The sequence below is a fragment of the Lissotriton vulgaris genome, unplaced genomic scaffold (genome assembly GCF_964263255.1).
Source record: "Lissotriton vulgaris unplaced genomic scaffold, aLisVul1.2 SCAFFOLD_2696, whole genome shotgun sequence".
Lineage (NCBI taxonomy): Eukaryota > Metazoa > Chordata > Amphibia > Caudata > Salamandridae > Lissotriton > Lissotriton vulgaris.
The window spans coordinates 224,045-296,133 of record NW_028247726.1 but is presented as its reverse complement, the minus strand read 5'-3'; positions in this window follow the sequence as shown (position 1 = coordinate 296,133).

The following is a 72,089-nucleotide window of genomic DNA, read 5'->3' as shown; positions in this document are numbered from 1 at the left end:
AATGAAAAGGTATGAAGCTGCGAAAGGTGCAGTACCATAGACTGTTACTGTTAAAAACAAGTAGGAGGTACCCCTGTTGTGAAGGCAGGGAGGGGGATTGTAGCAGCAGAAAAGATTGGGATTCCCTGACTATCAAAACAGCAGAAGGGAAATAACTGTTTCAGTACTTTTAGATGTGGTCTGGCTTAAGGGGAACGATTCTCTATACCTTCTTACAAAAAACAAGTATACACACTAGGTAAAGAAAATCGCTGAATTTACAACTTAATGAACTTGAAGACACACTTGAATGTAATGGGCAGACAATTTTTGTAAAGTTAAAAATAATCATAGAAATTTATTATTTTCCTCCCAACTGGGTTACAATCTAAAACAATATCACAAAAAAATTAAAAAGACCCATCATATGGTTGTACAATGTAATAGAACAAGTCAAAGTAAAAAAGACAGTCGACGCAGCGTTTCGGTGCTTTTTTCTTTTTTTGACACCTTCTTCAGGACTTTAAAACATTTGACTCCATTATTTCTAGAAATAAATGAAAAACGTCCTAGTATTTGTCATTGCATGAGTTCATCTCGCTTACCTAGTTTTTTTATACTACATGTTTGTACTTATATTGGAACTTGCCAGACCACTTTGTAAAAAGAACGGAAATTATTTTGTGTTAATAAAGTACACAATGCAGTTCATTTGGATATCCAACCAATAATTTGTCATTGTGTCTGGGACGGTATCCCTATATTCTTTTTGATCGATATTCTACAAGTTAAATGCAACTCTATTGGAATTCAGAACACCATTTTAAACTGTGAGCAACAGAGGTAAATTTATGTTGCTCACAGTCTGAATAGTGTGAGATTCTTTTAGTCATGTTACTCATCTGAGTTTTCTTTTTATCACCAGTATAGCTCAAGGAAATTGAAATACCTGAGCAGCTCGCAAATACGTGTGGCAAAACATTTTAAATGCATCATTTTTAAACACACAGGTACGATTAAAATGGTGTTCTGAATTCCAATAGAGTTGCATTTAACTTGTAGAATATCGATCAAAAAGAATATAGGGATACCGTCCCAGACACAATGACAAATTATTGGTTGGATATCCAAATGAACTGCATTGTGTACTTTATTAACACAAAATAATTTCCGTTCTTTTTACAAAGTGGTCTGGCAAGTTCCAATATAAGTACAAACATGTAGTATAAAAAAACTAGGTAAGCGAGATGAACTCATGCAATGACAAATACAAAGACGTTTTTCATTTATTTCTAGAAATAATGGAGTCAAATGTTTTAAAGTCCTGAAGAAGGTGTCAAAAAAAGAAAAAAGCACCGAAACGCTGCGTCGACTGTCTTTTTTACTTTGACTTGTTCTATTACATTGTACAACCATATGATGGGTCTTTTTAATTTTTTTGTGATATTGTTTTAGATTGTAACCTAGTTGGGAGGAAAATAATAAATTTCTATGATTATTTTTAACTTTACAAAAATTGTCTGCCCATTACATTCAAGTGCGTCTTCAAGTTCATTAAGTTGTAAATTCAGCGATTTTCTTTACCTAGTGTGTATACTTGTTTTTTGTAAGAAGGTATAGAGAATCATTCCCCTTAAGCCAGACCACATCTAAAAGTACTGAAACAGTTATTTCCCATAGACTGTTACTACATGTCCCTGTGGAGTTATAAAGGCACCGCTATTAGCCTTATAAGGGACTGCACCCTTAATGCAACTATAAAGAGAAAAATGTAACTAAGGTTAGCCACATAAACCTTATGTGGCTAACAGAGGTCCTTTTACAATCCACAGGGACACCTGGTACTCCACCCTTTTGTGCACTACACCCTGGGAGCAGAACGTGCAAAGATTTATAGAATGTAAAGTGGTGACCATGCCGTTACAGCATGCACGCTTAGAAAGGGAAGAGAGACTTTTACATGTAGAGTCGAACAATGTAAATAATCCTGCAGCTGCATGGCAGGACCCCAAAAAATGGTTTGAAAACTAGACTTGTGGCATTCGTGTAGCGGGAGCGGTGCTGCTTCATAAAAAAGCTGCAAGGGCTCCATAAACCTGCAGCTCCATGGTGGGATAAAGAATGTTTTTTTAAACCAGACGTGTTGCGTTGGTGAAGTGAGCGCCGTGCTGCTGTAAAAAAAGCTGCTTGGGCTTCAAAAACCTGCAGCTTCATGGTGGGACCAAAAAAATGGATATTAAGCAAGAGTGGCATGCCGTACTGCATAGAAAAAGATAATTCTTTTTTTAAAGGATTTGTGTGAGCCACGCTATCAGAAAGGCGCGCCGCCGCCATTGTTAAAGATCAAACACGGCATGCCAGTCTGGTTACAAATGTTTGGCGGGCCGCGCATAAGAAAGCTGAAAACACTCACCCTCCATTGTCAAAGGTGAAATGTGGCCTGACGCGCAGGTTTGATCTGATAAACGAATGATAAAAATAGTGTTCACAAACTATAAATAGCAGATCCTGAGTAACAACACATGTAACAGGGGCTGTCCTTATGGGATGGTACCACAGGAGAAAAAGACGGTACTAAGGAGGGACTAGTAAAGATATTAACCAAAGAAACAAAAGCTTTCGGAGAAGACAGTCAAGGGAGCCAATTAAAAACATGGCCGGAGCTTAAAGCCCATATCCTGAATACAGCATGTCTCGAAGAGACAGCAAAAGCGCTGCCGAGGTGATACCTAAAAAGAATGTGGCTGCTTATCACAATTTATTAACAACTGTTTATCTGGAACCCTCTTTGCATGCACTACCGCGCCATCAACAGCTTTTTTTTATCTGATTTGATTTAGATTTGGCATAGGACCTTTCAGTCTCTTACGCTATCCACGACTGCAGTGACTCACATTTGAACCTATTCCCTGCGACTTGCAAACCAAACACTCGATGGTACACTTCTGGCTCTTTTGGCCAGTGATCTCCCTAGGAAGAGATGTCTCTTACCACTGCTCAGGTCCTTACAGATCAGGAAGTGCAGACCAGCTTTATTTTATCTTCAGTTATTACAGACTGAATGCATCTGTTCGATGGTACAGAAGTTCCTATTGGCTGTTAATAGACTGGGGAGTAGGTGGTGGGGAAAATTATATTTTTATACAGTTGATGTTTAAATTATATTTTTGTACAGTTGATGTTTAAATTATATTTTTATACAGTTGATGTTTAAATTATATTTTTGTACAGTTGATGTTTAAATTATATTTTTATACAGTTGATGTTTACATTATATTTTTGTACAGTTGATGTTTTCACTGTGCTCTTCTTTTTTAGTGGTACCTTTTAATACTTTTGCCATTGTCCTGTACGTTTTTATGGTTTTATCTGCTGTGACACATCTTTTTATACATTGATGGAATGTCTGTGCTTTGCTCCTTTATGGTTTTGTATAAACCGAATAAAGATTTACGACACCACTAGTTGACAACACATTTCCTAAAAAAATTCCCAATGTTTCCTTTTCACTGTGCTTTTAATGCCACCATTTAATGCTACAAATCACTTAAAAAGCATTTACCGCCAAATGTGCTGTGTCCTTTTAAATCGAACTTTAGTGTGAAAGAGGCCTGCAGCCCCCTCCCTCCCTTCCCTGGAAAGAATGTTGTGTATCAACACATCACGTCCTGGTGTTTGCAGCAGAGTTGTTATTGTGTTGGTATTTTCACATCGGCCCCCAGGGGCCCCCACAAGCACCACTCCGGCATCATATGCGGGCAGCCTCGGATCCGGGAAGTGCTTGGACGTGTACGTGGTCCACTGGACCTGCATGGCGATGAGCAGTCCGGCTGGTTGCCATGGTGACGAGCACGTATCCGGGCGTCTCTACGGAGCAGCCAATGAGAGGGCCGCCCTCCCAGAATGGCAGCATTGGTCTGCAGGGAGGCAGGCTGTCTCCGGCGTGCAGTACAGTAGCACACCTGATGCAGACAGATGACACCTGGTGGGACTTGTGTGCACTCACTAGTGCTCAGGGGCACCAGGATGGACTGGCCTGGTTCTCAGCCTCTGGCGCAGGCAGATGGTAACTGCTGGGCCTCGTGTGTACACACTAGTGCTCAGGGACAGGAGGATGGGCCAGCGTGGTTCTGTTCACCTGGTGCACGTACATGGCATCTGCTGGGCCTCGTGTGCACTCACTAGTGCTCAGGGACACCAGGATAGACCGGCATGGTTCTCAGCCTCTGGTGCAGGCAGATGGCAACTGCTGGGCCTCGTGTGCACTCACTAGTGCTCAGGGACAGCAGGATGGACCAGCCTGGTTCTCAGCACCTAGTGCACGCAGAGGGCATCTGCTGGGCTCCGTGTGCACTCACTAGTGCTCAGGGACAGCACGATGGGCCAGCCTGGTTCTGTTCACCTGGTGCACGTCGATGGCATTTGCTGGGCCTCGTGTACACTCACTAGGGATCAGTGACAGCGGGAAGGGCAAGCCTGGTTCTATTCACCTGCTGCACGCAGATGGCATCTGCTGGGCCTCCTGTGCATTCACTAGGGATCAGGGGCAGCAGGATGGGCCAGCCTGGTTCTATTCACCTGGTGCAGGTAGATGGCATCTGCTGGGCCTTGTGTGCACTCACCAGTGCTCAGAGACAGCGGGATGGGCCAGCCTGGTTCTATTCACCTGGTGCATGTAGATGGCATCTGCTGGGCCTTGTGTGCACTCACCAGTGCTCAGAGACAGCGGGATGGGCCAGCCTGGTTCTATTCACCTGGTGCATGTAGATGGCATCTGCTGGGCCTTGTGTGCACTCACCAGTGCTCAGAGACAGCGGGATGGGCCAGCCTGGTTCTATTCACCTGGTGCATGTAGATGGCATCTGCTGGGCATCGTGTGCACTCACTAGTGCTCAGAGACAGCGGGATGGGCCAGCCTGGTTCTATTCAAATGGTGCTGGTATATGGCATCTGATGGGCCTCGTGCGCACTCACTAGTGCTCAGGGACAGTGGGATAGACCGGCATGGTTCTCAGCCTCTGGTGCAGGCAGATGGTAACTGCTGGGCCTCGTGTGTACTCACTGGTGCTCAGTGACAGGAGGATGGGCCAGCGAGGTTCTGTTCACCTGGTGCACGTAGATGGCATCTGCCGGGCCTCGTGTGCACTCACTAGTGCTCAGAGACAGCACGATGGGCCATCCTGGTTCTGTTCACCTGGTGCACGTAGATGGCATCTGCTGGGCCTCATGTGAACTCACTAGTGATCAGGGGCAGCGGGATGGGCCAGCCTGGTTCTATTCACCTGGTGCACGCAGATGGCATCTGCTGGGCCTCCTGTGCATTCACTAGGGATCAGGGGCAGCGGGATGGGCCAGCCTGGTTCTATTCACCTGGTGCACGTAGATGGCATCTGCTGGGCCTCATGTGAACTCACTAGTGATCAGGGGCAGCGGGATGGGCCAGCCTGGTTCTATTCACCTGGTGCACGTAGATGGCATCTGCTGGGCCTCGTGTGCACTCACTAGTGCTCAGGGACAGCGGGATGGGCCAGCCTGGTTCTATTCACCTGGTGCAGGTATATGGCATCTGATGGGCCTCGTGTGCACTCACTAGTGCTCAGGGACAGTGGGATGGGCCAGCCTGGTTATATTCACCTGGTACAGGTAGATGGCATCTGCTGGGCATCGTGTGCACTCACTAGTGCTCCGGGACAGCAGGGTGAACCAGCCTGGCTCTCAGCACCTGGTGCTCGTAGATGGCATCTGCTGGGCCTCGTGTGCACTCACTAGTGATCAGGGGCAGCGGGATGGGCCAGCCTGGTTCTATTCACCTGGTGCAGGTATATGGCATCTGCTGGGCCTCGTGTGCACTCACTAGTGAGCAATGACAGCGGGGTGGGCCAGCCTGGTTCTATTCACCTGCTGCACGCAGACGGCATCTGCTGGGCCTCGTGTGCACTCACTAGGGATCAGGGACTGTGGGATGGGCCAGCCTGGTTCTATTCACCTGGTGCACGTTGATGGTATCTGCTGGGCCTCGTTTGCACTCGCTAGGGATCAGGGGCAGCAGGATGGACTAGCCTGGTTCTCAGCACCTAGTGCACGCAGACAGCATCAGTTGTGCTTTGCGTGTACTCACTAGGGATCAGGGACAGCGGGATTGACCAGCCTGGTTCACAGCCTCTGCTGCACGCAGATGGCATCTGATGGGCCTCGTGTGCACTCACTAGTGCTCAGGGGCAGCGTGAAGGGCCAGCCTGGTTCTCTGCACCTGGTGCACACAGATGACATCTGATGGGCCTCGTGTGCAATCACTAGTGCTCAGGGGCAGTAGGATGGACCCGCCTGGTTCTCTGCACATGCTGCACGCAGATGGCATCTGTTATACCTCGTGTGTAGTCACTAGTGATCAGGGACAGCAGGATGGACGACCCTGATCAGTACTCGAGCAGTTATCTGCATCTGGTGTATAGAGATTGTATTGTATTGTAATTGCATTTATATAGCGTTTACTACCCCTGACGGGGTGTCGAAGCGCTGTTTCGGCAAGTAGCATGCTACTCCAAAACCCATGAAGGATTAGTGTAGAATTAGTATAGTGAAATAGGAAAGTAATTTGAGTGGTGGATATTAGTCAGTTATTTGGATTGCGAAGGATAGCGGACGGATAGAAGAGGCACCTGCTGGGCCTCGTGTACACTCACTAGTGATCAGGCACAGCAGGATGGACCAGCCGTGTCAGTGTTCGAGCAGTACTCAGAACCTGGTGCATGCAGATGGCATCTGCTGGGCCCGTGTGCACTCGCTAGTGATCAGGATCAGCAGGACGGGCGACCCTGGTCAGTGAGCAGTACTCAGCACCTGGTGCACGGAGGTGGCATCTGCTGGGCCCCGTGTGCACTCACTAGTGATCAGGATCAGTAGGACGGACAACCCTGGTCAGTGCTCGAGTAGTACTCAGCACCTGGTGCACGCAGATGGCATCTGCTGGGAGCCGTGTGCACTCACTAGTGCTCAGAGACAGCAGGATGGGCCAGCCTGGTTCTAGGCACCTGGTGCACGCAGATGATGTCTGCTGGGCCTCGTGTGCACTCACTAGTGCTCAGGGACACCAGGACAGACAAGCCTGGTCGGCGCTCGAGCAGTTCTCAGCACTGATGGAAGCAATGTCGCTTCTTATGCATCGCAGCAGAAATCACCATAGACTGCGTTGCCTCTAGGAGCTTTTGCTCCAAGGCGCTATTATATATCTTTGCAATGCTCTTCTTCCATTCAGGAAACTTTTAAAAACCTGGCTGTTTATCCAGGCATTGGCCTAATGCTTTGATGGTCTCCACTGCTGATGTAGCGTCCTGTCGGTAAGCGCCATGAAACCCTTGGGTGTGCGAGCGCTTTATAAAACCTTGTTAAGATAAGATAAGATATATCTCAAAAGTACTCGTTGAATCGACCTGAGAGGGATGAAAGCTGAGTATCGAACCATTGCAAGGTGCAGTTTACACATGGAGCCTTTCTCACAAACACAACCGTGTGACCTTTGCCACCTTATATGCTCACCATGAAAGCCAACAGTGCAGGCAGCACCAGAAAATCTGTCTGCCAGCGGCATTAGGCATTTATTGCCAAAATTGAGATTTGCCATCAAGCCGCTAGCTTTCAAAAGCCTGGAGGGCCGGGGACGAGCCTGTCAGGCTCCCATACTGTATCATTTAAAAGTATTGGAACCTGGAAGACTGAACCCCCTCCCTCCAGATGTGCTCAAATTAAAGGCAATAAGTTAATTTTAAAGAGACCTTTCACAGTTGTTCCAGCTCACAGATTCAGCTTCAAGGCGCAAAGAGAGCATTCTGTTGTATTAGTAGTGCCTGGAACATGCAGCACTAACTATACATCCAAACGGAATAGTGTCCAATTGAGGCTGGACAAATGGACCAGGAATGTGGCGGAGAGCGACATGTGACTGGGGTACTACAGTTTTTTTTTGCATAACAAGCACTGTCGTGTGATCCCTCTGACAAGGCAGTAGCGCTGTGAGACCAAACCAGTAGCAGCTGGGCGCTGTGCAAGGAACAGTGGCATATTCACAAGTTTCAGGATCAACAGATGTGCTCAGCCTTGTGCAGTGCATATGCTTGGATAATCCCGGGACTCCGTCATTTCCGGCCGGGAACCAATGCCCTGGAGCCCGACTCTCCCGTAGGCAGAAGGCAAGGGCCTAGGTGGCCCATAAAGCCACGCGAGAAGCGCAGGTGGACAGGCTGAGTAGTAGGTGATCACTGTAGGCCTGTTTACTTCTCCTAGACAAGGTCCCTAAACGGACACCCTGGTTCCAGATTCGGCCTTTGTGCCTTGTCAGGAATCCCCAAACTCGCAGTTTTGAGGGAATTCCTCAGGACCATGCCTAGTCCTTCCTCCAGAGGAATTCTCCTGGCATTCATTTTTGATGTCACTGGGGTTTTGCAGTGCTGCTCACTTCTCGTTGCTAGCTTCAATCATGCAACTTCACCATATCCTCCGCCGTCCTAGGGCTAACCTCTGCTCACTAGGTAATGTGTCCCAGAGACCCAGTCAGGCATCACCAACAATCTCCCTGAGAGTTTGTTCATTTCCCCTATCGTGCATGCCCATTGGCTCTGTCTAGGACGCCTATCCGCAAGGCTGGTCCAATGGGTTCCTCTGGTCTTACACCTGCTGGCTGGTCCACCAACATATTTATTTATTCAATTTATTTCATATTTTATAGAGCATAAATGTGACCCGTTAGGGTATCAGAGCGCTTTACAGAGCTAAGCAAGAAGTTTACAAAATTTCATACCTACGTCACTGATTGAACCAAAGTGGCATTTCTGTGATGTCATTTGTGAAGCCATCAATGAGGTACGGTCCCTAAATTACCCTGCTGTGAGGTGCAGGCACAGAATATTGTTGTCAGACTATTGTCTGACTTAAATACCATGTCCTAAGTATAATCAGCACATTGGAATTAGTTGTGGAAAATCAACACCCACTGGGACGACACAATACTTGAGTCAGCTGATATTGCAGCATGATCTTCCGACGTACAGCCTCTCTGTGCATCTTCATGTGATGTTTGGAGAAGTGGTATGAGCAACTGGACGTTCATATTCTGTCCTCCGACAGAGCCACCCACAAAGCAGCCCTCTGTAACTACCGCGTGCGCATTAAGGAAGTCAAGAGAGCCGCCATCATAGCCCGCATCGATACAGCAGCCAACCATATGGAAAAAATATTCAAAATAGTCAAGAAATTCTCCAATCCAGCAGCCAGAGAGAATACAATCCACCTCTCCCAAGAACTCTGCGACACCATCTCAGACTACTTCCATAGCAAGATTGCCACAATCTACAACAGTTTTGACCCCCAATGCACTGTTCTCAACCTCAACATCCTTGGCCAACCAGAGCACACCAGCCGAATGATAACCACATGGCCTCTATTTACCACTGAGACCACCACAGCCATCAGGTCATCCATCCATTCCAGAGCACCCACCCTTGCCCACACCATCTGTTCATTCTCGGAGCCAATAATCAGCACGGAACTCACCAGCATCCTCAACACCTCCATCGCCATGGCAGCCTTCCCAGACAGACGGAAACAGGCTGAGATCAGACCACTCCTAATGAAATCCTCCTCCAACCCCAGAGAACTCACAAATCATTGAACGATCTCCTTGCTCCCTTACCCTGCCAAAGTACTCAAGAAGAACATCAACCAACAGCTCACTGACTACCAGGAACAAAACTAACGTTTGACTCCTCTCAATCAGGATTCTGAGCCAACCACAGCATGGAGACCGCACTGATTGCTGCCACAAGCAACATCAGAACCTTTCTCGACCATGGGGAGACCTCAGCCCTGATCCTCCTCGACCTCTCTGCTGCATTCAACACTGAATCCCACCACACCCTCATCAACAGACACCACAACATCAGCACTCAGCAAAACGCCCTTCTGTGGATTGCTGCCTTCCTCACAGGATGCACACAGAGCACCAAGCTGTCTCCCTTCACCTCCAAACCCATGAACATCAAATGCGGTGTACCCCAAGGATCATCCCTCAGCACCATATTGTTCAACACCTACATGACCCTCCTTGCCGACATCATCAGATCCCACGGAAACAACATAATTTCCTACGCCGATAACACTCAACTCATCCTCTCGTGCACTGAAGACGCCTCCACCATCAGGACAAAATTAGGCAACGCCATGACCAATGTAGCCAACTGGATGAGAGCCATATGCTTTAAACTCAACTCCGACAAGACAGAAGTACTGATCTTTGGGAAAAACACATCAGAACTCGAACCTACACCTGTGCCATCAGACCATGCACACAACCTAGGCTTCATCCTCGACATCAATCTGACCATGAAACGACAAGTTGACGCAGTCACCTCCTCCTACTTCCACGCTTCACAAAATCTTCAGATGGATTCCAGTCAACATCAAAAACACCATCACCCAGGCCCTCATCACCAACCACCTTGACTACGGCAACGCACTCTACTCCAACATCTCCCCCAGATCCTCAAAGATTCCAGACCATAGAGAATGCTGCAGCCAGGCTCATCAAGCACCTCCCCAAATGCATCCACCTCATAAAGCTCCACTGACACCCCATATAGAAGAGATGCCAGTTCAAGATCCTCATTTATGCCTACAAAGCCCTACATGATCGAGGACCTGCCTATATCAACCACCGATGTAACTTCCATCAACCCACAACACACCTGTGCTTCTCTATCACTTGCACACACCCCTCGGATCCGTCGCAGCCATGGTCGCTACGCCCTACATCGCCACTAAGTCCTGGAACGTCCCACCCCTCTAACTCCACACAGCGCCCTCTCTGGACACTTCAGAAAGAAACTCAAGACCTGGCTTTTGAACAGAGACCTTGCACCCAGGAGACCAGATACCCCTAGGGGTGGCAATGCTGCACTCAACAAACGCTGATTGATTGACTGAAGACGACGTGCAGGAGGGCATGCCCGCTTTAGTTCAAGGCATAAGAACCGGGTGCTCAGGCAGAGCAAACGATTGATGCTAATAGTATCTGGGTTGGTGCATTGCACAAGTATAGTGCACATCTAGGGTGGTGATTATGTGTGTGATGCATGTAACCTGCTGTCTGATTGGGTTTAGTGCAGTGATTGGTGACTGGCTGGTCCACTGGCTTAGTTCATTTCACTCTGGTTGCACCTTTCAGGTTTTTTCTTCTACATCTAAATCAAAGCCTCATCCCTCTCCTTACGGAGTCCCCCAGGGTTCGATTCTCAGCCCCTTGCTGTTTAACATTTATGTTAAGCGGCTGGCAGCTATGGTAGAGGAATCCGGACTGTCGCTTTTCTCCTATGCCGACGATACCCAGATCCTCTTCTCTCTCTCAGCAGGTAAAACCTCCCAGCCCTCTGCTCTTAGATCCGGCGTCAGTAAAGTTGTGACCTGGATGAACACCAACTTCTTAAAACTTAATGGCGATAAGACAGAGGTCCTGATTCTGGGTAAAGATCGAGACCTTTGGGGACCTCAACATTGGCCGCCTGAGAAGAGTACGCTCCCACAACCTTCCACCCACGTGCGTAACCTCTGCTTCATCGTGGATGAGTCCCTTTCCATGCGACAGCAGGCCACTAAGGTAGCTGCTACCTGTTTCCCCATTCCAAAATGGTTGAGAAAGATTGTGTGGATTCTCCCATCTCATGCCCAGCGTACCGTAGTCCAAGCCCTTTTCACCTCTAGGCTGGACTAAGGGGTGCCTCCCAGGAGTTTTTTCGGTCGCCCGGGTTTGTCAGCAAGGTCCCCGCTTCGGGGGTCTCTCCTCTCCATTGAGTGAGCCCCACCGGTACCAGCTTAACGTTTGTCAAGCACGCCTAATTGCGGAGCATCAAAACGAGAGAGCTCGCCGTCTGGAGGTTATTGCTACCACTTTAGAACACCTTACTTCTCTATTTTGATACACTAACCCTCTTTGTGCTGTGGAATCCCATCTCCCCTGTGATAACGTGACAATACTCAACTGTTTGAACCACCTTGGGTGGTCCTCATTACATTTCCCCCTCGACCGATAACCACCAAGGAAGCGTTTTATCCCATAGTACCCAGGCGCATTTGCTTCTCGGGCATCCATAAACAGATGATTAAAGCCTGGTGAAATGTTCCGCCCTGTTTGCAGACATCTATTCGTTGTGTGTCCCCTACCCCTTGGTACATCATCGCCCTGATAAAGGTGTGGCCCGAAAAGAACCTCACACCGAAACGCACGTTGGCGTTGTTCCTGTGAGCGGCAGAAGCTGTGTTATTCTGGCTTAACCATTGTCATCTTGTCTCTGCCACCTCACCTTCCCTGATATATCTTCTTCCACACAGCCTCATTTCCATCTGGACTGTAGGCCCTGTTGTACCAGTATGAAAGTGATAATGTTGTAGTGACTGAGTATGATTGATTGGTATCTATTTATGGTGTGTAACTGAGTGTGTATCTTGTTGTGATGATTGGTGGGTGTGGGACGCCTATATTTCTAAGACAGTTTCTTTGAAAATGACATGAACAAAACTGACTCATATATTACCCTAACATTAACTGTATCTATATTTAATTAATGTCTATGTGTTTGTCAAAACAATACATTTATATAAAAAAGAAAATGAAAAGGGTGCTGAGTAGTAATTGGCTCTGATGTTCTTTAGCTTGTCACCTCAGTCTTCATCTTAAGGATCCTCTTGTAGGACCTAGACATATGCCCTGGCAGGGTCTTGTTCTTCTTTTTTCCTTGATTAACCCCCTTTTCCTGCCAGTATCATTAAACCCCATGGGGAACGACCTTCTTTCTTGTGGGACTACGGGAATATACTCTACTTGGGTGTCAACAAAGAGGTGACACGAAAATTACAGCGAGTACAAAGCTCTGCGGCTAGATTACTCTGCCGCGCTCCCAAATCTTCATCTATATCCGGCTGATGGCTGATCTCCACTGGCCTCCAGTAGAGAAACGGGTCAAGTTCAAAGCCCTAACATACATGTTTCGCATGAAGCATGCACAGTCACCCACTACCTGCAACTTTTAGCCTGTCCATATGTTCCTTCCCGTACCCTTAGACCTTCCACCCAAGAAAAATGTTGAGTCCTAAAGTCTAGCTTTCTCGCATGGGGGGGGCGCTCTTTCTCTTACTTGGGGTCTACCTTATGGAATACCTTGCCACTGCCCCTCCGCATGCAACCCAACCTTCTTTCATTCCGTAGATCCTTGAAAACATGGCTTTCCAGCCAATAGGCTGCTCTATCCTCTGCAGTTCCTGTACGGCGCCAGAAAAACCTTCTGGGTAGCTGCGCACTGATATATAAATTTAATAAAATAAATAAAATAAAACTGATGGTAGCATGCAACTGGCTGAACAGTGCTTAATTTGTACCAGTGTTTGCAGGCGGTGGGTCCCACCACTCATTTTTGGGGACTGCTGGACCGGGTATTAATTTTCATGAAGAGATTTTAACCCAGAGGAAGGGAGAGAATGGCAGATAAAGAGAGAGAGAGAGACATAAAAGTAGAAAAATCAACAAAGGGAGAAGGCTCAGTTGGGACAGAACCTCCAAGAGAGTATAGTACCAGAAGATCAAGTCTTAAATACATATTCTGTTACCATAGAATTGTAGTAAAATATCAGCTACTTCAATGTGGCCGCGTGTATATTTCTGTAGGTACGAATTAGTTTACTATACAAACTCCCCATGAAAACTAGATATTCGGACATGCAAACCTGCAAGAGCGAGATAAAGAGACTGGAAGGGTGGGGTGGAGGAAGAGAGAGGCATGAGATGGAATCAGGAGCAGGCAGCCTCAGCATACATGAGGTAAAGAAACTGTAAGGTGGAGGAAGAGAGAGGCATGAGATGGCATTCATGAGATAAGGAGACTAGAGTAAGGTGAAGGAAGAAAGAGGCATGAGGTGGAATCAGGAGCGGGCAGCCTCAGCATTCATGAGGTAAAGAAACTGTAAGGTGGATGAAGAGATCAGCATGTGTTGGTATTCATGAGATAAGGAGACTGGTGCAGGGTGAAGAAAGAGGCATGATGTGGAATCCGGAGCAGCCAGCCCCAGCATTCATGAGATAAAGAAACTGTAAGGTTGAGGAAGAGAGAGGCATGAGATGGAATCAGGAGCAGCAGCCTTGGCATACATGAGGTAAAGAAACTGTAAGGTGGAGGAAGAGAGAGGCATGAGATGGCATTCATGAGATAAGGAGACTAGAGTAAGGTGAAGGAAGAAAGAGGCATGAGGTGGAATCAGGAGCGGGCAGCCTCAGCATTCATGAGGTAAAGAAACTGTAAGGTGGAGGAAGAGAGAGGCATGAGATGGAATCAGGAGCAGCAGCCTTGGCATACATGAGGTAAAGAAACTGTAAGGTGGAGGAAGAGAGAGGCATGAGATGGAATCAGGAGCAGGCAGCCTCGGCATACATGAGGTAAAGAAACTGTAAGGTGGAGGAAGAGAGAGGCATGAGATGGAATCAGGAGCAGCAGCCTTGGCATACATGAGGTAAAGAAACTGTAAGGTGGAGGAAGAGAGAGGCATGAGATGGTATTTATGCGATCAGTAACCTGTGTCATAGGGTGAAGGGAGAAAGAGGCATGAGATGGTATTCATGAGATAAGGAGACTAGTGTAGGGTGACGGAAGAAAGAGGTATGAGGTGGAATCAGGAGCAGACGGCCTCAGCATTCATGAGATAAAGAAACTGTAAGGTGGACGAAGAGAGAGGCATGAGATGGTATTCATGAGATAAGGAGACAGGCAGTGTAGGGTGGAGGAAGAGAGAAGCATGAGGTGGAATCAGGAGCAGGCAGCCTCGGCATACATGAGGTAAAGAAACTGTAAGGTGGAGGAAGAGAGAGGCATGAGATGGAATCAGGAGCAGCAGCCTTGGCATACATGAGGTAAAGAAACTGTAAGGTGGAGGAAGAGAGAGGCATGAGATGGAATCAGGAGCAGCAGCCTTGGCATACATGAGGTAAAGAAACTGTAAGGTGGAGGAAGAGAGAGGCATGAGATGGAATCAGGAGCAGCAGCCTTGGCATACATGAGGTAAAGAAACTGTAAGGTGGAGGAAGAGAGAGGCATGAGATGGTATTTATGCGATCAGTAACCTGTGTCATAGGGTGAAGGGAGAAAGAGGCATGAGATGGTATTCATGAGATAAGGAGACTAGTGTAGGGTGACGGAAGAAAGAGGTATGAGGTGGAATCAGGAGCAGACGGCCTCAGCATTCATGAGATAAAGAAACTGTAAGGTGGACGAAGAGAGAGGCATGAGATGGTATTCATGAGATAAGGAGACAGGCAGTGTAGGGTGGAGGAAGAGAGAAGCATGAGGTGGAATCAACACTAGGAAGCGTTGGTATTCATGAGCTCTGATATTTAGAAGCCGCTGGCTCATTCCAAACACTGTTGCCTGTGATGTGTTTTCTGACAGATGTGTCACTGCCCCTAAGTGGGGCATTCTGCTTGACTGTAGTGCTGTGGAGAGCTGCCCCTCGCCCCCATCATGCCCTCCAGTGCCCTGTTGGTGGAGTGTTAGAGAGTGCGGTTGGCTCAGGGGCTGACTCCAGGTGATGCTCAGACCCAGGCCTGTGACTCCTGTGTTTGGCGCCTTCACCTGTGTGCCCGCGTTCCTCATATGTTCAGTGTTTTGAGATTTAAACACCCCTCTACGGCCTTTGCTGAAGTCTACACTGAATGCGAAGGAGCGTAGCGGGTAGTGTATTAGGCTGTGCACCCCAAGAACAGATATCACCCCATACGTGAACACCCTATACCATACCATATATGCACCCCATATGTGCACACCATATACAATACCATATATGCACCCCATATGTGCACACCATATGCAATACCATATATGCACCCCATATGTGCACACCATATGCAATACCATATATACACCCCATATGTGCACACCTTATGCCATACCATATATGCACACCATATGTGCACACCCTATGCCATACCATATATGCACCCCATATGTACACACCAGTATACAATACCATACATGCACCCAATATGTGCACACCCTATGCCATACCATATATGCACCCCATATGTGCACACCAAATACAATTCCATATATGCACCGCATGTGTGCACACTATATACAATACCATATTAGCACCACATATGTTTAACCCGTGTGTGAACCATGTGCGTGCACTTATAAAGTATAAGCTTCTTTATGGTTACCTACTTAAACCTTCGGTATAGGATGAACTGTGACATGAATGGCAGCCATGGCGACACAGCGCCTCCCACAGGGCCGTCGCCGCACAGCGCTTGCAGACAGGTCACTTGAGGTAAGCAGCCTCCGAGCCTCGAGCCCGAGAGGGAAGCTGGGCGGCTTATCCTAAGACGTTTGCTGCTATCATGAGTCTGCTCCGCCGTGATATTACTGCTGCCGGGCCTCTCTGCAGACCACCCGGCCAGCCAATCAGCGTCGAGGGCGGGCTGTACCTTACAGAGAGATAAGAAGGCTTTATGTTTATTGAACAGCCCCAGGCATAGGGCAAGTGAGGGGAAGAGGGGGGCAGATGCGCTCTGCAGTGCAGTGGAAAGCACGCCCCCCCTCCCCCCCCCCCCCTGGAATAACCCAACAGACCCTTCATCCGGGGATTTATTTCACCCCAGAAACAGAGTGCAGGCAGCACGTCTGGATATGTACATCGGCGCTTGATGACACAGTCTAAGTTTTAGTGGCTCAAAGCAAAAACTCTAGATAATGGTGACATCTGTCGGCGGCCGCACTCTGTTCCACACAGGGAGACGCCTCAGAAAGAGCTTCTTCAATCATCGACAAATCGTGCCCCATTTGCGGCTCTTCTGTATATTTTTCATGAACGTAGGGTACTTTGTCTCTGGAGCAATCCATGGGTAACACCGGCCACTCATGACGTCACTTAGGGATGCGCACCGGTGGCATCTGTGGACTGCACCCCTCCCTGAGGTCCAGACTGGCAGCCCCCCCCCCCCCCGCCCCCCGTGGTACCCCACCAGGCCAGCGAGGCCCGGACAGCTGCCACAGGGGGCTGGGGAGTCGGTCCCCGATTCCAGGGCTGGACTTAGAACCGAAATATTTGTAATGATGTATTCAAGTGTATTACCTTTTAAAGCATAGTAAAGGATGACCTTACACTGACCCCAGGGTACGACAACCTTTGTTCAGCCCTTCAATGACCCCCCCACTATCACCCTCCAACCTCTCCATAGCTCCTCTCTTACATGTATTTCATTTGTGTTATAGCGCCTCTCATACCAGTGTAAGGTGTCAGAGCACTTTACATCACACACACATACGGAGACCATGAATCATACGTGTGTAAAGCTGTGAATAGAAAATCTTACATAAGACAAAGGGGACTCCGAGGTGTAGCATTCACGCGCCATTCATACTGGGAGGGATTTAAGAGGCCTTGGTCCGAGGAAGCACAAACTTGGGACTCAGAACGTGACGCAGTTGTTGGGTTGACTTTACTAACAAGAATTTATTTCTAACAAAATAAACATGTTTTAGCAAAAATTAGGATCATGAAATTCCTGGGTAAAAATTATAACTTTCCAATCTAGATTGCGATTATAACTGATGTACTGCCCGGCAACAAAAGTTCTCTGTGATAAAAGCAGTAAAACCCACTGAGTTATGCACATAAAATACTGTTCTGTGTTCTGCATAGTACACGCTCTGTGCAGCAGGTACATTACCACTCTGTGCTACCTGAGATGGGTCACAACTACCTCCATCTGTCCAGCAGGTACATTCATAACCAGCGTTACCGTGGCACTTTTACTGTTTCCTGAACAGGGTTGGATGTACAGGGAACACTGCAGTGCTTTTAAAACTGCTGTACTGCTACAAAACCGGCCCCAGTAACAAAAGCACGCTCCCACCCTTCCAGCCTCCCAGGGAAATGCCCTATGTCCGGTATGGCCAGTCCGGCCTTGCACGATACCGTGCGTTTCAGCCCAGCTCCGCTGCTGATGCAGGGAGATGGTGCATGTCCAGTGATGACCACTTAAGAGACAGCGCTGGAATAACCCTGGTTGTCTAGAGACGCCAGGGACTGTTAGGACCCAGCTGAGCTGCAGAATGACGAAATTGGGCTACTTGATGGTCTCTGGGGTCACGTGGACTAGTGACATCAGATCCTTCTTCCAGAGCAGCTTAGGATAAAGATGGCGTCAGCTGGTCCACTGTGGGGTAGTCTTTAGGAAAGTAAGACGAATCCTTAGTTGAACTGTAAAGTCCGCCCTGCTGTCAATCAGTCAATCGGATTTGTAAAGCGCAGCCAATCACCGGTGAGGGTCTGAAGGGGCGGGAGCGGCTTCATTCGAACAGCCAGGTCTGGAGGAGTCCTTCTGAATTGCTGGACCGATGGGGCAGTCTTGAGGGGGAAACAACTTTTACAACACAGTCATCACATCACAACATCCTTTACAAGTCTTGTCACTACAGCGCAGCCATTACATTGCATGTCACTACAACGCATGACACTACAACACAGGCATTACATCGCATGTCACTACAACGCAGGCATTACATCGCATGTCATTACAACGCATACCATTACAACGCATAGTACCCTTACAGTATCCAACACTTACCCTACTGTTGCACCCCCTGGTGTTAGAATAGTAATGTTTACCCCTACACTATCCAACACTTACCTTCAATGCAATGTAATGGTGTGCGTTGTAATGGTATGTGTTGTAAAGGTATAATGCGATGTAATGGAATGTGTTGTAAATGTAGTTTGAAAACGTTTATTGTAATGGCATGCAATGTAAATGTATGTGTTGTAAGAGATGTTGCAGTGTAAAATCTGTGTTGTAAAGGCATGCGTTGTAAATGTATGCATTGTAACATCATACATTCTAAGGTGCAGGAGAAGGTCTTTCCAAGCTTTGGCCGCCAGGTGTGAGAAGGGGCGACCTCCGCCGTTGCTATGGTGGATCACAGGGGTGTCTGCGGGGTAGAGGGAGGCAGGTCCTGGGTGTGCTGTGTCTGTAAGGCCTGGCTGGAGACAACAGCACACACTGCCTTGGGGATGCTCCTGGAAGGACGGCCATTTCAGGGGTGTATTCCCACCTCGTCCACACCTCTCTTGGTGCTTTGAACCCAGCACCAGGGGTTCCCCATTGCACTAAGTGCCTCCCACACTCGCAGACCTTCCAGTATTCATTTATCCATCGATGTAGCCACCTGGAAGTTATCGGCATGATGGCGATTTACATTTAAACAATTTGGCAATTAGAAACAGTGTGCCCTGCTCCTTCTCTCTATCGGCATGCAAGAGGGCGTCTAGGCGCTTCAGGGCACGTGCACAGCTCCTCCAGAAGAAAAACAACACTTCAGGTGATGTCTTCTCACCTCTGCCAGACCAGCTGTCAAGCAGACACCAGCCCTGGTTGCACAGCAGTCCTTTCAGCAGTCTGTGGCGCACTCCCCTCCCTGGTCATAAAAGACGTGGAGCTGGAACCAAGTGGGGTGGTTTGAGTCACAGTTTTATAAGCAGTTCATACACAAGGGATGTGGATTGTCGGCCTCAAACTGTGAAGCTGGTTTGTGATAGCTGCCCTTCTACCTCTCCTCCCGTGGCGTAGAGTGATGCTTCACACAGCAGGTAGCGGGAAATACCGTTTACAATGCTGTCGGTACAATGCCATTAAAACGTGGTCAGTACAACAACTGCGTTATTACCATGCATACCATTCCAACGCAAGTCATTACAACGACTTGCTGAAGGGGCAGAAGATGTTGGATTTTCAATCCAACACCTTCCCTACTGTTGCACAGACTGGATTTGGAATAGTTAATTATACTATTCTAAACTCCAGCGCCCCCCCTACAACAAGTTGTTGTAATAACTTGCGTTTTAATGGTACGCGTGGTAACAACGTGGTCAGTGTACTGACCGCGTTGTAAAGGCATGCGCTGTAAAGGCATATATTCCAGGTAGCACTGTGTCCAGGAGCACTCATAAAAAAGACCCACAGGGACGTTTGAGGTTGTCACAACGTCCCAAACTGAAGGAGTAATCAGGAAAAGACATCACAGCAGGCCTCCACCAAAGGCTTTTTCACCTTTTATCACAGAATCTGCCATCGCACCCTCTTCTCCCAACACCCCCCAAATGGCCATGCTCCGAAAGACTTGTCAGACCACCATGCTAACCAAAGGCAGCTAAACCTTAAGCAGCCAGGGCTTCATTCCCACCACTGTCTGTGTTTCCTCCCTCCAGTTGCAAGACCATGCCTGGGTGCACAGTACAGAGCCTCCATTTTGCTCTAGGACAGGTCAGAGGTATCCAAAATGAATCCCACTGGCCTATTTAACTCAATCTCACTCAGTGCCTAATTTGTAAAAAATGAAGTGCCGAGCCCAAAGTATTACTCACAGTGGTCCACTGCAGCTCGCACGACCCACGCCACTTTGAACAGCAGGTTTAAGTTTAATTTTATCATTCTCTTAAGATATATTACATATTTTAATGCTCCACTAAGGAGCTTTGTTTCAAAATATACACACAGCGCCATCATGTGGTGGTTTCGGTGCCGAGCACTGGAGAGCACCAGCACAAATTAAGCACTGGGCTCACTCAGACACAATTTACCACCATGCATTTGCTACACTCTCTGGCATACAAATGCACTTGATACAGTTGGTCTGTCAGCGCAGGGTCTGAAGCAAAAGCATCACTTTAGAGGCAGAGATAAAAAAAGTCTGGTCACATTACTGATTTCCTTTAAAACAGTTTGCGCTGATATTACTGTTTTATTCGCTAAACCCACGACAGGGACAGTAATCCACTGCCAGGAATGATGTTATGTTTGGTCGCTCCTCCCGGCCAAGGACATGTCAAGGACTGCTCATAGTCAGGGAGAAGCCTCGCCGTCCGTTCATAAGCTTTGATTACCCTGACGCCAGGGCCAAAATAAAAGTCAGGATACCACATATAGTCACAGATGGGCACTCAAGGCAGGCAGGCAAACCTGCAGGAACCCCAACAGCTGTCTTCAAGCCTTCCCTCCAGATGTGCCAGCAGAACAAGAGAAAGAACCATCGGCAGCAGGACCATCATATAACACCTTCATGGGATGACGGTCAGCAGTAAAAACCAATCTTAGGGAAAGGCAAGCGTGTCAATCCTATGGTAGTGTGAGCACCCCCAAACCTCCTTTCTCCTCTCGGAAAACTGCACTCCATTCAATAGACCAACTTTTCCGGGATTGGATGGATTGGGTGATCCTCTGCCCCTGTTCCGGAATGATTCTATGAGATCACGAGACCTCCTGATTCGTAAATCCAATCCAGTGCAAGCAGCCCGTCCTCTTTCTCTGTCCATGCACAGCTCCTGGGGATATCTAGCCGTTCAAGGGTCGTCCATGAAGGTGGTCCATCTCCTCTCCTAGAACTGTATCTCATCCAGCGACCTCTCGTGTAGGTGTCGGCGCCTCGTCTCTGCGGGTTAGCACCAGAGTGACCCTTGAGTGCAATGATCTTTCTTCATTTTCAGAGACCAACCTCCAATCCTCCCTCAATCCTGCCTTGGTTGTGAGGAAAGGAATCCAGCGTCTGTGGTGGGCGCGCAGCCCACCCCTTCCACTACTCTCCAGCCAGCCAGGATCGTGTGGGATGTGTCAGTCCAGTCCTCTGGGACAGATGCAGTTCACAGATGCCACAGGTACTGCTATCAGTGGCTCATAATGTCATCCTTTTCCCGTACCTTAACCATTGTCTGGCGCAGGTTCGTCTAGAATTTGGCCTTCTGAATCAGAAGTTTTGCAGTATGGGAACCTTTGTGAAACTGCCATAAAATACACATGTCAGAAGACCGCTCACGGGACAACCTGTGTTGGAAAGAAATCGATACCCAGCAGAAACTGCACGTGCCAAACAGTTGGGGAGATTTCCTGTCTCAATCCTTGAACTTTATAGGAATTGAGGAAACTTTGGACATGATGCCAGATAGACACACTTTTGAGAAAATTGTAAACAACGCAGTCAAATGGGAATCCTATCTGGAAGATAAAACGAGTACTGCAAAACGACGACACGGGTGGACCGTGATAAATTCATATTCCGGGATAAAGCCACAGACCTATCTCGAAAGCCACTTTAACAGTTCCCTAAAACAAAGATATATAAAACATCGACTAGGCCTACAGTTTTCAAAGTATTTGTTACCATCCTGGAAAAATTGTCACACTGACCCTCATTGTCGTCTATGTGGATATCAAAATGAAACATTAACACACTTATTATGTGTTTGCCCGGCGCTTAAGGATTTGAGGAGACTGCTTTTAAAGAACATTTTTAACAAATTGAACATGCAGTCATGTAGGCAAGCTGTAATTCGATGGCTAGATGGATCATCTCCTATGTTGGCTTGCAGGGGGGTTAAATATATGATGAAAGCCCAATCTCTCTTACAGCAAGCTGTACAGGGAAGTATAGCACCAAATTGAAATACATGACATTTATTTTTCATATGGCCAACAGTTTCTAATAGTTAACATTTACACATGTGTTTTTACTGTTCTATGATGATCAAAATGCATTTTGTAATAATTTTAAATAATTGTATACAATAAAAAATTGACTTTGACTTTGACATTGTCTGACTCCATTTTGGAGCATTAAATTAGGAAATTAATTTTTTAAAACACTGTAACTCAAGCTTCACATGAGTCTGGCTATTTTTATTTGTATGTGGCGTTTTTCATGTGTAAGGTTATCTCTATTTTTTAAATTATGTCCAAGCCAGGTTTTCATAACCCAAAACAAGTATACAGGTGTATGCTATGGCGCAATGCCCCTCCCAAGTTAACCACGCAGAGACCATGAGCCAGCTAATTGACTAATGTTATGTTATGTTAATTTAACTTATAACGCGCATGAATCACCCCCAGAGGTATATCTCAGCCCAGCAGAGACTAATGCAGGTGGCATTTCTACAGAATTTCTGGAGTGTTGTAGGGACCTCCTGCCAGGGGCCAAGCCCAGGTTGGACCTCACCCAGTTCCTGCTCATGCTCCTATCTCTTGACGAGCAGATGTTTGCTGTCCCTCTGCATGAAGCCTTCTTATGAGGAATTCCCAATAGACGTTATCCTCCATTTCCCAACCAGGTGAGTCACAGCTCCCTCATCATGCCAGCAGAAACTGTTGTGGTGCAAGATTCACAAGGAGGTCACAAGGAGAACTGGACCTTGGCGTGTTCTCGCGAGGTCTCTCCTCCGGAGACTGGTTGCTCACGTGATGGACCTGCTGAATTATCACTACAAGAGCAAGAATCCCCCTCAGTACCTGAGAGTGTTGGGAGGGCAGAACACTATTGTTTTGTCTAGGATGGGTAGATTCCTTGATGCAGACAAGCTTGTAAGATATATTAAATCATTGGTGGTTGGAGATGCTACGGTATAGACAGGGATCGTGTCTAGAGTAGAAGCATGAATAGAGGTACTAGAGTGCAGGCAGGAGCAGAGGTCCAAAGCAAGACACATAAAGATCAAAACACTAAGACTGGGGTAAAGAACAAACATAGTTGAGGCAGAGGCAGGGAGCTGCCTTTAACCCCTTGTATGCTCATGACGGAGCCGCTCCGTCATGAGCCGCGGTTGCGCTGTGCTCATGACGGAGCGGTTCTGTCATGGCCCTGCCGCTGCGCCTGCGCGGCGCTGATTTCGCACCTGCACGGCGCGTTCTATTGAGCGGGCGGGGCCATGACGGAACCGCTCCGTCATGAGCACAGCGCAACCGCTGCTCGTGACGGAGCGGCTCCATCACGAGCATGCGAGCGCCGCTTGGCCCCCCCCCCCGCCGTTTAGCGCTGTGGCGGAATTGCCGCCGCAGCGAAGTGGTTAATGTAGGAGCAAGGATTTTATTTATTCTGATGGTTTTGTATAGTGCGAACAAGACCCTTTAGGGTATCAGAGTGCTTTACAGGGTAAATATAGGTGAATGACATATACATATAAATACACAGAATTATATGAATACAGTACTGGTAACTATTAGAGATTAGCACATATCTACAAGAGTGGATAAGAAAAAGTTAACGTGAATTTGGACATGAGAATCGATTTCACTTCTTTTTTTAAAAAAGCAACAGACGTATTAAGTCTCGTTTCTGGGAGTAAGTTGTTCCAAATCCTGGGAGCCATTCCTGAGAAGGTACGATTGTATGTTTTCTTCTTGGAGAAACGTGGTGGTTTAAGTAGGAGATTATCAGAACTCCTGGTAGATCCGTTACCACCCGATAGTACTAGTTTCTCCGCTAGGTACCTCGGGGTTTTGTGATTCAACGCCTTATGTGTCATAAAAGCGATTTTTAAATGGATTCTGGCCTCAAAAGGTAACCTGTTGAGGGCATGAAGGTCAGGGGAAATGTGGCAGCTTCTTTTGGTGCATGTGGTGAGTCTAGTGGCTTTATTGATTGAGGCTCTTAGCGGAGCGGTCGTCGATTTGAGAAGGCCACAGAGAGCGACACTCCCATAGTCAACTCTGGGCATTACTAGAGTTTGAACTGCCGTGAGAGGAGGAAAGAAAAGAGGGGTTGGTAGAGCTCCAGAGTGGGCCCATTAAAAGATGCACAGAGAAAATGAGAAAGAAGGGGGCTACACACAGGTTTCATGAAGAATCGTTACCCATGTAAGATAGAGAATGACATACAACCGCATTCTATCGCCCAGGGCATGACACAGCATGTACCAGGCTGAATGTCTAACTTTTAACTTGGATGGGAAAGACAAGATTTGGAGAGCAGCTTCATCATCACCAACATGGCTGAGTTTTTTAATTCAACGCAAATCTTTGTACATTGATCTTTACCTTGCTTGCAGTCAAAGTGCTACATTCACCTTTGAAGACCTATGTGAGAATTATGTCAACATGTGCACTTTGTACAATTAGCTGTTATTCAATTTTCAAAACAGAGAAGCCCCTTTTGACGCAGAACATCTTGTCCGAGGGTGGCACACTGCTTTCCTTGTGCGCGTGAGGCTCCTATGCCCGTGCCAACTTCCTCCACCGGTGTCACAAGGGACCCACAGTGAGCGAGCAGGGCATGGTGAGAAGGAAGTGCCCTTTGTGGATTTTCCTGTGCATCAGGTCCTGCCAAGAAGCATAGAAAACCCAAGAAAGCTTGTGTGGGTGCCAGCTTGTGGGCAGAGAAGACTCTGCCAAGGGAGTGCCAGGCCAAGCAAAGCGAAGGAGGAAGCGCACGCTGTGGATCATCGAACAAGGGGAGTGGGAAACATTATATAGCCAGGAGGTGAGAACAAAAACACCCTGGGATCTTCCGAGCGAGAAGAGGAAACACGGGAAAAGGAGGTGTGATCATTGTTCAACAGGACTGACGTTGCTTTACCACCTCTACTATGGAGGTTTGAGTGTATACGAGTGAGAGGGTTCACTCCTTATGCAATACACGCAAAGTGTATAGTGTCAGCACCTGAACACCCAGGAGGCCCTACTCAAAATACACCCTACATAGTCCCCAGTTAGACACATGCCCTTCCTGTATTTTTTTCATGCTGTATTGGCTGTTTTTGACTCCAACACTCAGGTAGAATTCTTGCATACTTTCAAGGTCCACCTCATTCAGTGTCATAGCGGTATTTCTCCTGCCTAAAGTACTCATCCCGTAAAACCACTGTTAAAAATCAAATACAAAGCGTCGGGGAGACTAATCGCCGGGTAGCATGTATTAAAAAATAGCAGGCACTAAAAGCTCAATAAAATGAAAATTGTCATAGCACCTAACCAGGATTCTCACTAAAAACGGCCAGTTGAAGCTAAGAGCTAAAAAAAATCATAACATTCAAACCAGGACACATATCTTTTTCTCAATACAAGTCAGTGGAGCTTAGTCATGTGACAGAAACTTGTGACTCTCAGCAGAAATGTATCTAACGAGCAGGTGGCAGCATCTTCTCCCAGAGAAAGTGATGGATGTCCCTGAGGAAAATATATATTTCCTACTTTTAGTAGTAGGCTCTTTATTCTCCGGAAATCCTGCTTCCACTTGCCAAGTCTAAAAGCCAAGTTGCGCTGCTAGGAAATGTGCAAAGGTACACCACTAAACCCTGCGGGCCCGATTCACAGAACTAACCTAAGACAAAATCCTAAACTTACCACCATTTTGGTATTCACAGAAGGCACTTACTCATTTCGGTATTCACAGAAGTTAGGACTCCTAACTTTAGGACTTCTAAATGCTTTCTGTGAATACCGAAAGTCTTAAAAATTGGATTTTTCTCAGTTTAGGAATAGTAAAGTTAGGACTCCTAACTTTAGGACTCCTAAATGCCTTCTGTGAATACCAAAAGTCTTAAAGTTAGGATTTTTCTCAGTTTAGGAGAAGTAAAGTTAGGAGTCCTAACTTTACGACTCCTAAACTGAGAAAAATCCCATTTTTAAGACTTTCGGTATTCACAGAAAGCATTTAGAAGTCCTAAAGTCACGAGTCCTAACTTCTGTGAATACCAAAATGGTAGTAAGTTTAGGATTTTGTCTTAAGTTAGTTCTGTGAATCGGGGACTGTATTTTCCGGGCATGCTAGAGCCACAACAATTAGCCAATATATTCAGTGCCATTAGAAGCTTTAAACAACTATTAAATGACATTCGTGTGTCAGTAGAATTGTCAATATATTCTGGGTTATGTATGCGATTACTGACACTATATTACATAGGAGTATACGAATATGATAGAAACAATATTTCACTTTCCACACAGTAAAACTTCGAACTCTCTGTAATAATGTTAATATTCAGAATCCCCCTCCTTCCTTTCATCAAGTCTATTCATGCCTTGCTGCCAGGCACTGATTCCTCAGCGGGTCCCTCACTCCCAGAATCCCATGTTTTCAGAGCGCCACCTCAGGCGGTGGTAATACCCACCGAGCATTGCATTGTCAAAGCCAGGTCTGATGGCTCAGTGGACTGTGTTTGGCCTCATGGTCACAGGTTCAAACCCTGATAATTTCACTCAGCCGTTTATCCTTCTGATGTAGATAAAATGAGTACCATTGAGGTGGGAAAGAGTAAACATCTGTTATTCAGCACCAAGATACCCTTCTGCGTGAATGTGCACTGTACAAGTACGTTATATCAGGGAGGGTGTTTCCAGGAGAGATCTGGAACACAATGTCAACACAATGAGTTGGTTCGGATGTTGTGATATTAGATTTCTTACATTACATGCAGCTGTTGACATACACACACAGTTTATTGTGTCTTAGTCTCCTAGCACGATGTGCCGTACTTTCCCTAATCTCTTGCTCCAGTTATTCTCCCTCAGTGAGGACCTGATTAGAATGGCGGTCCAACCTCCATTGCCATGGGAATGGAACCAACCAACATGTAGTCGGCAGTTCCCCCAACCTAATCACAGTGTGACCGCTGTGTGGGCAGTCAGCAAAATGCCTTTTTCCATTGCAGCTTGTGCTTTGCCCGAAAAAGGGGCCCAGCACAAGCCGTAATGGAAAAGGGCATTCTGTACACAGGCACACGGCGAATGGATGTTTGGTGGGAAACTACATGTTCCCCCCTGACACCATAGCGGAGGGCCACGGGGGAGGGGGCCCTGCTAGGGCCCCCCAAAGTCCATTTTCGTATGTCTTTCCCTGGCGGTCGGACCGCCATGTAAAGGTAGAGGGAAAAAGGACATCATAATCCCTACAGCGGGGCCTCCACAGACACCGCACCCATTGTAGGGATTATGGCCGGTCCGATGCTCCAATGGGCTCTTTGAGCCTGTTGGAGCTGTTGGTATCATTAATATACAGCAGTCGGACCGCAGCCTCAGTTGTTGGATGGACCGCGACCAATGGCCTGTCAGTGGCGATCCGCCCGACATCATAATGAGGCCCTTAGTTTTGTGAACTCAACAGAATACAAACCAAGTACCCCCGGGTGCGTGTAGTACAAAACCAAATTTCTTGTATGTACTACATTTCAAGTTATGTATTGCAAATGTAAATGTGAGATTGCAAGCACCCTTAGCTCAAGGATTCCAAAAGAGGTTTGTGGAAGGATGATTCTGTCCTGCCCCTTTATCTTTCAGCTCTTCAATTCAAATATCTAAAAATGAATGTGTGCTGGCTGTCACCGACCAGCTGGTAACTGCCCCACTCCACTGTATTGCTTCATTAGTAGTCGTCACGCCTAACATCCAAAAAAGTGCCTTCAACAATCTAGCACGCTCCGTTCATGATCCGGGCAGAATCAGATCTTACATACGTAGATTCTGGTTTTGTTCCTCATAGACGAAAATTCGAAGTTGTCTCCCTCCTCCAAGCTGCCTTGTGTCAGCTCCAGGCAAGAATAAATATCTAAAGCTCAAGAATGTATGTCTTTTTGCTAGTACTACAGAATCTAGTAAAGAACTGCTATTGAGGAACAATGTAAGATCCTTACAAAAAAACACTCTTTAAGACTACTACATTTCTCTAAATTTCTTTGAGACGAAAGATCTTTAATCTTCTCCTGTTTGTATAAAATTGTATCCCTCTCAGTCTGATATAATGCCCATTTCTTCCACAGTTCTTTTTTGGTACAAAGTCCACCCTTGCACGTGATCTGGATTTTGTCATTAGCTCAGCCCACCGTAGCTTCTTCAGAGTACCACTGGTGGCACTACGTAGCTCATAGCGACATTTGATGAATGAAGGATGTGGCATTCCGGATATTTCCATTAGTCCCTCTCGAGTGTCTGTTGGCAGAGTGTGCTGGACTTCAGTAGACAGAAACTATATAGACCGTGGCCAAAAATTGTTTCCAGTCCTATGCTCATCCCATCCTTAAAAGTCAAGGCAGCATATAAGCGATGGCACCAACTTTGCTTCTACCACAGTGTGGATGGGTAGGATTGAATATGTAGACAGCTGTGGTAAGCACAGGATGAGGGAAGGGGAAAGGTTTAGCACTCCTCAGATTAGTCTCTTATAGTAGCCCCAAAAAAGAAAGGGTCCTCATTTCCCCCAAAACCCCGCTGCCGCGAGCACCATCTCCAACAGTTGCAGGAACAATCCTTCAATCCAACTGGGGAAGGGCAAAGAATAATCAAATGACACGAAACTCACAATGACAGATAAAGTGTTCAACACACACAACATCCAACATGTTTCGTCCCTATTCTAAACCGAACTTCTTCAGAGCAAGAGGATGCGCATCTTTTCTGTACCATAGGTATAGTTACTGATAATGTAATTCCAAATTCATACGAATTGTATGCTTGCCAACACATAAAAACGTTGCAGAATGTTGTCGGGCGATACAGGTTAAAATTTAATTTAATAAGTGTGTGCCGCAGGAATGCAATATTCAGTAATCTGCATATAGTTGAGATGTAAAGCTTGCTCTCATTTCCTTCCACACCCTCAAATGATTATAAGTATCAAGTGGTGCCTTCATTCTTCAGTGATATATGTTCTTTCCTCTTCAATAGGAAATTATTTTATTTTTATCTACATTCACTATTCAAGTATTTGCCACATTACAGCTGGCCCGTTATTGATGGCTCCTAATATCTGTATTAAGCCTATTTGAAAAGGAAAATTATATGGCATAATGTGGCACATTTTTTTGATAGTATTACTTAATTATTTTGCCATTTTTACATGTGGTCATACTGTTTAATAGCCAGATCCAGAAACAAACTACTGAAAGATGACCAGTTAACCTTTACGAAGGGCGTTCCACTGTGTGCAAACATGTTGCTATATTTTAAGTAACTTTTGATCCACTTGAGTTAGAAACTATTTTTTGGTAAAAATCTGAAGATTTAGCAGCAGGTGATGGATTGTGTAGTAAATGCAGCAAATCCACAATTATGCCAAAAAAGCACTAGCCACAGAAACATATGATTAAAGTGGCCTTGATTACAACTATATCTTTGTATATTGGAGCAGGGAAGCTCTTTTGCCACCAAGTTCATGGGGAACTTGCCTAAACCCAGTTAGGCTGAGACCCACATAGGCGTAAAGAAATTAAATAACAATGGGGCCAGCACGCACCCTTGCTTCAGTCCACGATTGATTGATAATCGATTGGCGTCCTTAGAGCCATCTCCAGTAAGGGCACATATCAGCGCTGTCCGATTGAAGAGTTGTATTTCACTCTGAGAAGAAGAGATAAGCCTCAATTTTTAGGTCTCGCCTCTCAATGCGCATGCGCATTGAGCAGAGCGAGACTATAGGGCTTTAAACAGACTTTACCCAACTGGCGATTTGGTGCTGTGCTTGCGCAATGACCTAAAATGCGCGTGCACAGCATCAAATCGCCAGCCATCTGTTGCCCAGCTTGGTGCCGCTCCACCCCCTGCCGGATCAAAGGCTTTCACGGCCGGCCGTGCTTTCAGTTTCACGGCCGCTCGGCCGGCCGTGTCTCCTTATTTGACTTGTTTTGCTTGTTTGCAATTCAGAACTTGAAAAAGTGAACTGTCTTCAATCCAACCAACTACCCGATACTGACGGCTTAACCCTCGCGTTCAGACGGAAAGCTTAGTCTCAGTTGACTTATCTGAGGGACATTGATTTCGCAATAGTGAATCCAATCTCCCCATGTGACTTGTATCCCATGCCCAAAGTTGATGACTTCTTCGAACAATTAGAAAAATGCCTGTTTCAGGTATGTATCAATCTGAATCTAGAAGATGCCCATGAAGCCCCCTCTGCCACAGAAAGAGATTGTTTCAAGTGTGTGTTCTTCAGTTTGGGTTGCGTGGGATGCTGATCTACCAGCCTCCTTTCCTAGGTTACTAGATTATCATTTAGGAATACGTTTTCTTCTTTGTAATGTTCTCCCACTCTCATCAAAGGCTTTCACGGCCGGCTGGCTGTGCTTTCACTTTCACGGCCGGCCGGCCGTGTAAAGTGCACTTCAAAGGCCGCTCTCCCTGCTCCGCCCCCTGCTGCGGCCGTGTCGCATTTCTCCTCCCCCCTCCCCACAGCAATGCCATCCGTCTTGTTTCTTTCGAGGTAAGTGTTACAGACTGCACCCTTTATTTACAAAGCTTTGCCTCGATAACTTTGTTTCCGCCATGTGTACGCTTGTTGTGTTTACCAATTAATTCGAAAGTATATATATTTTTTTCTGGGAGGGTCGTTTGAGAACTGCTCCGATGGCTTCTTCATACCAGGTTTCTAATGCAATTTGCAACTGTAGTCAGGCGTTTTTGCTATACAATTAACACCTTTACAGACAGACTCTGGGCCAGAAAACGTCATTTTTTTCTGCCATCCGGCTTTCTTCCGATTTCGAATTGCGGAGACATGTAAAATGTACAGGAAGTGCATTTTAATGAGTGGCTGATTTGTTAGCTTAAAAAAAGAACTGTAGATTTTAGAATGATTACACCATTCCATGGTATTATAGATGGATGAATTTCCCAACCGATCTATTAAAAAATATTAAGCCTCAAAATTATCTTAACACTAGTGCGATGGACCTACTTATCAACCATGTCTTCTGAGGCAATTGAAAATGCTACCTTCTCTGCCTGCAAAGCGCCTCTTATTATAAATTGTATCTGAAATTATCCAGTTTCTATAAATCCACCCATACACACTTTCATCCATCTCCATGTGCTGCCACTCCTACCCATCCACCCTCGCATGCAGGCAGGCCCATCCAACCATATATTCATCCAAGTATACACCTATCAACTATAAACGTATCCATGCATCCATTCACCCACCCATTCACATTTGCATCCATCCATGTGTGCATCCATCCACCATCACCTCCAAATCCACCTCTACATCCACCACCACATCCACCACCACATCCACCACCACATCCACCATCACATCCACCATCACATCCACCATCACATCCACCACCACAGCCACATCCACCACCACATCCACCACACCCACCACCACCACATCCACCACACCCACCACCACTACATCCACCACCCCATCCACCACCACCCCATCCACCACCACTTTCACCACATCCACCACCACCACATCCACCACCACATCCAACACATCCACCACCACTTCCACCACCACCGCATCCACCACCACCAAATCCACCACCACATCCACCACCACCACATCCACCACCACCACAGCATCCACCAACACCACATCCACCACCACCACCACATCCACCACCACACCCACCACCACCACATCCACCACCACATCCACCACCACATCCAACACATCCACCACCACTTCCACCACCACTGCATCCACCACCGCATCCACCACCACCACATCCACCACCACCACCGCATCCACCAACACCACATCCACCACCGCATCCACCACCGCATCCACCACCGCATCCACCACCGCATCCACCACCACATCCACCACCACATCCACCACCACATCCACCACCACCATATCCCCCAGATCCACCACCACCACATCTATATGTGTGTGTGTGTGTGTGTGTGGCTCTGTGTGTGTGTAGGTGCAAATGCAATGTTCTTGGATTTTTGTTACAATAAAATACACTGAACATAATCTTCACAAAAGTTATTTACAAACGTTTAAGCTATTGCCATTATAAATTACAATAACTTTTATTTAAGTATTAATTATTTACAAAATTAAAAGCCATTGTTATTTGTAATATCAATACATCTAAGTCACGTAAATACAACACATATTGCATTACAAATGCTATAGGTGTTACATTTGCGAAAGTTTAAACTATTGACATTGTAACTGACAAAGCTATTAATTTTGCTATTTCAAAACCAACACATAAATAAAAAAAAGTGTCATTTACAATACCAATCGCTCAAACTTTCCTAATGCGAGACCTATTGCATTTCCAATGCTTGTTTAGTTTGTTGCAGAAAGTCACCCAATTTACCCTGTCGGTAGCAGATGAATAGTCAAAGAAGAAAAGCACAGAGCTAACAACCAAGACACTTCAAATTAATCGACGATAGATGGATAGACAGACAGACAGACAGACAGACAGACAGACAGACAGACAGACAGATAGATAGATAGATAGATAGATAGATGGACGGACGGACGGACGGACGGACGGACGGATAATAGATTTAAAGTTGATATTGTCCTGTCATTTTATGCGTGTCATGAACCGTGCCAATGTCAATGTTAACTTGAGTCCGTCAGACTTCCTCATCTGAGTCTTGAAAGCAAAGGATAGACACACCTTTGATAAAAGCAGCTCCAGAATTTTTTTTTTTAAATACCCATTGAAAGGGAAATTAGAGATATCTTCAGTGGGAAAAGTTTAAAAAATTGTAAAGAAAAATTCAGACTTGGAATTAGAAAGGAGACGCATTCTGAGACAATAGATATGCAACTTTAAAAAAAGATTAAGGCAAATTTAATGGAAAATTAAATTTCAGTTAATATGAACAGGTAGGCAATTGGAGAAGAATATAAGCAAGTTGAAAAGGAATAACAAAGGCTTGTAAAGCACCCCATGTCCAGGGCTTCCATGTCCTCTTGAAATATTCTTCATTTTATCAGGTCCAATAAAAAAACTTTTTAGAGTATGATTTGAACGTGCTGTGGCTTCGCTGTGGTTTTACGCCTTCTAGTGCTTGTTGATGGCCTCTTCGATGAGAGATCTCGCTGATGGCTTCTCAGCAGGCTTTGGCCTTCTGCTTGCCTTGTGGTTTATGGATCTTCTAAATTCTCTTTCTATTTCCTCATCCTGTCCCTGTGCCCATTCGCTGGATGAGTCTCATGAGACGGGCTATAACCACTAATTAAGATGACATATCATTGCTCACTCATTTAAGTAACGTAAATCACAGAAAACAACTAGATGGTATTGCTGACTTCCCCATAAGCGAGGCAGGTAACACGCCTCCTCTTCACCCAGTTGTAAACATTTGCATTTCATTTAAGTAATCTGGTAAAGTGCTTACGCAATTCCCTTCCCAACAGAAAGTTGCCCAAGGTTGTTTTTCATAATATTCCCAGGAAGAGTTGCAGCTTGCCGATTAGTCACTTCATGGCGCCTGAAACTCGACACACAAGGCGGTTATTCATTATGGGAAAAAAACATGGTGCGCGGTTGCCGTTGAGGAAAAGGTCAAGAAGTAGTGCAGCGCTCTGATGCAAGTTGACATACATTTCGAATGAATGACTGAATGACGTGCTTTCTTGGTGGTGTAATAGTGTGCGTGTATATACGTCATTGAGGACAAGATCGCGTAGCATTAACGTGGTTCTATGCTAAGGCTACACAGAAGCTCCAGAAATGGATACATGGCCATACGTGAGACGCAAACGACCTCTCCACTCTAGGGGAGTAATGCAACAGGTCATTATGCTACCACTTGTCTGGGATGACATCACATGGCCCTTCATCAATGCCTTAGATATCCTAATAGGTTCAGTCATATATGAGATGAGAGTGATGGCTCTCTCTTCTGAAGCGTTGGAAGTATCACAGTTTCATCCTGGTTCACGCCTAGTGGTATGGCCATTTCTTTCAATAACCCCACATCAAGAGAGTTCTGTAACCCGTGGCAATAGATAGCCGCGTTGTGGAATGTGGGATAAACAGAAGCTGTTATAGGTGAAGGCCTTGCTTGACCACATAGCGTGTTCATAGCAGCAACCTCAACTGAGGTCGCTGGCACTTGTGTTGATTTTCGGGTTTTCTCGAATGATGATGAGGCGCCGGGAAACCATTTTGGTTAGCTGTCGCACCCTACAACTTCAATAAATAAATAAATAAATAAATGATGGTCACAAAGCATATGGATGTTCTGCTGACCCATCTGAAGGTGATAACCTTGTCTTCAGAATCTTTGCAGTGCAGCTCTTGAGCTCCTCTTGCTGTTCTACCACCTGACAGCAAGCACAATCCTGACTCTTATTCACTCCTCGGGGTATCATAGCAACTCTTTGCTCCACCCCAGGGAAACATCCCGTGGAAAGATGAAAGTCTACCCTGCCAAGACTGGATCTCGTGACCTTCAGATGACCATGTCTCCAGCACAAGTTAGAAAGTGCTCTGGCGGCGTGGGGTCTGTAAAAGTGGTATGATTGGCCTTTAAAGTGCCACCTGTTAGCTTTCTCTTCTCAGAGATGTATTGTGTACTCTACCAATACTAAAAATGGGCTTTGGGTTAGCTCCTTACTTTCCAAGGGAGAGGATGTGGCCTAACAGTCAGAGCTACTGCTTTCGAGCTGTGGATCCAAGTTGGAGTCTCTGCTTCAGCTCTACATCCTGTTATTTGGGGCAAATCACTTAATCTCCCCATGCCTAGTGGACAGCACCTGATACCATCACGGGTGATAAACTGCGCAATACAAATCTGCATTTCATTAATTCAATGGTTGGTTTTCTTATTCAGTTTTATTTGTTTCCTGCTTCTACAAAGACGCCTTTTTTGGGGTTGTTCGTCCCCTGGAACATAGGTTCCTCACCATCCTCTTGAATGGACGATTTGTATAATTCGGCTACTTACATTCAGGAAGCTACTTTTTCTTTTCGTTCTGCACTTCTAGGCATAAGAGTGTGCATTTCCTTGTTCCCTCCTCTATTCAGCATTTTATTTTTCAACCAGCTTCTGCCCCTGGCCCGCATTGCTTTCACCGCTTTGTTGACTTGCACCGCCTCACCAGCTTTCGGGTTCCTCTTCTGCCCCTCCTTGTCATGTTATTTTTACCAAATATATTTTTTTCTTTTTTGGAGGGCTTGGAAGATGCACTTTGCTATCAGACCACTACATTTGCTTTAATGCACGTTTGAAATTTTCTTTTTAATTTAGGACTCCATGTTTGGTGTCAGCCATCTTGGAACGGTAATCTAAAAGCTAAATAAATGGCCCGGGTATCATGATGTATGCACAGTTGAAGAGATGCACAGTCGAAGAGACGCAAGTTCGACACTTTTTAACAATTTGGCAAGAGGACTGGAATCAGAGTTCATGTTTACTGTAAACACCTGCAGCGTAGGCCCCAACCTCTCAGCGGTGCCACAGGGAGGATGGCAGCCAACACGGTCCACCATCCTTGGCCTCTGCACCCGCTTGGCCAGGAGCTCAGTGCCGGTTGGGTCCTAGGCTGTCTAATATCTTTATTGTTCTGCAGCGACAGCTCAACCCTTCGTGCAGGGGACGCATGCCTTGTCCACCACCATCCTTAGCAGCATGCACCATAGGTGTGCGCAGTGCGGGAAGGATCGGCTCTCTGGAGTAGACCTGAGCGAGGGATTCTCTACACCATAGTTGTGCACCCACAGCACCAAAGCTGCGCCCCAGCAGATCTCACTAGGTTAAAGGAGAGGTCGTCTGAGTTAAGCTGAGCTAGTGTTAGGGATTTTCTCTCTAGAGGCGGCGTATCTTTTCTGCGGACTCCCGCCACTCCTCAGTTTCTAATGGTCTCAGCCCACCATGGAGACCCCATCTTGTTTTCCTTCATACGCGATTCAGCTTATGCGGGCCTGAGCGGTTAATTCTGCTGCGAAATCTTGTTACCTTGTTGATAATGCCGCATGCAGGAGAAAACTACTATCAGGGAACCTTAGACCACAGTTATACGTATATTTTAGGAACTGTTGTACTAAATGCTGTATTTTCCTTTACATTTCTTTTATTACCATATGTTTTAAATTCCTTTTATTACCATATGTTATCCTGTGATTTATTGTATGTATTATCCTGTATCCCAATCTAAGATGGCCGAACAACTTCCACATCCTGGTTGGCACTATTACAGGGAAGTCCTTTGTTTAGTTCAGTTGCATGGTAATTATGTTTGCTTGCTTGCTCATACACTGATTTGAGTGGAACTTCCGCCTTCTCCAGTTTTCTTTTTCTCCTTGCTCTTTTCATAGCTGCTTGGCCTGGACAGCTGGAAGGTTTTTCCAGGGTCGTTATTTTCCTTCCTACTGGGTATGCTTTTTCTGGAGCACTTCAAGACTTCCAGTTGCAATCTGACATCTGGGATTGTCACAGGAGATAGTAGGCAGTTCCTACGCGTTAAGAAAACCATACACCCAGGGTCAAGGTAACCTGCTTTTGTCAGCTAGGGGCTCTCATTCCCCCAGTGATGCTTTCACAGTTTTTGTTACTTCTTGTCCTACTAGACAGGCACTGGGATTAGCACTGGGTTCACTGAGTTCTCTCCTAAGGGGGAATGCTGACTGTGTCTGTCTTGGAATTATCCGCCGACCAGGTTTGACTGCATTCTTTCCCAGGTGTGATGCCTGCTCTTGTTACAGGCACTTTCCAACTGTCATGTTTTCGAATCCCTGTGTGAGAAACATTTTCCCTCACTCGCCAACATACCGGGTTGTGCAACCATTTCAAACTCCCCTGGAGGCTCTTTGACAAGTCCATGACTTGCTAGGTGAACTCAGGTCGCCCACTCTCACTGGTCAGTCCCCTCCTGAAACGGTGGCGAGCGGGAAACTCCTGTTTACCTCTCCGCTTCCCCAAAGAGTGCCAACCCATTCCTCAATTTCCTTTTGTGATCATGCACTTTTGCGTACCACTCAGTAGGGGCTTTTAATTATACCACCTATGTTGGGTGATGTTGGACAGGCCACATGAAAGGCCGCTCTCCCCCGGCCCGACCCGGCCTGAGCCCGATCCCGTAGGTACCACACACCACCCTTGCACGTCCTCCGTCCCCTCAGGGACCCCTGCCCTCGAGCCCGTCAACCTCGTGGGTCCGATCCACTGCCAGCCTACGCGCCCATCCTGGGGCGCCATCTTGGACACTCCACCACGTGGCCACCTGGCCCCCGGCCGACCTCAACCCTGGGCCTGGCCAGGCCTCAGACATCCCGGCACCACCATCCACCCAGGAGGTGAGCGGGCTACTTGGCAAGTCAATGGGAGAAAGAGGTGTCGATGGCTCTCCCCCGCCAAGTGCCGCTCGCCCATCGCCTCCCCGGGCACTGGCTCCACCCCCCTGCTGGGTGTCTGGACCTCCCCATCCCGGACCTCCCGACCTCCAAGTGCGAAGGTCCGGACATCAAAGCACTCCAGCCCTATAACTGGGGCAGCTCCAGAGCAGGAAGGCAGTTGTATCTTGGAGTCGAGAGACGTAAAGAGGAACTCATCCTAGACGGACTACTGGCGCTGCCATAGCTCTGTCCTGTGCACCATCGTCCTGCCTGTTGGCGCTGCCACAGCCTTCGCAACCTTCATCACCTTCATCGTCGTCGGGACCTGCTGGCGTGGCCGCGGACCGTTGTAACCGTCATCTTCACCGGGACCTGCCGGCTCCGCCGCGGACCGTCGTTTTCCTTCGTCCATCTCGGGACCTGCCTGGCTCCGCCGCGGCCCGATCATCTAGAACGCCGAGCTCGAGGATTGAGAGCTATTTTTCACTCATTGGTAACAAGACTGTCCCGCTACCCTTTCCCCAAACCAGAGACTAGAATCGAGGGGACCCCTGAGTCCAGACCTCCTTGTATCATATCATCGTAACCTAAGAATTGCATATAAAGTCTCGTTAACCTTCAGCCTTGTGTGGTGTCCGTCTGTGGGGGGGAAGTTACTCGTCTGTACAGTCGTTGGAGACGGCTCTCCCCGGAGACCTCTCCCCGTAGTCTCGGCCGACCCTCCCGGTCCGTCTAACATTGGTGGCCAGCGGCGCGATCCGAATCACCGCGTAAACGTACAGAGAGTAGCTCACCCCACGACGAAATCACAATGACAACTAAAGAAAGCGGATCAACCGAGAAATTCCAAATGGAGAAATTGGAGGAGTACAGCCATCGTGAACTAAAACAATTCTGCATCGAACTAGGTATCGCTACCACCGGACTAAGCACCAAGGACGATTTTAAGCATGCCCTAGAATCTTGGGCAGAGACTGGGGCTGCCGGAACCCCCGATCAAAGCACCGCAGAAAAAACCACCACGGCCCCGGAAGGGCAAAGAACGGGTCTCTCGCAAGACGAGATCCAGGAAAGAGAAAGAACCCGACTACACGAGCTGGAAATGGCCCGACTCAAAATGGACGTTGAACTTAAGTTGGCCGAACAAAAAATCAACTTAGAGCACCTGCGTCTCCGAGAAGAAAGAGAAGAGAAACAAAGACAAAGGGAGCTCGAGGAAAAAAAACTGGCGTACGAACACGAACGGAACCTAGCCGAAATCAACCTGCGCAAGCAGAATAAAGAAGCAGGGGTGCCCGAGCGACCCCACACCTCAGGGACCACAGAGAAAAAGGTATACATCCCCAAGGATGTGGTCCGAGAATATTTCCGAGAGGACGACATCCAGCAATGGTTTAAGGCCTATGAAATCGCTATGACTGCACACCGGATCGATAGAAGCGACTGGGGAGCCGGTCTATGGGGGAGATTCCTCAACGAGGGCCGCGACACCCTGCTACAGCTCCCGGACCACCAGATGACCTCCTATGACCATATGAAAGCGGCACTCCTCACCCGCTATGGCCTCACACCCGAGATGTACCGTCAGAGGTTCCGAGACTGCACCCGCATCCCGGGTACAACTTGGGTGGACTATGTAACATACTTTAGCCGAGCCTTCGAGGGCTGGATCAGAGGAAGCAACGTCACGACCTACGAACAACTGTTCAATCTGATAGTATGGGAGCACCTGTCGAACAATTGCTTTATCGAACTCCGCCAGCACCTCCTCGACAGCAAGTTAACGGATCCCCGGCAGCTCGCAGCCGAAGCTGACCGATGGGAGATCACCAGAGTGGGCCGGAATGGGTCCTACGAACAGAACCGGAACAACAATGGTCAGCACCGACCCAGAGGAGGAGGAGGGGGCCAAGGACGAGGAAGAGACAACGCTCCGGTCACCCCCGCTACCAGCACCACCCCCCCGGCCAACCGGGGCAGCACCCCGGCGCGACCGGGGTACAGAGCCAATGTCACGTGTCATCGATGTCAACGAGTCGGCCACTATGCCAACGACCCAAACTGCCCGCAGTACCAGAGCCCAAGACCCCGCCAAGTGGCCGCTGCAGCCCTAGGGGAAGAACAGATCTCCGAGGAGCAGGAAGAATACGAACAAGAGCAACAAGAGTGGGAGCCAGCCGCCATGGCTCTAGCATGCTTAGGGGGGAAAGACATGGTCCCGCGGGTCCCCCTACCCGCTAACACCCAGAAGTACAGCCAGTGGGTGAGCATCAATGGACGCCGGGCCGAAGCCCTTCGTGACACCGGGGCCAGTGTAACAGCCGTCCGCTGTCACCTGGTGACCCCAGAACAGTATCTACCGAACATTCTCTGCCCTGTACGATCAGCCGATAACTCGGAAAGTCTGTGTCGGATGGCCTGCGTCCCTTTCAAATGGGGAGGGGTCTCCGGCATGTTGAAAGTAACGGTCTGAGACGATGCCCCCGTAGACTGCCTCCTGGGAAATGACCTTGAAAGCTCTCCGTGGGCAGCCGTGGAGCGAAGAGAACACCTGGGGATGTTAGGCGTCCCGGACTGGGCGTGCGTCACCACCCGGTCCATGGCCGCCCGTGCCAACCACCGCCCAGAAGAACCCGAATGGCCGGCGCCGCCGCCTCCGGTCGCCCCAGCCGAAAACACCGACCGTGACATCCCCCCCGAACCAGCTCAACCTTCCGACCTCGCTAACCTCGACCAATGGCCTCAAGGGGGGGGGCCCACGCAAGAACAATTTCGCCAAGAACAAAAGACCTGTCCCTCCCTCGAGGGACTCCGCCAGCAAGCGCTCGCCCAAAGCGCAGGGGATACCTCCGGAACTCATTGGGTCTACTGGGACAATGATCTGCTGTACAGCGAGCAAAGAATCGCCGAGCTGGGGAGCAACCGAGTATTAGTGGTGCCCCTCCGTTTTAGAGACTTTCTGTTAAACCTGGCCCACGATGTCCCCCTGGCAGGACACCTGGGACAAGATAAAACCTACAGTCGCCTAGTGACCCACTTCTTCTGGCCCAAAATGCGGAACGATGTGCACCAGCATTGCCGATCTTGCCCCACGTGCCAAGCCAGTGGAAAGAGCGGCCGCAAACTAAAAGCCCCCCTACAACCTTTTCCCGTGGTCACTACCCCGTTTGAGAGGGTCGGAATAGACATTGTGGGGCCCCTGGACCCGCGCACAAAACAAGGCCATCGATTCATCTTGGTGCTGGTGGACCACGCCACCCGCTACCCTGAGGCTGTCCCTCTGCGGACTGTGACCGCCCCGGTAGTCGGCCGGGCTCTGATGGGGATCTTCTCCCGTGTGGGCTTCCCCCGAGAAGTCGTCAGCGACAGAGGCACGAACTTTATTTCTAAATACATGAAATCCCTCTGGCAACAGTGCGGGGTCACCTACCGATTCACGACCCCCTATCACCCTCAAGGGAACGGACTCGTTGAGCGGTTCAACCGCACGCTAAAGGGGATGATCGGGGGGTTGGAAGAGCCCCTCCGTCGCCAGTGGGATGTGCTGCTGCCGTGCCTCCTCTTCGCTTATCGAGAGGTCCCCCAGAAGTCCCTGGGCTTCAGCCCATTTGAACTGCTATATGGACACCCAGTGCGAGGGCCGCTCAGCCTAGTCAAAGAAGGCTGGGAGATGCCCCCGTTAAAGAACCCTCCAGATGTCTTCCGGTATCTCTTAACCCTCCGCAACCAGACCCGGCGGTTCCGGGAACTGGCAAAAGCCAACCTAGAGGCCAGTCAAGAGGACATGAAAAAGTGGTATGACCGAAATGCCTCATCCATTGAATTTGAACCTGGACAACAGGTATGGGTGATGTCCCCCACCGAGCCATGCGCCCTACAAGACAAATGGACGGGGCCCTTCAAAGTAATCGAGCGCAAGGGCCCTGCCACCTATCTCATCGACATGGAATCCTCCCGGAACCCACTCCGGGTCCTCCACGCTAACAGACTAAAGCCCCACTTTGTGCGTACAGAACTCAGCCTCCTGATGGCCACAGACACTGGGGCTGAAGAAGACTCCGAGCCCCTCCCTGACCTCCTACGGACTCGGGAGCAAGACGGCTCCGTGGATGGGGTCCGACTCTCGGAGACCCTCACCGGAGAACAACGTCAGGAATGTCAAGCTCTCCTATCACAGTTCGCCAGCCTGTTCTCCCTCACCCCAGGTGTCACTTCCTGGTGTGTGCACGATGTAGACACGGGGGACAGCCCCCCTATCCGCCACCGGGCCTACCGCGTGCCAGATCGGGTACGGGCCTGCATCCAGGAAGAAGTAGCCAAGATGCTCACACTCGGGGTCATCGAGGCTTCAGACAGCCCCTGGGCCAGCCCGGTAGTACTGGTCCCCAAAGCAGCTGCCCCCGGCACCACCCCAGATCTTCGGTTCTGCGTCGACTACCGGGGCTTGAACGCGGTCACCCGAACAGACGCACATCCCATCCCTCGGGCAGATGAACTGATCGACCGCATGGGAGCTGCCCGCTACCTCAGTATCTTCGACCTGACGGCGGGCTACTGGCAGATCGGCCTCACACCCCGGGCGCAAGAACGTTCTGCCTTTTCCACACCCGATGGCCATTACCATTTCACAGTCATGCCCTTCGGCATGAAGAACGCCCCAGCGACATTCCAACGGCTCGTCAATCAGGTCCTGGCGGGGCTCGAAGGATTCAGCGCCGCCTACCTAGACGACATCGCTGTGTACAGCCACCATTGGTCCGAGCACCTCCACCACCTCCGAGCAGTGCTGCAAGCCCTACAGCGGGCTGGCCTCACGATCAAGGCCAGCAAATGTCAAATTGGACAAGGGTCTGTAACCTACCTCGGGCACCAGGTGGGAAGCGGCCTGGTGGCCCCTCTGCAGCTAAAAATTGCCGCCATCCAGTCCTGGCAGCCCCCCATCACACAGACTGAGGTACGAGCCTTCCTGGGCCTCACAGGCTACTACCGAAGGTTCGTGAAAGACTATGGTACTATAGTGGGACCCCTCACAGAACTCACGTCGAAAAACCAGCCCAAGAAAGTCAACTGGACCCCAGAGTGTCAAGCTGCCTTTGAACAATTGAAAGCCGCCATGTGTTCCGCCCCTGTGCTCCAGGCCCCCGACTACAGCCGGGAGTTTGTCGTCCAGACGGATGCCTCCGACCATGGCATTGGGGCAGTCCTGTCTCAAGTGAACACCGAAGGCCTTGATCAACCGGTGGCCTTCATTAGCAGACGACTCCTACCCCGAGAACAGCGCTGGAGCACCATAGAGCGGGAGGCCTTCGCTGTGGTATGGGCCCTCAAGAAGCTCCGGCCCTACCTTTTTGGCACACACTTTCGGGTACAGACCGATCACCGACCCCTGCAGTGGCTGATGCAGATGCGGGGGGAAAACCCGAAGTTACTACGCTGGTCCATCTCCCTACAAGGTATGGACTTCACAGTCGAACACCGGCCTGGGCCAGATCACGCCAACGCGGATGGCCTGTCCCGGTTCTTCCGCCTCGACGAGGAGAGTCCCCAAGAGGATGGGTAACTCTCCCCGCCTTCAGCTGGGGGGGACGCATGTTGGACAGGCCACATGAAAGGCCGCTCTCCCCCGGCCCGACCCGGCCTGAGCCCGATCCCGTAGGTACCACACACCACCCTTGCACGTCCTCCGTCCCCTCAGGGACCCCTGCCCTCGAGCCCGTCAACCTCGTGGGTCCGATCCACTGCCAGCCTACGCGCCCATCCTGGGGCGCCATCTTGGACACTCCACCACGTGGCCACCTGGCCCCCGGCCGACCTCAACCCTGGGCCTGGCCAGGCCTCAGACATCCCGGCACCACCATCCACCCAGGAGGTGAGCGGGCTACTTGGCAAGTCAATGGGAGAAAGAGGTGTCGATGGCTCTCCCCCGCCAAGTGCCGCTCGCCCATCGCCTCCCCGGGCACTGGCTCCACCCCCCTGCTGGGTGTCTGGACCTCCCCATCCCGGACCTCCCGACCTCCAAGTGCGAAGGTCCGGACATCAAAGCACTCCAGCCCTATAACTGGGGCAGCTCCAGAGCAGGAAGGCAGTTGTATCTTGGAGTCGAGAGACGTAAAGAGGAACTCATCCTAGACGGACTACTGGCGCTGCCATAGCTCTGTCCTGTGCACCATCGTCCTGCCTGTTGGCGCTGCCACAGCCTTCGCAACCTTCATCACCTTCATCGTCGTCGGGACCTGCTGGCGTGGCCGCGGACCGTTGTAACCGTCATCTTCACCGGGACCTGCCGGCTCCGCCGCGGACCGTCGTTTTCCTTCGTCCATCTCGGGACCTGCCTGGCTCCGCCGCGGCCCGATCATCTAGAACGCCGAGCTCGAGGATTGAGAGCTATTTTTCACTCATTGGTAACAAGACTGTCCCGCTACCCTTTCCCCAAACCAGAGACTAGAATCGAGGGGACCCCTGAGTCCAGACCTCCTTGTATCATATCATCGTAACCTAAGAATTGCATATAAAGTCTCGTTAACCTTCAGCCTTGTGTGGTGTCCGTCTGTGGGGGGGAAGTTACTCGTCTGTACAGTCGTTGGAGACGGCTCTCCCCGGAGACCTCTCCCCGTAGTCTCGGCCGACCCTCCCGGTCCGTCTAACAGGTGAAATCCTGCTAGTAACTTAGTAAGCCTTCTAGCCACGCGGTGCTCCACTTCCGGTTTTTCGCCCACTTGGCAAGAAAGAGATAAGGTATTAGAAGCTGCTAAGAGGATAAAGCTCAGAGTTTTTAGGAGCTACACAGACTTTTCAAGAGGAAACAATATGAGGAAAGAGTACCCTGGCCTCGTGTCCTGGAGTGACCAGGCTGGCCTGTGGAAGGGCACGACGCGTGCTCTGAGCTCTAAGACTGCGATTAGCTGGCCATGGCACATCGTTCACAAATACCACACCGCATTACAAATTCTCCATCGCAGAAGTGAGGTAAACTTTGTTCCCACGAGAGGCTTGTAATCCTCTCTGTTTATTTGTCTTTTCCTCAACACATAACCCAGGTTGAGGTCACCATTTCAAGAACTGTAAACCCTGCTTTAGGGATTAGTGGTTCAAATTGTACAGAACAGTCTTAATTTCAGTTGCTGGATAAACCCACTTGGTGTTTGTTACATCTAATGAGACCTGCATTTCTGAAGAAGGCTACCAGTTTTCACAAGGGATAGTTACACATGGATTGCTTGAAGCCGGCCCACAGAGACCCTAGGAGACACATTTGGATTGAAGAGTGTGGAAAGTTCTCAGGGCTGGGCAGGGCAAGACTAGAGCCATTGAGAGGTCAGGCTGGTGCATGGCTGATTACTGACTCAGTCTATAGGCGTCAATTCTCCAAAACCCCAAGGGAACAGTGGCGGCTGCTCCACCAAGGCAGAGGAGCGTTGCCCCACTGCTTTTTGCAGTGTCAAAAAAGGAATAGAATAATAATAACTTGAGGTTATTACAATTTTTTCACCCGGTTGCAGTGCTTTTGCAGGCGGGGCTGCTCTCAGAGCATGGGGAGGAGTGGTTTGCACTCCCTATGTGAGCATGAATCTCGGGCCGGCCAAACAGTCATGCGCACTTTGCATGTTCTGCACTCAGGCTGCATTACAGCGTGGGTGGAGAACATGCCCACCCCTCCAGCCCCTGGCTGAGCACCGAAACATGGCACTCAGACCAATCACAATGCTACATTGCAGCATTGTGATTGGCTGCAGGGATTATGGAAGCCCTGGTTACTGCTTCCTCTTTCCCCCAGAGGCCAGGAAGAAGATGACGTAGGAGAGGAGGCGGACGGCCAGCCAGCCGGCCGGGAGTTAAGTGATTATGATTTTTTTTCTACCCCCCCCCCCTCTCCCCACCCCACCCCACTGCGACTTCCCGGTAGCAGCCGCCATTGCAAGGGAAGAGGAAGTGATGTCACACACCCTTTGAGCCGCAATGACATCACAGAGTTAACCCTTTGTCTCACCCAGAAGGCAAGGTATGGAAACTTAATAAAGTATTGCTGAGTCCTATTTCCATCCTGTTTCTGAGCTGCCTTCATGGCTCCTGAGACCAGGGGAGGCAAGGGTTGTGTCATGGGGTCCAAATGGACATACTGTCTTATTTCAGGCCAATGCCAATGTCTGCCTCTGCCCTGCCATCTCTTCAGATGTCCCAGACTTTAGGGGAATCCCAGTGTTCCTGCCCAGCCCAGAGCATAAATCATTAGACAACAGCGCTATATTTGTCCACTGAAAACATTTATACATCTTTAGAAAAGAAAAAAGAACACTTATACTGCAACCAGTCTAATCCCGCCCTCAAAAGCTCAAACCAACCTTTCCAAAATCAACCCAGCCTACAAAATCTCGATTATTTTAATCCTAACCTAGAGATCACAGGCACCAAATCATAAAATGGACACCTCTCCTGAACTGAAGACTTTAAAAACAACACAGGGTCCCTGTCATGGCTGCCTTCAGCCTCTGGACAGACTCTTGAGACCCCAGTGAACGCAGAAAGGCCAATGGAGGACTTCAAAACAAGGGCTGCTTCAGAGGAGGCAGGTGAACTTTCAAACTGGTGGGGCTAAATGAGCTGCCCAAAATGCTGAAGGACCGGGTTTTAGAACCCAGCGGCGTCAGGGAGAACGCCTGAAACCTTCGAGTTCCCCTGTTTTGGCAAACAGAGACACGGGATACTTCTTGATGACTTCAAAGACCAAAGTTTATTGGTTACAACCAGGGACAGAGATCTACGAAGTACACACGGGTAATTCGTCAGAGACTGCACACTTTCGATAAACGGAGCTCGGTCTTTTATGCCGAAAATCAGGCCTCAGGCAGCATTTACAATTTACATTTGGTCCATACAAACTGACCAATGACAATGTACCATTTCAAAAGTAGCAAATGACGACAGTCAAAGACAATCCCATTTTCCGTTGTCCAGCCCACCATAAACGATCACACACATGCTCGGTTTCCTGTTCAGTCAGGCCGGACAAACCCATCGTAAACCCTTTAACCCAGATCGATGAACATATCGTAAAGGAAAGGCAGAAACAGATGGGAGGGAGATAGAGAGGTGGGAACGGTGTACCATAAACTCGGGCACGTCCTGCCCTTTGATCTTTATCAGACCAGCTGCTAAACAAGGAACTGGCTCAGCGGGATCCGCCCCAGGCAAGGAGACAGTTCGGCCAGGTCAACCAGAAGTCAGCTAAGGCGTACGTGTCTCAAGGACTTGCTCGGCCACAGTCATCGGGCCTATGTTAGGGCAACCACACAAAATGGCTGCCGCATACAAAATGGAACCCGAAATTTCAAACTAAATCCTCAAATATAGAGTGTTCTCCTATATCGATTCATACGAAAACACTCAGACACGCTACACTCGCCATTTGCGGTCTGATGACACCGAAATCGTCCATTTCCGACGATCTTTATAAATCGGGTTCGGAACTATCGAACCCAATTTGGGACCATGGAACCACAATGCACGCCACCCCACCTGGAAGGGGCAGAAGGGGGTGGCGCACGTCAGAACGTGGCAGTTCCCAAAGGAAGTTTTAAAAAAGTGTAAAAATGGCAGGTTTCATAGAACATGGGAACTTACCTGATCAAACAATGCATTTAACAACACAAATTTTAAAAATGCCATGCGCGCTAGCAGCATTAGAAATTATCTGAGGATGCAATTTGACTTAACCACCTATTTGTTTTGAGTCAGTAACAGGTTTCACCAGGGATGGACTGGCCTATCAGAAGCTCTGGCACTGCCCAATGGGGCGGCTTGCAAGGGTCAGTGTGTGGGCCTTTTTTGGCCCTGTGGGCCATGACAGGATCAACACCTGGCCCAGCCATTGGTCCTTCAAGCCGGGACACGTGGCAGTGTGCACGCGCCAGACAGGCCAGTCCGACAGGGGCAGCATCACCCATCACTCACTTGTGTCTCCAACTTCCTTCAACCTCTTGTCCTGTCACTTAAAGGTAGATCCTTCAACACATAATTTGAACTAGAATCGTTTTAGACAGGATATAAAATGATCAATTCTAAAATATTACACCTCGATATATTTCTTTAAATAAACTCATTTTGTCCTTCACTCAAACATCAGTGTTTCACTTTCTACACCCATTTTGGCCCCAACTATCAGCTTTTCCTTTCAAGTAAATAAACCAATTTGTCCCCAAATATGGGCTTGTAATATCCTAAAACTCCTTAGACTTATGTACATTAATGTAGCTTTCAGAAGAGTACAAGTCTTCGATGTGCTCATGCTCAGAACGGATCAGTGACAGACTCAAATATCGCGTGAACAGAATATTGCGCCAAAAATATTGAGAACCAGAATATCGAGAAGGTAAGTGCAAATAGGTAAGTATAAATGCATTATTCTTAACTCCACACCTACGTACCTTGAAGATATATATATATATATTTTCAAGGTACATAAATGAGTAGTTATATATAGTAAAGCTTTATTTACCCCTAGAAAATGCCATACAACATATTCTTGTCCCCGATATTTTTGCAACACGATATTCCGTCCCGCAATATTTGTGCTCCCGATTTTGTCCAAATGCCGTTCAGGACATCACTAATCTCTGCGCCGTATTCTGTTGTTAAAGTCGCTCCAACGCCCATGCACAGGTTGAAGCCAAGAGAGTTTATTCTGGAGTGCAGGTGACAACAGTGGGCCTGATAAATAATATTAACTGCATCGCTGCGGCGGTTATTTTTGCGCTACGCGGCTTTTTTCCAAAAGACGCGTTACATGACGAGCTCAGCTCGTCATCCGCACACGACCACCGTGGCTGATGACGAGCTGAGCTCGTCATCAGCATCGAAGGGGTTAAGCAATTTATAAAGCACATGGCTACTTCCACTGAAGTGTCCCAGCGCCTACAGATTGAGGCACCATTTCCTGATCTACGTTTGTCCACTGCTTTATTTTCGCAGTGGTTAGTGTGGCAACAATTTTAACAAATATTTCCATGAATAAGAGTTCACTCCAAATACATTCACAATCTCAAAAATCTATAATGAAGTCAGAATATAATTGCTCAGCAGCCATAAAAGAGTCAATTGGGGGACTATGCATTCTTCATTTAAAATATATATATTTGTAAATATATTATTTCACATTCATTTATTTTTATTTTTATTATTATTTGTTCTATTTTTATTTTTAGTACTTTAACAATATTAATTTGTGTCACACATTTGTGCATATTGTTTATAATGTTTGAATAGATTGAAAATGTTTAATAGTCTTAAATAAATGAATGTGTATGTTTATGTGGTGTTATACACTTTAATATAATGTGGTGTTATACACTTTAATATAATTACAATTATTATATGTGTCCAAGAATGGTTTCTATATGTTTAATAAGGTGATTATAATTTATAATTTATTATTAAAAATGATTGTGTAATGAATGCATTTTTAAAGTTACATTTAAAAACGAATTAAGTAAAACAATAATGTGTCTAATTTTTGTTTTCGTTTGCATATGTTTTTTAAATATATTCCTTTTCATAAAAAGAAGATATGTTTTATTTTATACTATAATAATGTTAATTACATTTAAATATACTTACCATTATAATGTTGACAATTTTGCCCACAATTTTGTTGACAATGATCTTTTGTCTATGACATTTTTATACTCTACATTATAAGTATGTAAATTCAATATTTCTGAGATAATTGTTTCTTCTACAATATCTTTCATCACTATATTTTTGTGGTCATGATTTCATCATACAATCTTAGACCTATTTTGCTCCTTAGCTATTTCCTCCCTCCTGATGTCAGAGGGAGTGTGGTGCCTTGCTAATTATCACTAGCACCATCTCAAACATCAATCAAGGTGTGCACCTACTGTCAGAGGGGGTTTTCTGTCTTGTGGGGTTTCCTTATAGCCATGACCCTCTAAAGGAGGCTCCTTTCATTGTTCACATACATTATTCTGTACATGGTGGGAATGTGGCTATTAGGAAGAGTAATGAAAAAGAAAGAAGGGATCCAGGAATCCTGAGCCTGGTCATGAATCCCTAAGCCGTCTCGGAGGATATTTGCTCAAGGCTCTGGACCTCCCCAGCCTCTAGAGAAACGAGTAAGAAGAAAGTTGTGAGCATGTATTCCTCCTTTCCAAGTTCTCCCCCATCAATGTGTGTATTATGCTTTATTGTCTTCTGCAAGATAGCACAGTACAGGTTAGGTCGAGTGAACGTAGTTCTATTTATTGGTGTTTTTCACTTAATGTCATCCATTTTCACTATTTAAAATGGATGCTATTAGGAAGAGTGCCAGACAGTCTCAAAGGATGCCCAAAGACGGGCACCGTGCCCAGTGATTGATGTTTGCTATTGAGGTGCCTTCTCTCTTTCTGTTATTTTTTTCTCAAGTGGTTACGGCTGCACTATGCGGACCCTCGTCTTAAAGGGTGGTCAGTGCATTTCAACACATGTATGTGTTCATCAATCAATCAACCAGGGGTTTTATAAAGCGCACTACTCACCCGTAAGGGTCTCAAGGCGCTGGGGGGAGCTCAAATCTGTCGATGAGCCAGGACTTGAGGTCTTTCCTGAATGTGTGCAGGGCCAGGGAGCGTCTGATGTTCACACGGAGCGTGTTCCAGGTCTTGGCTGCGATGTGGGAGAAGAATCTCCCTCCTCTTCTGTTTCTGCAGATGCGGGGGACCTCTGCCAGGGCGAGGTCAGAAGAGCGGAGGTTTCTCTTGGGTACGTGCAAGGATAATCTCTCGTTGAGGTATTTGGGTCGGATGTTGTTGAGGGATTTGTAGGCGTGGGTGAAGAGTTTGAATATACATATAACTGTAATGTATCTAGCATTCGATGAAAATGTTGCTTCTAAAACAACAACATGTCATGGGGGATGTTTGCAAAGGTCTCTGCTACCTCTGATCACTTGGGACCGAATTCCAGTCCACTGCTTTTCCCCAGTGTGCTACTTCAGAGGGGGAGCAACCATATGCAAATTATCAATGGTCCTTCTCCAATAGGAAGAGTCCATCCTGAACTACCAGGCCACTTCCATCCGAATAGATTACTTCATTGGTGAGATACAGATTGGATCATAAGCAAAGTGCACATTTGAGCGTACCCATCGCACTTAGGGCATGTTATTAAGAAAACCAAAGGTGATTGGATCTTACAGCACAGTGGGCAAGGGAAATGCATCAGGGTTTACCCAATGAGCTTAGGGCATGACATTAAAACATCAAAAAGTGGTGGGTGCAGTGATTTCACACGTTTCATCTGTTTGCAATCGCTCGGGCACACTGTAGTCATAATTGTTTTGCCCATATGGGGTGCAGCCATATGCAAATCAGTTTCCAATAGGGAAAGTCCATCCTGAACTTCCAAGCCATGTCCCCTCCCAAAGGGAAATCAAGCAAATGGGAGTGTTGTGGTGCAAAGCCTTATGAGTCATGCAAGCTGCAAATAGCTTGCATGACTCATAAGGATCTGCACCACAACACTCCCATTTACCTGGCCAATAAACTTGAACGGTCAGGGGGAAGTCGCTCCTTGAGGCGTGCCAATTCCCTATGGTTGAAACCGCACAAATGCAACAAGAAGACAGCATACAACCGCTCAATCTCTGGCCTAGCCCCTAGAATATGGAACTCATCGCCACCCACTATCAGAACCAACCCCTCGACTACCGCCTTCAAAATAGAGAAGAAAAGATTTCTGATGAACAAACATCTCTATTAACACCCCTGATGGGTGACTCAGGATGACTCTAAATTTCATAATATCTGATCATGATTCCACCTGCTGGATGGATGCTCTGAGGTTCTTGCTGTTCTCAATTATAACTGTTCGCCATGTACTTTCATTGAATAACTCCAGCTCTGATACCCGGATGGTTCATGTCTGCGCTTTATAAAACTCTTAAAATAAATAAAATTAAAATAAATAGATAAAAGCAACGTAGACCATTTCCAGCTTTGTCAGGCTTCAACGGCGAGGGGCAGTTTAGACCTTATGTCGTGAGCACGAGACCCCCGCGTCATCGCACTTTGGGTTTCACATTAAAACAACAACAGGGGATGGACGCACGGCTTGCAAGAGACTCAGCGCGGCAATCACTTGGGCCGCAGTCCTTTCCCGTTTGCTGTTAAATTTGACAACTTAAGTGCGACAGGTGTGCCCAAACATGGGTCCCATGCTGATGACGAAACATGGTAATATTCACACTTGCCGTCTTCATTTTTCTTGTTTAGTTTTTCTGGTGTTTTTGGGTCCCACCTCCACTGAAGCAAAGTTTGCAATAGAGCATGGTAAGCTGCACGATTGTTTAATTAATGGTGCATTTCATAGTGCTTTGTGTGTGATTTTGCTTATTCAGCCAGCTATTTTCCCCTTAACAGGTGTGATGTTGAACTTAATGTAATTATGAGATTTCCTGCAGCCATTGGCTACTCCGCCCAGTCTGGCTTCGGAGGGAAGGACATTCGTGTTGCCCAATCGTCCTGACCCGCTTAATGAGACTCTGGGCTTGTTTATAAGCCCAGTGCGCCGCCGGACCATCACTTATTGTGACGTTCCTACGGCGCACAGTGCAGACCCATATCTACGAGGTCCGGAAATCTGCCCAGCGTGGCTTTTCATGGCCTTGTAGATATGGTGTAAGGCAACGCAGTGAAAGTCGCTGTGTTATCTCACACTGCCCTGGGGAGGCGTGCCATGAGCATTGCAGCGGGTGCACCCACGGTGTTTGCTACATTCCCGGATTTACAACAAAGTGTCAATCTGGTAACGCGTAAAAACCCTGCACCTCCCCAGGGGTGGGGTAAGGGTTGTTTTTGTGAAGGGAGGTGCCCCTTCCCCACATAAACAACCTGATTTCAACGCAGCCACCTTTGCACGATGATGCAAGGGGCCCCGCATTGGTGTTCGGCTGCAGATTGTGCACCGGTGCTGACTGGAAGGACAGGAATGCACCGTAGTTTGTAAATACGGTGAATTGCTGCCCTTTCGTATTCGCATCGTAGAGCGCAGCGGAATGACTTGCGGTGCTGCCCTGATCCAATTGTTAGTGAATGAAGCCCTCTATCACTAATCCATCCTCTTCCTGCTCTGTCTGGTGATTGACATTCACTTCATCTACTTCATCTCTCACCCAAGAGCATCCAGACTGGAAGTCCAGGTGAAGACAGAGAGGCTAGGGGGGTCTTCTTGTAGTTTCTTCCCTGTGAAGGCCAAGAAGGGCACACTGCCTCTCTCACAATTCCCCTTAACCTCTCTGTTCCTCATTAATGCAGATACAGTCCTTCTACAGGGCTCCTGAATCCCCCCTTTCTTATGGTTTGAGCCTCCATTGCTCCTGTGGGGGCTCCATTGGCCCCCACTGAGATGCTAATGAACTTCTTGACCTTCACCATGGCAGCTTCTCGATGGGGCCTATAGGGAGTCCTTGCGAGGTAGCTGTGAATTTATTGGGTTGCGTCTTCATCACATCCAAGCTGCTTGTGGAAGTCCATGTCGTGGACGACTCTGTCCCTCGTGGATGAACCCAATGGACCCCTACCTTGGGACTCGGCTCACTCACTGCTCTGCAGCCCCTAGAGAGTGTGACTCTACTGTGGCTGTCTATCTCCTGTGCGTGCCCGTGGGTCACTTCGAGGGAATATTTATTGTAACTGCCTAGATCACCTGCATCTCATTGATGCTGTTGGCTGATCCTTCGTACACCATGGGTGTAGACATTTGCTCAATCTTGCACAGCTGTGAATGAATGCACAGTGCCTATGTTCTATCTCTCTCACTCCTCTTCCTGCCGTGACACGCCTAGGCACGGTGACCCCAGACAAGAAAAGAGCATCTCTCTGGTCACTCACACACAACACCAAAAAGCCTCACAAAATGTCCACATTCCAATTGAACACAATCCTCCATGACGAAGTGTGCTGTCCTTCTGCTATCATACATCAGTGCCTTGTCGAGGGTGCAAAGCACTACATAATTGCAATAGCAACACCAGGCAGTGCATCTGGGAGGGAGTAGATCAGGACGGTGCTGAAGTATTTCAAATGCATGTTCCCTGTAGTTGATTCCCGTACTCTGCCAAACCTACAAAGAGCATCCTAATAAACTTACCAAATACTAGTGGACCTCACCACAACCCATGAGGCCCCAAAGACAGCTGTGCTCACCTAACAGGAACCTCGTTGTTGGGATTACAGCTGGTTGGAATGCGGTGGAGGAAAATAGAATGTCGATGGTTGAGGATGAGAGGATTCCAAGAGGATGGTTGAGGAGACTTGGAGATGGAGTGGAGGCAGTGTGATGTGTTGGTGGGGTTCATCATGTGCAACACTAATTAATAAAGTACTTACCAACTTGCAACCCAGCCTCACAACTTTATTATTTTAGTGGCGACGAGCAGTTGCCAGATCCGTCACTCACCACCAGTTTCCCATCTCAGTGATCTTCCTTTCTAAGTTGTGGAGTTTGCTTCAATTTCCTCGTGCTTCTATCCATTCAGTGAAGGCTACGAAGGACACGTTCCACGTCCGCAGTTCTGCACAGGACCTGATCAGCAATCGCAGCTCTACGCATTTCTAGGCAGAGCCAACGACACACAATGGAAGGTAGGCCCGGACAACAAGTTCAAGCATATCTAGGAGTTCATCACGTCAACTATTTTGGGTTGCCAAAGCGCATTATTGCAAAGCAGGTCTAGGCCATGCGCACGAGGCTGAGATGTCGATCATCTTTGATTGGGTGCCCTACTTGTATTACGGCCATCATTTTGAAGGGGTGTTGCCTACTATTCAGGAACGTCATCAAGCGGGGTCATACAGCATGACCTTGCGTGTCAGCCACTTTGGATTGGCCTCATCTGTATTTTACTGGAAGACATTTTTGGATTGGGCTATTGATATTCAACTCAGGACTTTACAAGTGGTCTTGTGTAGTTTGTATAATTGATTGTTGTGGCTTCTTCTTTCCAATCAAGTGATAATTATTGGCCTACACTTATTCTTGCCTTTATTCCATTTCGTACTCAGTAACTCTTGTTTCAAAGTACGGTGCTCCAAAGTGCCCAACATCAGGAATATGCGGTATAATAATGGAATGTGTCAGTGCACCTTCTGCCTTTTTTTCTGCACCTGGCTTACCTCACTCATGTTGGATTCAATGGAAGGAAGCATTTTAGGCACACTTGGATGCCATTGATGGGGAAATGTTCACTAAAAAAAAGAAGAAAACACTACTTATACACAATTTAGGACCAGAAGGGAGATCTATTTTAAAAACAATACCTTTACGGGAAGGGAGAGTGCAACTACACCAAGAAGGTGTGTCTGGTGAAGTGTTAGCAGTAGATGTAGAGGCTGCTGTCATTCAAACATTGGACAGAAGTTTTTCTCCCACAAGGAATGTAGTGTTGGAAAGACACAAATTCTTTTAGAGGGTGCGACAACAGTTGACCCTCTTTCCTTCAGATCCTTGTCTTCGAGCAATGGAAAATTTGCCGCACCCGCTGTCCACCCATATCCTCTTCCTCAGCGTTCTTCTGTCAGAGTCCCTCCACAGCAGACTTCTGGGAGTACAGGGAAAGTGGTACATAGCCACAATGGCCCCATCATATTTGCTGGAAGAACGATGAGACGTGCCGTCCAGCAACACCATCTCCTAGAAGCAGGTGAAATGCCTGAGAACCAAGCCTCAAACCTGATTGGCTGCAATTTTGATTGATAATTGGCTGCTACCCAATTGCCACAAGCCTGAATATAAACAGTAAACCTGGTTCAGAACTTTGAAGTAAAACATAATGACCAGCCCTACATTGCCCCTCCATCAGTACCTTCCAGGATCTTTGCAGCCACACATTGCCTATCTGCTCTAGGCATGGACTTAGCCAGATGCTGAGCCCGTATAGGTGACGTTACAACGCATGTGATTACAATGCATGCCATTGCAACGCAAACTTTTACTCCGACTTTCTGTCGGGGCGCTGGAAGTTCGAATAGATACATTTTCTATTCCTATTCCAGTGTGTGCAACAGTAGGGAAGGTGTTGGAGTTAAATCCGACACCTTCTACCCACTGCGGCACACCTTTTACATTGCGACGACATGCGATATAATGGCATGCGTTGTAATCGTTTAATTGTAAAGGCTTTCTCCCGCTGAGCCCATCACCCTGCTGACAGCTCTACTGATTTCAAACCTGCCACTGTGGAGTAATGCAGGTGAGAGCACAGAATTTCAAGAATCGGAACCTCCTTACCTGTCAGCAACGACAAAGGAGTAGTGTCCACAACCCTGCTAATAAGGCAAGTATTTCTGGGCTCCACCTTGAACAAAACCTTTGATTCCTGTGCTGTAGTGACCCCTCCCTGCGCCACCCACTGCACTCATTAGCATACAGTCGGCAGTGCATGAGCTGAGACTGTACGGGCCGGATTCACCAACTGCATTTTGTCCTTCCTTTTGATGGTACTACAAAATGTTATTCACAAACTGCACTTCTGAAGTAGTACTGCAAAAAACAGCAGTAGGTTCAGCACCACACATGGCCAACCACTGCTTCTGCAACAGGAGGAAGAAAATAATGGAGGCAGGGACATAAAATAAAACCCTATAGGGGATAATGTTTAATTAAAATAGTTAAAGTATAAATACATGAAATGTAAAGTCAAATGCCTCCTGGTACCAGTGCCTTTGTTACTTTGTGTCCATGTCTATTTCCACAGCTCAAAGTGCACTTTTCTGTCGCTCCTTTACAGAGGCAAGGGTGCCAGTGAGTGAGGTAGGAGATGGCAGGGGGCGCACCTGCAGTGCAGCTACTAAAGGATGCAGAAGGCAGCAGATGCAGTGCAGGCGTCATTGGGTCATGTGCCCCTGAGTGCAGGAGGCAATCACTGGCAGTGAGCACAGCTGCAGTGCAGTTACTAAAGGGTGCAGAAGGCAGCAGATGCAGTGCAGGCATCATTGGGTCATGTGCCCCTGAGTGCAGAAGGCAATCACTGGCAGTGAGCACAGCTGCAGTGCAGTGCAGTGCAGTTACTAAAGGGTGCAGAAGGCAGCAGATGCAGTGCAGGCATCATTGGGTCATGTGCCCCTGAGTGCAGGAGGCAATTACTGGCAGTGGGCCCAGTGCAGTGCAGTGCAGTTACTAAAGGGTGCAGAAGGCAGCAGATGCAGTGCAGGCGTCATTGAGCCATGTGCCCCTGAGTGCAGGAGGCAATCACAGGCAGTGAGCACAGCTGCAGTGCAGTGCAGTGCAGTTACTAAAGGGTGCAGAAGGCAGCAGATGCAGTGCAGGCGTCATTGAGCCATGTGCCCCTGAGTGCAGGAGGCAATCACTGGCAGTGAGCACAGCTGCAGTGCAGTGCAGTGCAGTTACTAAAGGGTGCAGAAGGCAGCAGATGCAGTGCAGGCGTCATTGGGTCATGTGCCCCTGAGTGCAGGAGGCAATCACTGGCAGTGGGCCCAGGTGCAGTGCAGTGCAGTTACTAAAGGGTGCAGAAGGCAGCAGATGCAGTGCAGGCGTCATTGAGCCATGTGCCCCTGAGTGCAGGAGGCAATCACTGGCAGTGAGCACAGCTGCAGTGCAGTGCAGTGCAGTTACTAAAGGGTGCAGAAGGCAGCAGATGCAGTGCAGGCGTCATTGGGTCATGTGCCCCTGAGTGCAGGAGGCAATCACTGGCAGTGGGCCCAGGTGCAGTGCAGTGCAGTTACTAAAGGGTGCAGAAGGCAGCAGATGCAGTGCAGGCGTCATTGGGTCATGTGCCCCTGAGTGCAGGTGGCAATCACTGGCAGTGAGCACAGCTGCAGTGCAGTTACTAAAGGGTGCAGAAGGCAGCAGATGCAGTGCAGGCGTCATGGGGTCATGTGCCCCTGAGTGCAGGAGGCAATCACTGGCAGTGAGCACAGCTGCAGTGCAGTGCAGTCAGTTACTAAAGGGTGCAGAAGGCAGCAGATGCAGTGCAGGCATCATTGGGTCATGTGCCCCTGAGTGCAGGAGGCAATCACTGGCAGTGAGCACAGCTGCAGTGCAGTGCAGTCAGTTACTAAAGGGTGCAGAAGGCAGCAGATGCAGTGCAGGCGTCATTGGGTCATGTGCCCCTGAGTGCAGGAGGCAATCACTGGCAGTGGGCCCAGGTGCAGTGCAGTACCCAGAGGGTGCAGAAGACAGTAGGTGCAGATGTGATTGGGTCATGTGCCGCTGGGTGCATGATGCAGTCCCCGGCAGTGGGTGCAAGTGCAGTGCAGTTACCAAAGGGTGCAGAAGGCAGTAAGTTCAGCTGCAGTGTAGATGACACCGGGTCATGTGCCGTTCGGTGCGGGATGCAGTAGCTGCAGACACGTGCAGTGCAGTCATCTACAAGTGCTGAAGGTGGTAAGTGCAAGTGCAGTGCATGTGTCATTGGGTCATGTGCCTCTGGGTGCCGGATAGAGTCACTGGCAGTGGGCACATGTGCAGTGCAGTTTCCAAAGGGTGCTAAAGGCAGTAGGTGCAGGTACAGTGTATGTGTCATTCGGTCATGTGCCACTGGGTGCAGGATGGGTGCAAGTGCAGGGCAGTTACTAAAGGGTGAAGAATGAAGTAAGTTCAGGTGCAATGCAGGTCATATTCTGTTGGGTGCAGGAGGCAGTAGCTGCAGATAAGTGCAGTGCAGTCAAGTCATCAATAGGCGCAGAAGTCAGTAAGTGCAAGTGCAGTGCAGGTGTCATTGGGTCATGAGCCGTTGGGTGCAGGATGCAGTCCCTGGCAGTGGGCCCAGCTGCAGTGCAGTTCCCAGAGGGTGCAGAAGGCAGTACATTCAGGTGCAGTGCAGGTGTCATTGGGTCATATGTAACACTGGGCCTAGTACTACTCTACGCTCACAGAGCGTGCATAGTTCGCGATACTACGCACTACGCGAATTGCACGTAGCACAGTGCAAAAATGCTTAGCGGGCATTTTTTGCTTGCTCGCAATCCTCGACGTCAAGTTGGCGACGGCGAGCGAGCAAAATAAACATCCCGGCAAGACTTTTTCCTCGTTCGCGATCAGCAACATCAAGTTGCCGATCGTGAGCGTGAAAAAAAAAACTCACGCGAGATTCTCATTGCGGAGAGGTCAGGGTTCTCATTGCGAGAGGTCGCGTATGCTCGCGACCGCTCACGATGAGAAACTACCAGTCCGCGTTGAGAAAGCTGCTGCTCGAGTACAAATCTACTCGAGCGGCAGAAAACAACCGCTTGCACTGTGCATGATGCTATTTGCAATCATTGCACAGTGTGGACAAGTATCCGGCACTGTGCAATCAGTGCGAACAACATTTTCCCTACGGTACTACGCAGTTCGAGTAGCTATTCGTAGCGTGCGTAGTGCGAAGGTACAGCATCAGGTGAAGTGCAAGTGCAACAAGGTGCAGGAAGGACTAGCTGCAGGCAGATTTCCAGTGCAGTTACCAACGAGTGCAGGAGGCACTAGCTGCAGGATCAGGTGCAGTGCAGTTGCCACTGGGTGCAGGAGGCACAAGCTGCAGGATCAGGTGCAGTGCAGGTGCCACTGGGTGCAGGAGGCAGTGGCTGCAGGATCAGGTTCAGTGCAAGTGCCACTAGGTGCAGGAGGCAGTGGCTGCAGGATTGGGTGCAGTGCAAGTGCCACTGGGTGCAGGAGGCAATGGCTGCAAGATCATGTACAGTGAAAATGCCACTGAGTGCAGGAGGCAGTGGCCGCAGGATCAGGTGCAGTGTGAGTGCCACTTGGTGCAGGAGGCAATGTCTGCAGGAACAGGTGCAGTGCAGATGCCATTTGGTGCAAGAGGCAGTAGCTGCAGGATTACGTGTAGTGCAGGCGCCACTGAGAGCACAAGGTACTAACTGCAGGCACATGTGCAGTGCAGTTAGTTGCAGGATCAGGTGCAGTGCAGCTTCCAGTGGCGGCAAGAGGCAATAATTACACACATAAGTACAGTTGCAATTAGTTTGATGCAATAGGATGTACGTGAAGGTGGAATGCGGGTGCCATAGGGTGCAGGAGGCTGTAGATGCGGGATCAGTTGCAGTGCCTGTGCCATTGCCTGCAAGAGGTACTAACTGCAGCCACAAATGTACTACAGATGCCACTAGATGCAGTAGGTACAGGTACACTACACGTGCTGGTGACTGCAAGTTGCATTGAGTGCATGTACAATACAGGTGCCACCAGGGGCAGGAAACATTAGGTGCAGGTACCAAACAGGTGCCAGGGGGTGCAGGATAGATCAGGTGCAGGGAATGCAGGATACATCAGGTGCAGGTACAATACAGGTGCCAGCGGGTGCAGGATACATTGGGTGCAGGTACAAAACAGGTGCCAGGGGGTGCAGGATAGATCAGGTGCAGGGAATGCAGGATACATCAGGTGCAGGTACAATACAGGTGCCAGCGGGTGCAGGATACATTGGGTGCAGGTACAATACAGGTGCCAGTGGGTGCAGGATACATTGGGTGCAGGTACAATACAGGTACCAGCGGGTGCAGGATACAGTTGGTGCAGGTGCAAGCCAGGTGCCAGCGGGTGCATGATACATCAGATGCAAGTACAATTCAGGTGCCAGGAGTGCCACAAACATCAGGTGCAGGTGCAATACAGTGCCAGTGAGTGCAGGATACAACAGGTGCAGGTACAATACAGGTGCCAGAAGGTGCAGGATACATCAGGTGTAGGTACAGTACAGGTGTCAGTAGGTGCAGGATACATTGGGTGCAGGTACAATACAGGTGCAGGATGCAACAGGTACGGGTACAATACAGGTGCCAGCAGGTGAGGGATACACCAGGTGCAGGTTCAATACAGGTACCAGCGGGTGCAGGATACATCAGATGCAGGTACAATACAGGTGCCAGTGGGTGCAGGATACACCAGGTGCAGTTATAATACAGGTGCCAGTGGGTGCAGGATACATCGGGTGCAGGTTCAATACAGGTACCAGCAGGTGCAGGATACACCGGATGCAGGTACAATAGAGGTGCCAGCGGGTGCAGAGTTCATCAGGTTCAGGTACAATACAGGTACCAGCGGGTGCAGGGTCCATCAGGTGCAGGTACAATACAGGTGCCACCAGGTGCAGGATACATCAGGTGCAGGTACAATACTGGTGCCAGTGGGTGCAGGATACATCAGGTGCAAGTACTATACAGGTGCAAGGGGTGCAGGATACATCAGGTGCAGGTAGAATACAGGTGCCAGTGGGTGCAGGATACACCAGGTGCAGGTTCAATACAGGTGCAGGGGGTGCAGGATACATCAGGTGCAGGTAGAATACAGGTGCCAGTGGGTGCAGGATACACCAGGTGCAGGTTCAATACAGGTACCAGCGGGTGCAGGATACATCGGATGCAGGTACAATACTGGTGCCAGTGGGTGCAGGATACATCGGGTGAAGGTTCAATACAGGTACCAGCGGGTGCAGGATACATCAGATGCAGGTACAATAGAGGTGCCAGAGGGTGCAGGGTCCATCAGGTGCAGGTACAATACAGGTACCAGCGGGTGCAGGATACATCGGATGCAGGTACAATACTGGTGCAGGATACATCAGGTGCAGGTACAATAGAGGTGCCAGTGGATGCAGGGTCCATCAGGTGCAGGTACAATACAGGTACCAGCGGGTGTAGGGTCCATCAGGTGCAGGTACAATACTGGTGCCAGTGGGTGCAGGATACATCAGGTGCAAGTACAATACAGGTGCAGGGGGTGCAGGATACATCAGGTGCAGGTACATTACAGGTGCCAGCGATTGCAGGATAAATTGGGTGCAGGTACCAAACAGGTGCAGGGGGTGCAGGATACATCAGGTGCAGATATCATACAGGTGCCAGCGGGTGCAGGATACACCACGGGAAGGTACAATACAGGGGCAGGGGGTGGAAAATACATCGGGTACAGGTACAAAACAGGTTCAGGGGGTGCAGGATACATCAGGTCCAGGTGCCAACGGGTACAGAATACATTGGGTGCAGGATACATCAGGTGCAGGTGCAATCCAGGTGCCAGTGGGTGCAGGCTGCACAGGGTACAGGTAGAATAGAGGTGCCAGGGGGTGCAGGATACATCAGGTGCAGGTACAATACAGGTGCCAGTGGGTGCAGGCTGCACTGGGTACAGGTACAATACAGGTGCCAGGGGGTGCAGGATACACAGGATACATCAGGTGCAGGTATAATCCAGGTGCCAGTGGGTGCAGGCTGCACATGGTACAGGTAGAATAGAGGTGCCAGGGGGTGCAGGATACATCAGGTGCAGGTACAATCCAGGTGCCAGTGGGTGCAGGCTGCACTGGGTACAGGTACAATACAGGTGCCAGGAGGTGCAGGATACATCAGGTGCAGGTACAATCCAGGTGCCAGTGGGTGCAGGCTGCACAGGGTACAGGTAGAATAGAGGTGCCAGGGGTGCAGGATACATCAGGTGCAGGTACAATCCAGGTGCCAGTGGGTGCAGGCTGCACGGAGTACATGTACAATACAGGTGCCAACGGGTGCAGGCGCCACCGGGTACAGGTGCCACCCAGGTGCCCATAGAAGGAGGCACTTATACCTCTGGATTTGCTGCTCTGACCGGTCGGTGCAGGTGTTTAACCACAGGCCACACCGAAGACCGAGCAACATTTCAACACTGCCGCCCTGACAGACGTGGGAAAACGGATGAACTCCGACAAGGTAGGTTTGAACTTGCTAGAAGAAAATGACTCACAGCGGCTCTAAATCATAACTCCAGACATTCAGAGGAGCCCATGCCAACACTGCCACCCTGGCATGACTGGCAGCTGCTTCTCAGGGGCACCAGATCATAGCTCCTCTCTGCCCTGGGACTGGGGGAATCACAGGCACTACAAAGCAGGGCAACGCTACCTCCCCAAAGACCTACACATCAGACCCAACCCATAAGCAGGGGTCAGCTGAAATACCTGAGTGCGGTCCACTCCCAAGGGAGAGCACGCAGGAGGAGGTGATTCAAGAAAACACTACTTCGGTGACCAGAAAGCCTATATTCTATCTACTTTTGTGAATTGTAATGTTTTTTTTGCCTATGCAAATAAAGTGATTTGTGTGTTCTCTCCAGCACTGGCCAGCAGCCAATGAGTGATGCTGCGTCAACTGACGCCACAGATCACAAAATGTCTCCAGGGTAACACCCCAGATCCGTGCAGTGCAGGGGCCCAAACCTGCTTGTAGGAGCCCTTTATGGCACTGGTGCAAGCCAAGGTTATTGAATCCCAAGGCTGCGTGTTCTTTTGTGGATTCCACCTCAATAAATCAATCAATCAATCAGACATTTATAAAGTGTGCTACTCACCTGTGAGGGTCTCAAGGCGCTGAGGGGGGTGGCAGCTACTTGTCGAACAACCAGGTTTTGAGGAGTCTCCTGAAGGTCAGCAGGTCCTGGGTCTGTCACAGGTGGATGGGGAGGGTGCTTCATATCATGGCGGCGAGGTGGGAGAATGATCTGCCGCCACTGGTCATTCGGTGGATGCATGGAACGGTGGCGAGGGCGAGGGCGAGGTCAGCGGAGCGAAGATGGCGGTTGGGGTTGTAGTAGGTGAGTCGTTTGTTGAGGTATGCTGGCCCGGCATCGTGGAGTGCTTTGTGAGCGTGGGTGAGGAGTTTGAAGGTGATTCTCTTGTTGACAGGGACCCAGTGCAGGTTCCTCAGGTGGGCGGTGATGTGGTTGTGGCGGGGGATGTCGAGGATGAGGCGTGCGGAGGCGTTCTGTAAGCATTGGAGTCTCTTCTGGAGTTTGGCTGTGGTTCCCGCATAGAGGGCGTTGCCGTAGTCCAGCCTGCGGGTGACGAGGGCCTCGGTGACCGTCCTTCTGGTTCCGGTGAGGATCCATCTGTAGATCTTGCGAAGCATGCGGAGGGTGTTGAAGCAGGAAGAAGAAACGGTGTTGACTTGTTGGGTCATTGACAGAGAAAAGTCCAGGATCAACCCCAGTTTGCGTGCGTTGTTGGTGGGTGTCGGCGCAGTACCCAGCGAGGCCCGCCTCCAGTATTCGTCCCAGGCACAGGACCTCCCACCTCTTTCCTCTAACACCCTACACTTTATGTCTCTTTAGCTCATGAATTCCAAGGGTGCCTGGTCCTGAATCTCCTTCATTCCTCTTTCTTTCCCAACCGTACTCTTTGTGTGTCTCGATCTCATGAATACCGCGGCTCCCAGTCCTGAAACCACCTCATGCCTCTTTCTCCCACCACCCTGGACTTCCTGTCTCTTTATCTCGTGAATATCACGGCTGCCTTGGGTGGATTCCGCCTCACCCCTCTTTCTTCCACGCCCTACACTTTGTGTCTCTTTATCTCATGAATACCACAGATGTTTAATCTTGATTCCACCTCAGTCTTCTTTCTCCCTCCACCCTCCACCTCCTCTCTCTTTACCACACAAATATCAAAGCTGCCTGGAGTTGATTCCACTTCATACCTCTGTCGTCCAGCGCCTTGCTCTCACTGGGACCAGCCGAGGCTTACACAAAACCATCTCCATTTCATGGTGAAACACTGACGCACGTGCACATGGTGAAACACTGACGCACGTGCACATGGTGAAACAGAGATGCACACTACAGCCTGTGGTGATGTGTGGACATTCGGATTAGAGCTTCCCGTGGACTTGCGCTTGCATCCGTGCAGACGGGGAGGGAGGGGTACTCCATATTACATGCATCATTAATAAACCTGCAGCATTAACGCGCCATAGATTGCTGGGGTTCCAATTCCTTTTTACACTTTTATCTGTAATTACCCTGTTTAGGGCACTGCCTGGTGAAAGCACTTGTGGTCAGCACACACAGCTGTATTCATATCTCATCAATTTATAGAAACAGCTGTGTGAGACACACATGCCAGGGCAGCTGGTCCCGGCAGAGCGCAGGCAGTACCAACCACGGGAAGCTCTAATATGAATGTCCACAGATCACCACAGGCAGTAGTGTGCATGAGCACGTCAAGGCGCAACACTTGTATGCAGCATGCAGGTGTGAGCACACCCTGATGCAACCCTTGAGTGTAGTGTTCAGGTGTAAGTACGCCCTGACGTGAACTTTACATTCAGCATGCAGGTGTGAGCAAACCCTGATGCGACCCCTGCATGCTGCATGCAGGGGTGAGCATCCCCTTACATGACCCTTGTGCACAGTGTACATGTGTAAACCTGCCCTGTCATGACCCTTGTGTGCAGCGTTAAGGTGGGAGCATGCCCATACGCGACCCGTGTGTGCCGCAATCAGGTGTAAGCATAACTTCACATGACCCTTGTGTGCAGCATGGAGGTGTGACCACACCTAGATGTGACCCTTGTATGTAGTGTGCAGGAGTGAGCACAACCTGATGCAACCCTTGAGTGTAGTGTTCAGGTGTAAGTACGCCCTGACATGAACTTTACGTGCAGCATGCAGGTGTGAGCACGTCAATGCGCAACACTTGTGTGCAGCATATAAGTTTAAGGTTGCCTTGACGCGATCCTTGTGTGCAGCGTGCAAGTGTGAGCACACCCACATGCTACCCTTGTGTACAGCGTGCAGGTGTGAGCACACCATGATGCGACCCCTGAATGCCGCATGCAGGTGTGAGCATCCCCTGACATGACACTTGTGTTCAGTATACATGTGTAAACCAGCCCTGTTGTGAGCCTTATGTGCAGCGTAAAGGTGGGAGCACACCCTGGTGCGACCCCTGCATGCCGCATGCAGGTGTGAGCATCCCCTGACCTAACCCTTGTGTTCAGTATACATGTGTAAACCAGCCCTGTCGTGACCCTTGTGTGCAGCGTAAAGGTGGGAGCATGCCCATACAGGACCCTTGTGTGCCGCAATCAGGTGTAAGCATAAATTTACATGACCCTTGTGTGCAGCATGGAGGTGTGACCACACCTAGATGTGACCCTGGTATGTAGTGTGCAGGAGTGAGCACAACCTGATGCAACCCTTGAGTGTAGTGTTCAGGTGTAAGTACGCCCTGACGTGAACTATACGTGCAGCATGCAGGTGTGAGCACGTCAAGGCGTGACACGTGTGCAGCATGCAGGTGTGAGCACGTCAACGCGTGACACGTGTGCAGCATGCAGGTGTCAGCACAGCCGGGCCTGACACTTGTGTGCAGAGTGCAGATTTGAGCACACCCTTACGCTGCATGCAGGTGTGAGCATCCCCTAACACAACAAAGGTGACCGCCCACTGGTAGCCGACAGAGGCCCAATGGTGGCCGCCGCATGATTCTAATCACTGGACAAACCCAGAAGCAGTTCCTAGTGATAATGGATATGGGTGGTGTGAGCAAATTTGAGGAATAGAGCCCTATGCTGATGTCCTCGCACAGGTGTGTAGAACACAGACCCACATGTAACACCATTTTCAAAATCCTACAATACAAAGTAATGCGCACATTACAGCGAGACTAACATGACTAATCATGTTATCCTGCTGATGCTCACTTAAATCAACAAACTGCAAAAGGCAAACATGCACATATTCGTGTATTAACCCACAAGGAAAAGAATTCAAATGTAGATGTGGGCAAGAGAAACTTTACACCCAGTAATGCATTGCGCACTACTCGGTGTGCCTCTGCATTACAACTTAGAAAGTTATCCCACTGGCTCCAACTATGTTGAAAGTAGGAGGGCAGTATAACTACAAAGGTGTTGTTTGACCACTCCTCCGATCCATCTGACTGAGGATGAGCAGATATTTTTCAGATTCCATAAATCCCTAAGTTAACAAATTCTAAGGATTGTCCAGAGTTATACGTTATGGTGGCCCTGATCCTCGTGCAGTGATTGGAGCTCTCTTTTCATCTCTACGTATTATACCAAATGTCCATTACCAAACATTTGTATTTCCTGATTCTTTATTAGGAGAGGATGGGCGAGGAGGCCTGGTCAGAGGTGTACTTAGGAAATATTCTGCACTGAAAGCTGCAGGAAACACTGTCTAGTGATGCCAATCAACATGAGGTCAAAGGTCATGAGTGGCTCAAGAGCTGAGGTGGAAAGAGCCTTTATTAGCTGTTCAAACCTGCGGTTTCAAATCAAAGTCACAAAAATATTTATCTGTCAAAAGCCGATCTGCGTGTGGAAGGTACGCCTTTGTTTTTTTCCAATTTTGGTCACAAACCGGGTCCACTTAAAACCTTGGGAGTAAACACGGCATTTTGAGTTACTAACACTTTTGTCACATGGAGATCTAAGGAAGGCAGGATACTGAATGACTTCTGACTGAAAAAACAAGCATTTGCATTGCAATAGGTCTCGCATTTATGAGAGTTTGAGCTATTGGCATTGTAAATGACAATGCCTTTTATTTATGTGTTGTTTTTAAACAGATAAATAAAAGGCATTATCATTTACAATGCCAATAGCTTAAACTCTCGCAAATGCAAAACCTTTTGCATTGCAAATGCGTTTGAGCTATAAAAAATGTTTTTTAAAAGCGCTAGGAGAGAGTGTGTCCTGCCTGAAACTGCAGGCAGCACAAAGCTATTTGACAAAATAGTGCCTTGAGGCTGTAAGTAAAGCCTACCCAGTAACAACACATGTAACAGGGGGTGTCCTGATTTGCGGTTACAAAATGAGACAAGGCGGTACTAAGGAGGGAGTACTGAGCCTATTGACCAATGAACAGCCACAGTTTACAATGGACAGTGACACAAGCCAATAAAAAATATGGGAGGAGAGTGGGCGGAGCTTCAAGTCCCTACCTGAATACAGCAGTGCAGAGCAGCACATGCGCCGCCCAGGCTCGACCTAAAACCAGGCAACTTTTCATCTAACCTGGCTTCTTGGGTTCCTCCACTTCCTATGAAGCGCATCCAGAAAGTGAGTCAGTAAGATTTAAAACAGAATCATATGTGTGGAAGCTCTGTGTGAAACCAGCACCCCAGCTTCAGGCTACAGTGGGTATCTGCGTGCTGGAGAAAGGTTCTTTCATCAGCTACTGTGGTCTTTTCATCCTCAAAGCAGTAGACAAAGCGGCAGTGGCTTCTGTAAAGTACATGTGAAACGCATTTATGATGCCTATTGACTCTTGATTCTCAGGCTTTCTGATCACATCAGGGTTTATATTTAGATTTATGACCTGTGGCCTCTTCTCTCCTTTCTCTGTTGTGCTTTTTGAGTCTGCTCAGACTTATATCCTTTCTGTGGTACAAAAATAAATATGTCACATGATGTGAAGTTTTCACATCATGCAGATGTGAACAAGCGCAGTAGTAAATTTACAGACTTTTTTGGCACATGAAGGTAAAGATTCTTGGCACATGAAGGCAAGTACACATGCAAACTTTTTTTGCTATGTGATCGTCAGTACCTGTGTACCCAAAACTTCGGTGAGGCTGGAGTACAATGCTATGCACCACAAATTGGACGAATGGGCTCCTGGGCACAGAGCTGAATGCAATCTTTCATAACCCCAATGGGCCCATCTGTCTTTCTATGTTGGCCCTACCTCTCATGAATTTGTTCCAGAAAAGAAGTCAAACTTTGGTCATAAACTATCTTCTCATCTGTGCCCAGATTCCACTTGGGAGCCTAGAACCCTGGCATGATTCTGAGGGCAAGTCCCTGAGTGGAAGGGTCTTTCTTCAGTGGGGTATCATCCTCGCAGCAGAACCAAAGTCCTAAAGTTCAGCTTCCGCGTCCCCAATTCCCCAAGTTGTTTGTTTGATCCTGACCCAGTCACGTTAGCTTCCTTCTGCCTCACTTCCCCAATCTGCACAGCCCGGGAGAGCTCAGCGTCAGCCATCGGCAGTAGTTGTTGTGTTAAAATGTTGATTCACATTTAGTTGGCCATAAGCACATATAAGACCCAAGCAGACCAACCGCGGCCCGTGCAAGTAAGAGCAGTGGGGCGGTCGGGCAGGGTGCGGGGGTCTTTCGACAGATGATGACGAGGGAAAATTGATTATTTATTGAATTTTCTGTTGTGGTTGTCTGCCGAATTCCAAACCACCAACCCAGCCGCACCGCTCTCACCTGCACGGGCCCCGGCTGAAGCAGACATTTATGGAAAGGCTGAGTCAAATGACACCAGATGGTTACAAAATGTATTCAATGCAGGGACCCTTCAGAAGAAATGAAGACATGAGACCAGGAATCGAAGCAAACAGAGGACAGTGACACTTGGCCCAGAGAGCTCTACTGGTGGCCGCTTCTTTTCTACCTGCCTCGTGCCACGGTCAAACCATTGTTGTTCACCATAGACAATGTATCATTCATGGATGGCTATTATTAGACCTGAAACAAAAAATCCAGATCATATAAGGGGGATTACTATGGCCCTTGCCAACCTTGACAGAAACAAATTCCCAAAAATTGTAGCTAAGCAAAAGGCTTGAACCGGCCACAAAGACAGCAAAGGGTGCAGAGCGCCACACACTGACGCATCAGATGGAATGGACAAGGGAAGATTGCCAACATGGGAGTGGGTACGCCCAGAAACAATTTTCTCTCTTAACTGCTGACATTAATATGAAGACCCGCCACAAGCGATCAACGCCGCGGTTAAAATGTGATGCACTGGCAGCCGCTAAAGCAGATTTATGTGCAGAGAGTGCCCGTCCCAGCCTTCAAGCGTTTGAGCAGAAGTTGCCCAGGAATGTTGAAGAGTTGGGCTTGGCCCTATTAGCACACACACAAAAAATAACATGCACAATGACTACTAAATTTGTTTTCGGCCCACAGCTCTTGCTCTCGATGCTTCTGGGCATGGGCCGATTGTTAGCATGGCATGGCGGTAATCCAGGGATGAAAGGGCCGCCAGTAACTCTCATGGCAGCCGTTCAGCTCAATGACGTCACCTATGGCTTCCATCCCTAGAAAAACTTGTTTCTAGGGCATGTCGCTGCCAAGGCATTTGCTGGCATGGGCACCATGATGCCAGCAATACAATTAAATGGGCACCTTTGAAAGCACCACCCAGAATGAACCTGGCGTGAGTCACGAGTAAACAGCCCAGAAGAATGTCGTTTTACGATTCAGTATCGCTTGTTCCTGGAGTTTGTCATTCAATATTTATTGGATTCAATCGTTCCTCTCATTATCAGACCTTCCTTATGTGCATAGTCAGTTATGAACATAAGTACTGTTGACAGGAGGGAGTGCGGGCTTTGTGGAGGGTTCACAGGACGACAAAAGAAAGTCTGGACTGCCAACGATCAACATGTCGAAACAAGAGAGCCGCACAAGGCCCAGATCCTGGCAGGGCACCATGGAATGCTGCTGGGGTAGTAACCCTGTCATATTGCATAACTTCACTTCTTGTCATGGGCGTAGCGCAGGCCCTTGCAGCCCCTACAATGCAAAGGGCCCACCCAATCCTCAAGGGGCCCCCAATCTCTACAGAGGAGCCACATTCCATCCAAAGCAAATGAATATCTATGATATATGGGAGACTCAGGGGCCCCTATTCCATTCCGCAAGGGGCCCCATCCTTCTGCGTTACGCCACTGCTTCTTGTCTAGCCAATTTTAGAAGAAAGCGGCTAGACTGGGGGAAAAGACGTTGGGTTGGAATTAGCAAAGGACGTGCAGAGGTACAGGTAAACATCACATGTTGGCAGTTTCAGGTGTGAATAGCTCACCTACTTCTATGTTTTTTTTAACTGTGTTCTGGTTTTGAGTCTTGACTTTGCCCATAATAAATCCATGACTATGGGTGCCACATTTTAAGGGGAAAAAACATGACTACCAAACTAAGGGCTCTGAAAGATCTAGAAAGGCACTTACGCTTCTAACTTTTTAATTCCTGCAGTGTAAGAACAAATGTTTAACTAGCCTCAACAATGTCAACAAATGAACACATACATATTCTGAGTGGCCCCCTCACCTCTTTGATCCTGGTGCTTAATTCAAAGGCATTCCTGACCTCTCAGTTTGAGCCTAATTTAGGACAACCAGGACAACAAGGGAGAGAGTGTGGTCTCACGGCTAGGCTGCCGACTTTGGTGCTGGGAAACTAAGGTTCGAACCTCGGGCTCGCGTCCACATCCTGTGATTCTGGGCAAATCACTTAATCTCCCCCTGCCTACCCATAAAAATGAATGTGTCCTTGTGCAACATAACCGATGCTCATGTAAAGCGCTTCAATACCTTCAGGTCGAGTTCGCGATATATAAATCTGCAAAATAAAATAAAAAAAATAATAATAATACTTTAAAAAAAACCTTAGCTATCTGTGGAGAGACATATCTGCATCAGTTGGAAGATAGCCTTGGAATTGTTGGGTTGTTTTGGTCTAACAAAAAGATCGTTTGTCAGCAGTTAGCTATGCCTCCAAGGCTTGGAAATGTGATCATGACATGAGATTGAAAAGCCATTACAGATGACAACAAAGGGACCTGTTGGCTGCCTCCTGGATATGCGACAGCGATGTGTCTTGAAGAACCAGGAGCTAAGCTATTATTTAGGAACTGAATTTGGGAGCCCAAAGCCACATAGACGAAGTGTTTTGTCTTATATCGTGTGGATTATGGATATATTTTATCGCAAATACACAAGACATTTCTCAAACCAGATGTGGGGCCAGCTGCAAAACCCTTCAATGGTGACCTTCTGTCTCCTGAGGTATCCATGAATCCACCCGCCCCGTTCATTGGGTCTCATTGAATAAGCATATGCAAGGTTACCTTTACATTTTTTGATTCGTCGACAGAGTGCCAATCTGAGACCCCCATCTTCCGTGACACATCTGAGCTCATAACACCGCATATCTAATATTACACATGAAATTCTGCTCAGCGGCGTCGGAGCCTTTCTCGTGATCCACAAGTCCAGGTGAAGTCCAGCCCAACCGCCCGCTCCTTCAAAGGGAATCCATCTCATTAAACAGAATCTTTTCAATTGTCTTCAAAGTACTACACTGACATGAGTGATAGTCTGGGTACACCCAGCTCACACCAGAGAGTAACAGTCCGGTCTGAGGTCCTCCTCTGATTGTTAGTTGGGTTGATCTCTAGGCAGGAAGCTGGTAAACGCCGGGAGATGTTGGGCTTCCAGAGGATGGGTTTCCAGACAAATTCAAAACTGATGAGCGTATTTCTGCCTCAAACACATGCACGAGTCTTACAGCGCCGTTCTAGTTTATTTCGCAGCTTCAAATGGATGCTTGTGGTGACCACCCTCAGGGGCTTCTGCTCCTTGGCTTTCCACACATGAGATGTTCCTGCAGGGGATTTACTATCTGATCCTGCTTGAAGCGAAGGAGCGAAGC